We start from the raw sequence: 67,886 nt of genomic DNA, 5'->3' as shown, positions 1-67,886 counted from the left end.
AGATCAGCCATGATCTAACTGAATGGCAGAGCAGACTCAAGAGGCTGAAAGGCCGCCTCCTGTTCCTATATGACAAAATTTTAAAAAACAAGGCACTGTAAGCAAAAAAAAAAGGCTTGGCCCCTCTAAGATCTACAACATACATTAACCTTCTCTTCCCCCTACGCCCCCCCATTCAAATATGCAATCACAGCACGGGTAATCATTTAAAGATATATGCCTAAATTTTGAAGCTGGTCTTAATGCTTATCACTGATGGTGAGGTGAGAAGACTGATCAGATCAAGGAGTGTATCTTTCCTCTGGGTCCAAATCTCTGCTCTGCTGGACAGATACTCCTAAACCCGTGGGAAAAGAAAAAACTCACATTTATGCAGCGTCTTTCACCACCTCAGGACATCCTAAAGCACATTACATTCAATGCACTATTTTTGAAGTGTAAGTAACTGTTGTAAGGTAGGGAAAAGTAGAAAACAATTTGCTCATGGAAAGATCTCACAGACAGTAAAGTGATGATGGCTGAGTCATCTGTATTTTATTGATGTTGACTGAGGGATAAATATTGGCCAGGGCACCGGGATACTCCCCATCCTCTTTCAATAGTGCCTGCGGGATCTCTTATATCCACCTGAGAGACACGGATGAAACTCGGTTAAACATCTCACCTGAAGGACAAGGCCATTCAAGGAAAGCAGAATTTGTAGGACCACTGGGGTTACCATTGGCCTCAGTGTCCTCTCCCCTCCCTCCATCAGTTTGATCCCATTCAACGTGTACTGGCGGTATACATATTTATAAAAAGGAATCAAGTAGGAATTTGAGGAAGTAATGGGTGAGCAGAGTTTATATTCCATTTTTGACACAAAGCTCTCCGCAAAACTACTTTGCACATTTGCCATCTGCCACCATCTGTAAAAGTGGGATTTGGGGAAACAGAATCCGCTCTCAAAATCTGTGCAAATCACAGGCATTTGAAAACTAGGCTTGGTCTTGCATATCCAACTTATCAATGCAGCTATCTTTTTCACCATTGGCGCTGCACTGAAACTATGAGCTCCTAAGTTTCTCAGTTCAAAAATAAATAATAGACATTAAAACCCTGCTTACAGCCATTCGTTTGTGTCTCGGGAGGGTTTGCTCTTTACCGAAAGAGTTAAAATTGTCTGAAAATGTTGCCAGTAATCGAATTAATTTGCAAGAATAGTCGTCCCTCCGTGTGTGTGTGTGTGTGTGTGTGTATGTGGCTAGACTATTGTGTTGCTCTAAATCAACATCTTGCATTGAACAACACCCCTTTATAAATCATTACTGCACCCCAGACACTCTCACGGTCTTGAGTCTCTAGACTGGCCATCACCACTCAATATTCTACACCACTTTCTTACGTCACAACCTGTTCATCATCCTGTCAGCCCCAGCATCCAGCTGCTCAGCAAAGGCAATGGGTGAGTTGGCAATCAAATCATAATGGGGGAGATTTTTTTGTGTTGCTTTTTTATTCTCCAATTTATAGGAGTTAACCACTTCATGGCTGCGATACCCCCTCCACCCCGCCACAATTGTTTTACTGCTGCATTAGTGCTAGCAAACACCACTTCTTGTGTTCTTCACCATCACTGCCCCACCACCTCTCCAATTTTCTACCATTATCTCCTGAAGACTTCAATCAGAAGGGTCATTGAGAATCCCCTTCTTTAACCAACTGGCCAATTTTGAGTGTAACTCAAACAGCTTCAGTAGCCACTGCAGGTGGCATCATAGTCAGTGTGCTCGTCTACTTCCCACCACCCCCCCGCCCCCCCCTAAAACCCCCTGGCAATCCAGAGAGGTGTGCTCTATACAAGAATGGGGAGAGTTTGGGGGTCACTCGACAGTTTGTACCTCAGTTCAGGGAGGTCAGCTGAAAACAACTTGTAAGGACTGGAACATATTTTATCCAAAGGCTGTTGGTGCAGAATCAATTTTGTTTTGACCTTGCGATGTGGTAAGGCTATCCCCTGTTGCTCTGAGGTAAATGTGGGACTGGAGTCATTATGGACAAAATAAAGGAGGCTGATCTCCTTGGTGAGTTTTTAAGAACAATCCTTGTGGTCAGTGCGTAAGTTCAACTTGCTGTGATTGGATTTGAACTCGTGATCTCTGTTAGTCCAGTACAACTCACACTATGCTGCCATCTGAGGGCAGGGATTTGGGATTAGGGAGACAGCTTCCATTTTGTGCCCCGTCAATTGCCCAGCCAAGCTCAGGTCAGCAAATATCAACCAGGATACATAGTCTGCCTTTCGGCCTGTTTTTGGCTCAGTTCCACAGGAGGCTTTATCTGCACAAAGTAAGAACTCATTGAATAATGTGATGGGGTGGGGAATATCTAAAAGATAGATGTAGGGAAATCATAAAACATGCACTTGCAATCTTGCTGCTGAGTGGGAACTTCAAGGGTGCAACAATGCCTATCTTTTGGATGAGAGGGTACCCACATACTGAGGGGTTTAACTCTCAGATAGGTGCATGGCTTCTGGGATTGGCTGTATTGTTATAGCACCAAAGCCTACCACACACCCTCTACAACAACTTGCATTTGTATAGCACCTTCAACATAGTAAAATGTTCTGAGGTGCTTCGCGGGGGCATTATCATATAAATTGGAAACTAAGACACGTAAAGAGTTACTAGGACAGGTGACCCAAAACTCACTCAAAAGGGGGAGGTTTCAAGGAGCATCTTAGTGGAGGAGAGAGAGGTGCAGAAGCGGAGAGGTCTCGGGAGAGAATTCCAGGGCTTAGGGCTCAGCCAACTGAAGGCACAAGCACCAATGGGATTGTCGAAAATCTGAGATGCACAAGAAGTCGCAATTGGATGAGCCCAGAGATCTGAGGGCTTGGAGATGGCAAGTGGCTGAGGATGTGGAGACAAGACTTACGTCAGTAGTATGATCACAATTAATAATTTAAGCATTCCAACACTAAGAAACCTCACTGATGAAATATTTATAGTTTTACGTAAATTACATGAAAGAAAAGTGGTTAAATTAAAAATCAGGAAATGAGTACCCAGTGAAAGTAATCTCCGTGGTCCCCTCTCCCACTCACGACTTTTTTTATTCCTTCACAGGATGTTGGCATCACATTGCTAGGCCAGCACTTATTGGCCATTCCTAATTGCCCTTGAGAAGGTAGTGGTGAACCGCCATACTAAACCACTGCAGTCCATTTGGTGCAGGTACACTTTCAGTGCTGTTAGGGAGTTCCAGGATTTTGACTTAGCGACAGTGAAGGAATGGCGATATAGTTCCAAGTTAGGATGGTGAGGGGCTTGGAGGGGAACTTGCAAGTGGCAGAATTCTCATGCATCTACTGCCCTTGTCCTTCTAGGTGGTAGAGGTCATGGGTTTGGATGATGCTGTTGAAGGAGCTTTGGTAAGTTACTGTAGTGCATCTTGTAGATGGTATACACTGCTGACACTGTGCACCGATGGTTGAAGAAGTGAATGTTGAAGGTGGTGGTTGGGGTGCCAATCAAGCGGGCTGCTTTGTCCTGGATAGTGTCAAGCTTCTTGAGTGTTGTTGGAGCTGCACTCATCCAGGCAAACACTGAAGGGGTGCTGCACTATTGGAGGTGCTATCTTTTAACTGAGACATTAAATCAAGGCTCTCTCAGGTAGATGCAGATCATCTATGGCCACTGTTTGAAGAATTTCATGGGAGTTCTCCCCAATGTCCTGGCCAATATTTATCCCCTAACCAACATCACTAAAAACAGGATTAATTATTACATTGCTGTTTGTGAATTGTAGTTCACAAGTTGGCTGTCGCATATCCTAAAACAGTGATTACACTTCAAAAAGTTCTTCATTGGCTGTTCTGATGTCATGAAAGGAGCTATAAAAATGCAATTTCTTGCATTGTTACTTGCAAAATGTTTGCATGAAAGAATAGAAACCCACTAAGGATTTTAAAATATACTTTTTAATTTGTCTCTGAAAAACCACACACGCCACTCCACACCGTGCACGATTTCACTCCCTGTTTAGCACAGACACAAAACAATCATTCTGCTCTATATAATTTTTTAAATAATTAAAATGCTTTTCTCCCATTGTCACCCCATATCACTTGAAGGCACTGACTTATTTTAGGAGTATAGCTCCTCAGGCAACATTTTGATCTCTGGTAAGGCCATGAGCATATTGCTATTCCGCACATGTGGGGTCCAGCCAGTGAGTTGCTATTTAACAGTAAAGGCATCGCAGCACAAGCCTGATTTAATCCGGATCTGATGTGCACACACACACACGTGAATTTTCCAACAGTCAACACCAGATGGCAATCAGAAGCAGGAACCCTGTTTGGTCCCCCTTCTCTCTTCCCTCTCCTGACCAGTGTCAAAAGCGACACTCTCACTGACCATCCCAGTTCAAGTCAGTGCATAGCAGCACTACTTTTAATGCCGTTAATATTTCAAAGATGAAATTTGGCTTCAGGAAATGGATAACAGGAGGGTTTCATATGTTCAATTCATATCTGGTCAGGATGGACTGGCCCTTTAACGCATACAGCTTTATAATTAAGTCATTTGAGTGAAATCAGACAGATCAGTGAATTGGGAGTCTCCTGGGAGTCTGCACAGGCCTGTATCCCTAAAGCAGCATGTGCCCCAGACACAAATTAAAGGCTAGAGTCAGAGTCTTTTGCGCACAGGCTGGGAGAAACAAAAAAAGTGTCACCAAGGGACTTAGATCAGATGGTTTACTGGGTCCTAACTGAAAGCAATTTACAGTTAGCTTCAATAAAAAGGGGCGTGAGAGATGTGTGTTTTTACAATTACAGCAATTGCTTCTACTGTGCCTTTTAATTAGGAAGATGGGGTCATAGAGGGACAGGGGATGGTAGTAGAGAGGGGCTGACAGAAGAATAGGACAGAGAAGTGGAAAGTGTGAAAAAGGGATGAGAGGGAGAGATAAGGAGTGGGGGAGCTGGGTGAAAGACAGGGAGAAAGTGGCATATTTAAAAGTGCACTATTTCATTTTAACTTTTAACAAAGAAACTTAGGTGCTAATGGGATAGAGCTCCCATCTGTAAAAGTCGATGCAAAATAAGTTTGGGTTGTCTCGATCCATTTTCTAGTTCAGGTACAACATTGGGACAGTGTAAATGGAGCTTTACTCTGTATCTAACCCCGTGCTGTACCTGTCCTGGGAGTGTTTGATGGGGACAGTGTAAATGGAGCTTTACTCTGTATCTAACCCCGTGCTGTACCTGTCCTGGGAGTGTTTGATGGGGACAGAGTAGAGGGACTTTTACTCTGTATCTAACCCCTTGCTGTACCTGTCCTGGGAGTGTTTGATGGGGATAGTGTAGGGGGAGATTTACTCTGCATCTAATCCTGTTATATTCCTGTCCTGGGAGTGGTTGATGGGGACGGTATGGAGGGAGCTTTACTCTGTATCTAACCCCATGCTGTACCTGTCCTGGAAGTGTTTGATGGGACAGTGTAGAGGGAACTTTACTCTGTATCTAACCCCGTGTTGTATCTCTCCTGGAAGTGTTTGGTGGTTCAGTTTAGAGGGAGCTTTACTCTGTAACTAACCCCGTGCTGTACCTCTCCTGAGAGTGTTTGATGGGGACAGTGTAGGGGGAAGCTTTACTCTGCATCTAACCCCGTTATGTTCCTGTCCTGGGAGTGTTTGATGGGGAGAATGTAGAGGGAGCTTTACTGTGTATCTAACCCTGTGCCATACCTGTCCTGGGAGTGTTTGATGTTGAGACTAGGTCCCTGAAATGGGTAATTAATAGAACGATCTTTTAGTACCAACATCCTTCACCATGGAGAACATGTTAACCAATGTTTAGTGTAGGAGCTTACAAGTTATACATTAATTTTCAACAAAGGCCATTGTTTTGTAACAGCTTATGTAAACACATTCATAAAATGATGTCTTGTATTGTAAGACATTTCTCCCTAATATTCAAACTATATACACACAGGTTCACATATACATGGGCCTGTTTTTAAAACATTTTTAAAAATCAGTCACATGATCAATATCTTGCACTGGTCTGCTTTGCGATGGCTATTATTTGCGCTTACTGATGCCAACAGGAAGATGGCAGCTTCTGGAGTTGATCCTCGGTTACACAGGTGGTAACAACCCCCTCCCTTACCCACTCGCCCACTCCAGTGCCGCAAGTAGTGGGAGCTGTTCTCTATCTCAGTCATCAGTCTTTGTAACACTCTATTAGGAACCTTCTGAGTCAAAAGGTGGTGTGTTCAAGTCCCACTCCATGAACTTGAGCACAAAATCTAGCCTCACATTCCTGGTTCAGTACAAAAGGAGTGCTGCACTGTTGAAGGTACCATCTTTTGGTTGAGACACTAAAAATGAGGCTCCAATATTCTCTCAGGTGGACGTAAAAGATCTTATGGCATCAGTTATAGAAGAGCAGGGGAGTTCTCCCAGTGTCCTGGACAATATTTATCCCTCAACCAACTTCAATAGAACAGGTTTTCTGGTCATTGTCACGTTGTTTGTGGGATCTTGCTTTGTGCAAATTGGCTGCAGCGTTTCCTACATTACAACATGTCAAAAGTACTTCATTGATTATAAAGCGCTTTGGGATACTCTGAGGTTGTGAAAAATGCTATAAAAATGATTTTTTAAACTGGAGCAGATACTCCGATCCTCTGCTCAAACTTCAGCTCCATTTTCAGCTGTTTGGGACACAGGCAGCTTCCACAGGTTTAGTTTTATTTGAGCAAAAGGGCCAGAATCTCTCCCCTCCTGTCTCCCCCACTTCCCATCCAGTCCGCTATTGGTGACTCCCGTGTTTTTCCAAATATCCAAAACAACGGAATAATTTTCTTGCAATCTCTTTGGGTGGTAGTTACTAAGAGTCACATGGTGGAATTTCAACCATCCCAAATGCCAGAATTATTTTAATGATCAGGGGTTTGGACAGCTGGCTCCTGTCAAGGCTCCGAGGTAGAACCGGACATAGGAGCATAGACCAGGAGAGTGTATTTCTCAGGATCATAACTGAAGATTTAAAAAAGGCCAGTCATTGATGGACAAAGTGATAGATAACCTGTTGATTTTCAAGATGGGGGAGTGAGTGGATTCCTTGGGTTCACCTCAAAACGTACCCCTCCAAAGATGTGGGTCGAGGAGGGTTGGAATGGTTTAAATACCTACGGCTCTCCCTCAATTTAGATCATAGACATATCTTAATTGGTTTGGAAACCTGGAAGTTTTTGATCCTACTCAGAGCTGCATCCTTCCCCTCTCCCAGGGATTTCAGTCCCTGTGTTGGTTCCATTTTTTGTTAAGGGAGATGGATGTTTAAATATCACCTCTGACCCTTTACTCTGTGATAACACTGCATGCAAGAAATTTGGGCACCGGGCCTCTGAGGATGAAGGGGCAAGGGGTGGGGGATGGAAAGGGGTGGGGGATGGAAAGGGGTGGGGGATGGAAAGGGGTGTCTTAAAGTGAATGTCATTAACTAATGGTAAATTAAAAACGCGACTGCCATTCAGATACAGGACAACAAAGCCACAATGATTCAGTAACAAAGGATGCCAACAATCTACCTCTTCCAGCTTTCCCTGTGTACAGTTTTACAATGTGCCTTCTGGTACCTCGCCCCAAGCGCCAAGACAGCAAGCGTTTGGCAGGCTGTTCCAACAGTGGTGGCATCACACTCCAGCTTGATCCTGTCCTTACAGTGTATCACTGGATAGGGATCAGGAGCAGCAAAGCCTGGTTGGTATTTCAACAAAAGAGCAGCCAAATTGGTTTGAGATGTAGAAGAGCCAGCCAGCAGCCGTGAGCTCGTACCCTGTGGGAGTCAGCACCTTTAAGCAAAAAGTGCTGGAGAAATTTTGGGGTGTGGGAGCAGGTGGTGGGGGAAAAGGAGTGGATAAAAAAATTTATAATATAAGAAATTCCCTCTGACTCATAATTACTCGCTCATTCTCCAACATGGCAGAAGAGAAGGCACTTCCCAGCTTGCTTCGTTCTCATGCCCAAGTCCCCCTTTCCTATGAGGCCATTAAATACTGATGGAAGTAAAGGCCAAATAGGTTCGTCACCACTTGACAGGCAGCCAGCCACCAGGTCAGGAAGGAGAAGAGACCTCGGTAAAAGAGGGGTGTGAAAACGTGGCAGAGGGTGCTCAGGGCTGCTGTGATCTGAGAGACGGCTGCTCGATAATCATCCTCTTCACTGGCAGCTGAGTGGGAGGAATCCAGACCAACATCCAGAGCTGGCGAAACTGGAGGAGTCTCTGGGTAAAAGCCCCAGGAGTAGTCACCTAAATACAATAAACACACAATGAATTACATCGACTCTACAGCACTAAAACAGGCCATTCAGCGCAACTGGTTCATGCTGCTGTTTATGCACTTAAGAAGCTAGATAAACATACCAGGGAGAAAGGAGTACAAGGATACCCTAATGGGGTAGGATGGGAGGAGGCTTATGTGGAGCAGAAAAGCCAATATGAAACTGTTGGGTCAAATGGCTTATTTCTTTGCTCTGGTCAATGTAAACTCCAGGCACCTGCACGGTGACTTGGATGAGGGAAACGAGTGTACTATCGCCAAGTTTGCAGTTGACACAAAAATAGGAGGGAAGGCAAATGGTGAGGATGGCACAAAGAGTCTACAGAGGGATACAGACAGGTAAAATGAGTGGGCAAAAACGTGGTAGATGGAATATAAAGTGGGAAAGTGTGAGGTTATGCACTTTGGCAGGAAGAATAGAGGAGCTGAATATTATTTAAATGGAGAAAGACTGAAGAAAGCTGCAGCACAGAGGGATTTGGGGGTCCTCGTGCATGAATCACAAGAAGCTAGCATGCAAGTTCAGCTGGTAATAGGTAAGGCAAATGGAATGTTGGCCTTTATTTCAAAGGGAATGGAGTATAAAAATAGGGAAGTCTTGCTAAAACTATACAAGGCACTAGTTAGACCACACCTAGAATACTGTGAACAGTTTTAGTCCCCTTAAGGAAAGATATACTGGCATTGGAGGCAGTCCAGAGAAGGTTCACTAGGTAGATCCCGGGGATGGAGAGATTTTTTTATGAGAAGAGGTCGAGTAGGTTGGGCCTGTACTCATTGGAGTTTAGAAGAATGAGAGGCAACTTTATTGAAACATATAGGGGAGAATTTTCCCCATGCCAATTAAGGCCCGCCCAGCGTATTTCTCAACTTCCAAGGATAGCAGGAGCAGGCAGGCAGTGGCGGGTGTGCACAGACCGCCGGGTCCAATGGCGACCCAGCGGCCTGTTTAAATGAAGGCCTGGCAGCCTTTGCAAGGCTGCTCACAATGGACAGCAGAAGAGCACAGCAGAGGGCTAATGTGCAGCATGCAAGTCCGGAGAGTAGGCCAGCAGGGCAGGCCAGGCCGGAGGGTAGGCTGGGCCGGCGGGGCGGGGCAGGCCGGAGGGTGGGCCGGCGGGGCGGGGCAGGCCGGAGGGTGGGCCGGCGGGGCGGGCCAGGCCGGAGGGTGGGCCGGCGGGGCGGGCCAGGCCGGAGGGTGGGCCGGCGGGGCGGGCCAGGCCGGAGGGTGGGCCGGCGGGGCGGGCCAGGCCGGAGGGTGGGCCGGCGGGGCGGGCCAGGCCGGAGGGTGGGCCGGCGGGGCGGGTCAGGCCGGAGGGTGGGCCGGCGGGGCGGGCCAGGCCGGAGGGTGGGCCGGCGGGGCGGGCCAGGCCGGAGGGTGGGCCGGCGGGGCGGGCCAGGCCGGAGGGTGGGCCGGCGGGGCGGGCCAGGCCGGAGGGTGGGCCGGCGGGGCGGGCCAGGCCGGAGGGTGGGCCGGTGGGGCATGTCAGGCCGGAGGGTAGGCCGGCGGGGCGGAGCAGGCCGGAGGGTAGGCCAGGCCGGAGGGTAGGCCAGGCCGGAGGGTAGGCCAGGCTGGAGGGTAGGCCAGGCCGGAGGGTAGGCCAGGCCGGAGGGTAGGCCAGGCCGGAGGGTAGGCCGGCGGGGAAGGCCAGGCCGGAGGGTAGGCCAACGGGGCAGTGTGCCCCTCGTTTTTCTGACGAGTGCCTAGCTGCCCTCCTGGAGGAGGTGGCAGCAAGGCGGGACATCCTGCTTCCGGGGGATGGGGGGGTGCGGAGGCCTCCACACCTGACCAAATGTGCCTGGGAGGTGGTGGCCGAGAGTGTGAGCTCCCATGATGCGGTGCGACGCACATGGGTTCAGTGCCATAAAAGATTCAACGAAACGACCTCCTGCGCTCGGGAAGGGTGAGTACCATGTTGACTGAGGTCACTTAATGCAGCTGTCACCCTTTCCCTCCAACCTCCCCAGGGAGGTATGTTTGTCGTGCGCTCAGGTCACCATGTGTGTACCAAAAGCCATGGCACTGCTGAATGCTCAGTGATTGAAGTTTGCAACATGGGTTGACCATTGATTATGGAAGGATGAGTGCACAATGATCCGGGGGACCGGCATGCAAATTGACATTGTCTTCACTGTAACTAATCAAACGTCCTTGTTCTTCCTTTCAGCATCATCGGAGCAGGGCCAGGAGGAGGAGGCGTGGGGGGCCACTTCTCACACCTGAGGGCCCAGAAACAATTGACTCACCAGCGTCACACCATCTCTGCCAGGCAGGCATCAGCGCAGATACTCGTACCTCAGTGGGAATTAGAACATCGGCTAGTGTCCTGGGGCATGGCGGTGAGGGACTTCACACTCGCTTGAGGTGTGGGCAGAGACAGAGAGTGCCCAGTGCGCCGGCAGTCCGAGGACTGCTGGGGACCAGGCACATGCTCAGTCGGTGGCTGATGATGTGCCTCTGGAGTCGTCTGTGAGGCTGGAAGTGCAACAGGATATGCGGGACTATCTGGCGGAGATTCATGAGGCAATGTGTGGCATGGTGCCCGTGCTGAAGGAGTCCATGCAGAGCATCACTGATGCAATGAGCTTCATGGCCGAGCACCATGCTTCCTCCATGGAGAGAGTGTGGCGACTCTTGTGGAGAGGCTCCTCCAGCAGAACAATCAGGGCCTCAAGGGGTTGCGCTTGGACCTGGAAGCCCTCACAGCGGCATTGACCTCAGCTGGTCATTGCCCGTGTGGTAGATGGTTTGGGCACCAAGTATCCCAGCTCGGTGCCCATCCATCTACGGTGAGTAGGGAGGTCCGAAGCGACCTCACTTTGGTGCAGCAGCTGCCTGTCGTCTCTGCGGGCTCCTCTCAGGGCGCTCTGGATGAGGGCAGCAGCTCCTCCACCTCTCTGCCAGTGACCGTGGCATCCAATGAGGCTGTGGCGACTGGGGAGATGCCAGCCCTGGCACTGGCCGCTCCCTCCCAGGTGGGGCCATCAAAGGCTTCACGGGCCCGTTGCGCCTGTGTGACGTACTGAAGATCGCATGGGGCCCCGAAAAATTGCAGTCAATTGCTGCCTCAAGGGCCTTAGCTACATGGCGAGCACGCATCGGAGAACATTGCGTACCCGCCCACCTAAATATTGCGATGGCGCGTGGTGACGGCAGGACGTTCGCCCGACGTCACCGCGCATCATTTTACGCGTCATCGTGCGGAGCCCGCCCCCGCATGCCAATGGGAAAATTCTGGCCATAGGATTCTTAGGGGGCTTGACAGTGTAGATGCTGAGAGGTTGTTTCCCTTTATGGGAGAGTCTAGGACCAGAGGGCATAATCTCAGAGTAAGGGGGCGCCCATTTAAAACAGAGATGAGGAGGAATTTCTTCTCTCAGAGGGTAGTGAATCTGTGGAATTCTTTACCGCAGAGGGCTGTAGAGGCTGGGTCATTAAGTATAGTCAAGGCTGAGACAGACAGATTTTTAATCAGCAAGAGAATCAAAGGTTATAGGGAAAAGGCAGGAAAGTGGAGTTCTGGTTTATCAGATCAGCCATGATCTGACTGAAAGACGGAGCAGACTCAATGGGCCGAATGGCCTGCTTCTGCTCCTACGTCTTATGGTTATTAACACAGACATATCTAAGTTGGGTCCTTCCAAACCGTATAATTCAGTCTCACAGCAGATATCTGCCCCCACTGAGTGAATGTGCCCTCAGAGAATGATAAAACTTAGCAAAATAGTGGGGACTCCAGGAGAAAAGGGACATCCTAAAATTAAAGCGAGGGACTGCTCAAGGGTGATGTCAGGAAGCATGTTTCTACACAGGCCAAAGAGCACTGAGAATGTGCAACTGTCCCCAAAATTGCGGTTCAGGCTGGGGGTCAAATAAAACTTATCAAGACTGAGACTGATCGATTTTTGTTGGGTAAGGGTGTTGAGCATATGGAGCAAAGATGGGTAAATGGAGTCGAAGTTACAGATTAGCCAGGATCTAATTACTTGGGGGAACAGATTTGAGGGGGTGAATTCCTGTTCTGAAATGTAAAATAAATGACAGATGGAGACAGTTTTATCACTTGTTCGCTGTTAATTCAGTTGCTTACCCAAAACTTTCAGCAGCAGAGTGGAGTGCAGGATAAGGATTATGGGGCCCAGGTACTGCACAGTGACCACACACAGATAGCAAAACACTCGAGAAACCTGTAGCAGGTGGTAAAAATACCCCATCAGTCATTAATAATCAAGCTTCAACCTGCTGACAAAGAGATGCCACTGTTTATAAACTACATGTTGGAGTGAATCACAGGAAATCACGTGCGATCAGGGTTCCAGGATCTGGTCACGATCCTCAGAGATACAGCAGCGAGAACAATATTATGACCCCAGGCCATTCCAATTCTGGGTGTCCATTACTCTCTATATAAACCACCACACCCCTCGATTAGATTCCAGCCTATGTAGAGTAAAGGGTTAACATCAGAAGCATACATGATGCTGATGCAGTAATGATGTCAGATCACATGACTGAGAAGTAAGAGAGACCTGGAAGGGGGAGAAGCTCCAACCCCATGTAGAGGTCCAAATATGTAAATACTTGCTGTATGAAGAGTAATGGTTTTGAGAAACTACAGACTTGAGCAGCTTACTTAGGGAGAATGGACAATCCCCACAAACCCCCATCTAGACCCCAACCACATAATGAAACAGCCAATGACTCCCTCCTGGATATATGAGATAAGAAACATGCTAACATTCAATATACAGAAGTCATCTTCTAATTAGCTCATGGAATCAGAATTTCATTTAATAAGTACATGAAGAAAAATATCATTCTGACCTCTTGGTGATCTAAGGATCTGCTTAAGATCAAGTAACCCCACTCTTGGTTATCTGTTCATACATTAGCCAATTTCTCATGGCATTGCAGAATGGGAATCAAGATCAGCGACTGTCTTCAAGTGAAGCAGGATTAGGGGACAGGGGATTATTGTATCTGGGAGCATTAGTGAAATAGAAAAGTTTTTGGCAATATGAGAAGCAGAGAAGTAGAATATTTCAAAGCATAGGAATTTCTTGGAATACGGGTGAGCAGCTGGGAGACGGAGAACTGAGGTGCAATAGCACCACACTGGTGGGAGGGTGTAACTACAACATGACATGTTTACATAGGAAGCTCCCATTATAGGTATTGCAGATGGCCTTTAGTGGAAAAGGCTGGCAAAAAAGTGTGATTAAAGTGTGACAGCAGGAAGTAAGAGATGGTGACGTAGTGGTAATGTCAATGGACTTGCAATGCAGAAGCCTGGGCTAATACTGCGGGGACACAGATTCAAATCCCACCAAGGCAGCTGGTGCAATTTAAATTCCATTAATAAATCTGGAGTTGTTTGGTAGTACAGAACTTGAGCATTGCTGAAAAAAAAGAGACATGTCAAAGCTTTTCGTCTTGCACTCACCAGGACACTTGCAAGAATACCAATATAAGGGGAAAACAACAATTAGCACTGTATGTGAAGAGAGTGCTGATTGGTTGGCAAGTGGCATTGCCATGGAGAATGCACTGATGGTGACTGACAAATAACTGCCAAGCATTGTTTGAAATATAAACCAGGCAGCTTGACCCTTATTGGTCAAGGCATTGCCCTGAGGAATGAGTTAGTGAATGGCTGTCACTTATTTTGTTTAGCTGAAAAAGGCGTAAAGTGTGTCCATGTTCTTTCTGTCTGCAAAGAACAGGGCCCTTTGTATTAATGTATGTAGCTTCCAGTACATGTAAATGTGCCACACTGCAAGCCTGACTAATAATCTTAAATTGGCTGTTAGCATAATTCTTAGCACATTGAGGATTATTTAGCAAATGTTGTCCAATCATGGAATCACATGTAATGTTGAGTTTTGCAAGCATGGGCTGGTTGGGTCTATACCCCGCCCCTTTCAAACAGTGGCTGGGACATGCAGTTACAACCCCACCAGTCTTTGGGACGTATGACCTGCAAACCTAGCATCTCACTGGCACTGAAATTCATATCCCACCTTACTCATTTGTGTGATAGGCAGAACGGGCTGAGTTTTATGCTGATCGGGCGGGTGCGTGCCTGACCCGAACGGGCGAGATGACATCAGGCGAGTGTCCTGACGTCACCCCGTGCTCACGTAACATTTCGGTTGGCGGGCACGCACATAGTCGGATGAGCGCACGCCAACAATTAAGAAGGCAATTAACCCCATTAACGGTGCAATTTTCTATTATTTTATGTAGCCTGTCCAACCTTCTGGTTGGTGGACGGGCTAATCGGCCGGGTGGCCTTTACATTTTTCATCAAACCCATCCAAGGACGGGATGAGGTTTCCATTATTAAACAAAATACAAATAAAAATCTGTGGACAGCATTTTTATAATCTATATGTTTGAGTGCCTGATTGTGATGCTAGGACATTTTATTCCTGATTTTAAAAACTTTATTTCCTAGGTTTCGGGTCTTCAGCTCCCTGAGGCAGCTCTCTGTCAGCGCTTGCCCATGCCCGCGTTCACGTCACTCCCTGCCCTCCTCCCGCCCCCACCACGGCACCACCGAGCTTTTCAGCACACGCTTTAATTGGTCAGCTAGCGTGAAATCGCGGTCGGGGGCCGATCATGGTCGGCGGTCCATTTCCAACCGCTCCCGGGCCCGCTGATCGCGCCGGCCCATGAGCTGAAAATTCAGCCCAACGTCTTTTTGGCTAGACAGCAGCATCCTGTTAGTGGTGAATACCACTCGTATTGCTGCTGCATAGTAGCAGCGTGAAACAGCTAGCTTCACCTGTTGCTCAAATTTTTGAGATACCTTGCCCTTCCAGGGTATCCTGAGGTAGACTGGGCACTTTTCAGGGCCTGAGACAGGTACAACAAAGACCAAATTCAGGATATCAACAACATAGTGTGACTTGCAGGTAAGTTAACAACAGGTAAACTATCTATTGAATTTTGCCAAGCGTGTATTAAACCCAAGGTTGTGCCAGTTTTAATTTCCAAACATATTGATAATACTAAAGTGAAACACAGTCCCATGATCGAGCGAGTGTTTACATGAGATGAGATTGAACAGATTGGTAATAGGGTTACTAAGTTACGGCGTGCCCTACACTGCACTTGGTCTGAGGTGCACAAATTTCTTTCATTTTTTGATTAGATCCGTTTATGCTGATATATTCTTCAATAGGTGACCGCACCTTAAACCGTACCCATTTGAAACACGTCCACACCATAAACTCACTTAAGCGGAAGCGGCTTGGCAACACAATTAATGACACCATTAAATATGTACCAAATCTCTCTGACCATGTACTCTCAGAAAGCGAGCAGCTTGTTCTTGTGCATGGTTTCAATTTTGGTGTGCCTTCATCCCAAATCAAATGGGAAGAGGTATTAGCTGAGTTTGAGCTCCTCTACTCCCAACTATCCCACCACAAACCAGTGTCCACTGAAGATACTGAATCCTTGAAAGCGCACCTAGCTGATCTAGCGCACGCATGTTGCAGGATTCTGAACGACCTGTCTGACTTTCACATGCAAAGTGAATGTCTTACAGCATTGCGAGGCCTTAACATGAACCTGGGCATACACGTCAGTAAACCTGACAAAGGGACAGGAATATCATCATTAACAAGTGTGACTATATCATCAAAATGCACACTATTCTTAATGACGGTCCAAATTCGTATCCACTGGGTCTGCTGCCTAACGTGACCAGACAGCCTTGCTCGAAAGTAAGTTAAAAAAAATGCTTGCTGGACTTGTGTAAGAGCGATGAGCTACAGCGTGATGTATATATGAAAGGGTTAGCCCTCACAGTTCGCTATGTCTACGTATGCATGGGCTGCCCAAAACACACAAAAGTGATGTCTCTCCTTGCCCTATCTTATCTATGACCCATTCCACACAACATGAATTGGCCAAATGGTTGGGCAAATTGTTACAACCAGTTTTGATCAAGTTTTCCACATACCCGGTGAAATATTCCTTCACATTTGCGAGACCATGCTGGACTTGCATATCAATAGCAATGCTGTGTCCACGTGCTCATTTAACATTGCTAGCCTATTCACCAACGGAAGCCATAGATATCATGGAGATCTAGACCCGCCACCATTGTGTGAATCAGTATTCATTGAACTTATGAGCTCGACAACTGACAGTTGAGTAGTTTTAATGACACCGTGTATGCCCAAATAGATGGTGTTGCCATGGGATTCCCTCTAGGCCCAGCTCTCGCAAACATCTTTGTTGGGTTCCATGAGAAATGTGTTTTCGATGGAATGACACCTAACCTCCTACCTCCCACATATTTCTGATCTGTGGATAATACATTTGCTATATTTAAATCTGCAGCTTCATGTAACAATTTCCTTACATGTCTTAATGGGCTCCATCCTGCACCCAAATTCACCTTTGAAGTCAAACTTCAAACTCCCCTTCCTTGACGTACTAGTTGAGAGATCTGCCAGGGGATTCTCTACCACGGTCTATGGCAAGCCTACCTTCACTGGTCAATATACGCCTTGGGATTTTTACAGTCTCACATGCTATAAGATCGGTCTTATCGGCAACCTTGTAAATAGGCCCGAGTCATTTTCTCACTATGCAAGCTTGATGCTGAAATAGGGGCATCAAAGGTATCCTGCAGGATAACAGCTACCCTGATCAGGTCATTTCACTCTGAGTATCACATGAGCTCATGAACAGGCCTAAGGCCTTCACTTTTGGCCCTGAAAAGTACCCAGTTTACCTCAGAATACCCTAGAAGGACAAGGTATCTCAAAAATTTCAGCAACAGGTGAAGCTAGCTATATCGTGCTGCTACTATGCAGTAACAACACGAGTGGTATTTGTCACCAACAAGATGCTGCCGTCAAGCCAAAAAGACATTCTGCCTATCACAGAAATGAGTAATGTGGTATATGAATTTCAGTGCCAGGGTGATGCTAGGTATATAGGTCGTACGTCCCAAAGATTGGTGGATCGTATCAAACAGCATGTCCCAGCTGCTGTTCACAATGGGCAGGGTACAGACCGTGCTTGCAAAAATCAAAACACAGTGTCCAACATTAGATGTGATTCCACGATTGGACAATATTTGCTGAATAATCCTCAATGTGCCAAGAATTATGCTGACAACCAATTTAAGATTGTGAGTCAGGCTTGCAGTGTGGAGCATTTACATGTACTGGAAGCTACATATATTAATACACAGGGCCCTGTTCTTTGCAGACAGAAAGACCATGGACACACATTGCGTCTGTTTCAACTAAACAAAATAAGTGACAGCCATTTGCTGACTCATTCCACAGGGCAATGCTTTGACCAATCAGGGTCAAGCTGCCTGGTTTAAATTTCAATCAATGCTTGGCAGTTAACTGTCAGTCACCATCAGTGGTGCGTTCACCATGGCAATGCCATTTACCAAACATTCAGCGCTCTCTTCACACACAGTATAAATTGTTGTTTTCCCCTTATATTGGTATTCTTGCGAGTGTCCTGATGAGTGCAAGATGAAAAGCTTTGATGTCTCTTTTTTCAGCATTACTCAAAATCTGGAGTATAAGCTGGTTTCAGTAATGCTGGCCATGAAACGATCATCGATTGTTGTAAAAACCTATTGGCTTCACTAATGTCCTTTAGGGAAGGAAATCTGCTGTCCTTACCTGGTCTGGCCTACATGTGACTCCAGACCTACAGCGATGTGGTTAATTCTTAACTTCTCTCTGAAATGGTCTAGCAAACCACTAGGTTCAAGGGCAATTAGAGATGGGCAACAAACGGTGGCCTTGCCAGTAACGCCCATGTCCCATGAAAGAATTAAAAAAAGATATCAACAGGAATTGTGTGGAGATGGAAGATTCTAACTTATGTGGTATCTGGTCTATCATTTTTAGTCTACAATTGCTGTGTCTTCCTGGATAAATCAGAGGCTAATTGTTCTTAAGCAGTTCCTGAGATCAGGTTGATTTTCCTTTCTTTATACTTTTTTCAAACTATAAAAGAAATTCTGGCACCAAATGTCAATTAGAAGGTATCTCCTATATATGTTACATTAATGTTTCCTTTGAAAAATGTATTTTTTCGCCAGAGTTATATCAGTATCCAACACACACATACATTGTGTCATACAGGACTAATTAGCCCTCCTCGTTCCCATAATTCCTCTGATGTACCTTCCGCTGAATTTCAATGATAGGGATGCTTCCAGCCTCCTTCTTCATTTGGTCCACCCACTTTTCCGCCAGGTTCAGGTACGCCTGCAGGTGGTAGCGGGTCATGGCCAGACGGAGCATGCAGAGGGTGATGATTATCCATAGGCGCACTGTGTTGTATGTCGTGTCAGACATCCTTCGGAATCAAATGAGCAAGGAAGCCCAAAGTCAGAACTTTGTGTCAATACTGCATTATTAATCTTCTATATTCAAGGAAATACAGAGTAAGCGGTTGATAGGATAGAAAGGGAGAAACTATTTCCTCTGGCAGGGGAGTTCAGAACGGGGGGGAGGGAAGAACCTTAAAATTTGAACCAGGCCATTCAGAGGTGTTGTCAAGAAGAACTTTGTGACACAAAGAGTAATGGAAATCTGGAACTCTCTCCCTGAAAAAGCCGGGGACTAACTGAAAGTTTCCAAATTGAGATTGATGGATTTTTATTGGGTAAGGGTATTAGGGGTCATGGAACCAAGGCGTATGAAGGGGATTAAGATAAAAATCAATCATGATCTAATTGAAGAAAAACAGACTCAAGGAGCTGAATGGCCTCCTCCTGTTCCATAACTAAGACTGCAACAAAAAGTACAATTAGCTTGGGGATTATGCGGAAGCTGTGAGTAACAAAATGTTAAATATGTAAAATGAACTGAGTAGATCTTTATGAATGGATTTTTAATGGTGCAACATAATTTGAGAGCAGCTGGTTGCCCCACTCTACCTTGAAATTATCGTGCTTGAAGGTTTGTGATTTATCTGATACAAAAGGACATAGACAATAGGGCACATTCAGCAATGCTTCCCTTCCAACAAAGAGCCTTGTTAAACGAGTCAGAGAAAAAGCTCCAACACTGGACACCCACTCAATTTGTGGATGGCACCCCACCCACAAACATTCACCCCTTCCACCACTGATGCACAGTAGCAGCAGTGTGCACCATCTACAAGATGCATTGCAGGAACTCATCATGCTTCTTAGACAGCTTCTTCCAAACCCACGACTACTACCATCTAGAAGGACAAGGACAGCAGACACATGGGAACACCAAGTTCCCCTCCAAGTCACTCACCATCCTGATTTGGAAATATATCGCCGTTCCTTCATTGTCACTGGGTCAAAATCCTGGAATTCCCTCCCTAACAGCACTGTGGTGTACCTACATCACATGGACTGCAGCGATTCAAGAAAGCAGCTCACCACCACCTTCTCATGGGCAATTAGAGATGGGCAATAAATGCTGGCCATGAATGAATAAAAAGAAAAAGTTGCCAGAAATGCAGGATTACCTTCCAATCTCCAGGAATTGAAGATTAATTTTCAGGACATTGGTGCGAGCGACACTCAAAAGAAAAATACAGGATATTAACATTCTGTAATTTTTTTTAAATGGGGGAAAATAAGGCTGTTTGAGTGACGGACAGGATCAATCCCATTGCTTAAGAAAAAAGTGGGAGAGATGTGAGAATGTGGGGGGAAGGGCGGCTCAAGGCAGAAGGTCATGTGATGAAATCTCCTGGAATAAACCAGCCAGAGCCGGCAACCCTACATCACCTAGGTCAGCACTCCTGCCCAGGCTGAATTTACCCGCTTATTCCTCCCCCCGATTGCCAGTTGGCGCTGTTTTTCCATGAAGGACTAGATACTTGCCAGAGGACAGAAAAATCCAAGAGGGTACAATGAAGGTGCAAGGCATTGTTGGGTACTCACAACTCCATCTTTTCTTTTCCAAGTGGAGTGTTCATCACAAAGTCTCTGCTGATTGGTTTTACCCATAGCAATAATATGATGATAGGTGACAGAAAGCTGGCGTGCAATAGGATCCTGGGAGAGGAGCAGGAAACAAAGACCATGAGAGGAACATATTACTGCAACTATGACGATATTCATAAAAAATAAACCTGCCCCAAGATGCTGCAAAAGGCACTAAGGACTAACAAATGCCGAGCCAAAGAGGGACAGATTTTGGGAGAGGTAACCAAAATGTTTCGGCAAAGTGTTAGGCCTAAACAACAACATCTTGTATTTCTATAGCACCTTTAATGTAGTAAAACATCCCAAGGAGCTTCACAGGAGCATTATCAGATAAGACCTTTCCCATCCCCTGAACAGGTTGATGCTGGCCCCAATTTAATACTTCATCTTAAAGACGGCACCTCCAGCAATGCAGCGCTCCTTCAGTGCTGCGCAGAGGTGCCAGCAAATTTCTGGAGTGAAGATTGAACCCACAGAATCACAGAATTGTTACAGCACAGAAGGAGGCCATTCAGCCCTTTGTGTCTGTACTGGCTCTCCAAATGACGAATTCACTTAGTGCCATTATCCTGCCTTCTCCCCGTAACCCTGCATGTTCTAATTCCATTTTGAATGCTTCAATTGAACCCGCCTCCACCACAATCTCAGGCAGTGCATTCCAGACCTTAATCACTCGCTGCGTGAAAAAGCTTTTCTTCATGTTGTATTTCCTTCTTTCACCAATTACCTTAAATCTGTGTCCCTTTCTTCTTGATCCTTTCACGAGTGGGAACAGTTTCTCCCTACCTACTCTGTCCAGACCCCTCATGACTTTGAATACCTCTATCAAATCTCCTCTCAACTTTCTCTTTCCAAAGGAAAGCAGTTCTAACTTCTCCAATCTATCTTCAAAACTGAAGTTCCCTATCCCAGGAACCAACCTTGTGAATCTTTTCTGCACTCTCTCCAATGCCTTCATTTCCTTCCTAGGAACATAGGAGCAGAAGTAGGCCATTTGGTCTGTCACGCCTGCTGTGTCATTCAATTAGATCATGGCTGATCATCTTACCTCAATGCCACTTTCCCGTGCTATCTCCATATTCCTTGATGTCATTAGTCTCCAGAAATCTATTGATTTCTGTCTTGAACATACACAATGATTGAGCTTCCATAGCCCTCTGAGATAAAGAATTCCAAAGATTCACCACCCTCTGAGTGAAGAAATTCCTCCTCATCTCAGTCATAAATGGTCTGCCCCTTATTCTGAGACTGTGTCCCCTAGACTCACCAGCCAGGGGAAACATCCTATCCACATCTACCCCGTCATGCCCTGTAAGAACTTTGTAAGTTTCATTGAGATTACCTCTCATTCTTCGAAACTCTAGAGAATACAGGCCCAGTTTGCTCAATTTCTCCCCATAAGACAATTCTGACATCCCAGGGATTCGTCTGGTGAACCTCCGTTGCACTCTCTCCATGACAAGCATATCCTTTCTTAGATAAGGAGACCAAAACTGTATACAATATCCCAGGTGCAGTCTCACCAAGGCTCTATACAATTGCAGCAAGACAACTTTATTCCTCTACTCAAATCCCCTTGTAATGAAGGCCAACATACCATTTGCCTTCCTAACCGCTTGCTGCACCTGCATGCTAGCTTTCAGTGACTCATGAACAAGGACACCCAGGTCCCTTTGGACATCAACACTTTCCAAACTCTCACCATTTAAGAAAGACTCTTATGTTTCTTCATACTGATTCACGTTATATCCCATCTGCCATATTCTTTGCCCATTCTCCTAGCCCGTCCAAGTCCACTTGAAGCCTCCTTGCATCCTCTTCACAGCTCACATTCCCACCAAGTTTTGTGGCATTAGCAAATTTGGAAATATTACAATTAGTCCCCACATCAAAGTTATTTATATAGATTGTGAACAGCTGTGGCCCCAGCACTGATCCTTGCGGTACCCCACTAGTAACAGCCTGCCATCCTAGGAATGATCCGCTTATTCCTACTCTGTTGTTTGTCTCTTAACCAATTCTCAATCTAAACCAGTATATTACCCCCAATCCCATGTGATTTAATTTTGTTTACTGATCTCCTGTTTGGGCCTTCTGAAAATCCAAATACACTGCATCCACCTGTTCTCCTTTATCTATGCTACAGGTAACATCCTTAAAAAACTCCAACTGGTGTGCCAAACATGATTTCCCTTTCATAAATCCATGTTGACTCTGCCCAATCATATCATTATTTTCTAAGTGTCCAGTTATCACATCCTTTGTAATAGATTCTAACATCTTCCCCAGGATGTGATAACTAGACACTCCCTAAAGTACAGCACCCAGAACTGAATGCAATACTCCAGTTGATCCAAACTAGTGTCTTAAACAAGTTCAACATAACCTCCTCGCTCTTGTACTCTATGCACCTATTAATAAAGCCTAGGATGCTGTATGCTTTATTAACTGCTCTCTAAAGCAGTCCTTCAATGACTCATGCACATATACACCCAAGGCCCTTTGCTCCTGCATCCTCTTTGGAAATTTTTATTTTATATTATCTCTCTACATACTTCCTACCAAAATGAAACACCTCGCATTTCTCCACATTGAACTTTATCCGGCACCTATCCGCTCATTCCACCTGCCTAGTCCTTTTGAAGTTCTACATTATCCTCCTCACAGTTCACAATGCTTCCGAGTTTGGTATCATTGCAAACTTTGAAATTGTGCCCTGTACACCAAGGTCTAGGTCATTAATATATATCAAGAAATGCAAGGGTCCCAACACTGACTCCTGGGGAATTCTACCATAAACTTTCTTCCAGCCTGAAAAAAATCCATTAATCACTACTTTCTGCTTCCTGTCACCAGGCCAATTTCGTATCCATGTTGCTACTGTCCCTTTTATTCCATGAGCTTTAACTTTGCTCACAAGTCTGTTGTGTGTGCTGTATCAAACGCCTTTTGGAAGTCCATGTACACCTGCATCAACCCTCCCTGTTACCTCTTCAAAAAACTTCAGCTAGTTAGTTAAACATGATTTTCCCTTAAGAAATCAATACATGCTTTCTTTAAATAACCCACATTTGTCCATGTGACAACTAATTTTGTCCTGAAATATTGTTTCTAGATGTTTGCCCACCACTGAAGTCAAACTGACTAGCCTGTAGTTGCTGGGCTTATCTTTACACCCTTTTTTGAACAAGGGTGTAACGTTTGCAATTCTCCAGTCCTCCAGGACTACCCCTTAGCCGAAGGAAGACTGAAAAATTATGGCTGTGCTTCTGCAATTTCCACTCTCACTTCCCTCAGTATCCTTGGATGCATCTCATCCGGTCCTAGAGCCTTATCCACTTTAAGTACAGACATCCTATCCAAAACCTCCTCCTTATCAATTTTAAACCCTTCTAGTGTCTGAACTACCTCCTCTTTCATCAATGCCTGAGTAGCATTTTCTTCCGTGGTAAAGACAGATGCAAAGCATTCATTTAATACCTCAGCCATGTCCTCTGCCTCCATTTTGGTTCCTAATAGACTTTACTCCCCTTTTACCACTCTTTTACTATTTATATGCCTATAGACTTTGGGATTCCCTTTTACGTTGACTGCCAGTCTCTTTTCGCACTTCCTCTTTGCTTCTCTTATTTGCTTTTTCACCTCCCCTTTGAACTTTCTATATTCAGCTTGGTTCTCAATTGTATTTTCTACCTGATATCTGTCATAAGCACATTTTTCTTCTTTATCTTAATTTCTATCTCTTGTCATTCAGGGAACTCTAACTTTGTTGGCCTTATCTTTCTGTTTCAAGGGAATATGCCTTGACTATGCCCGAAATACCTCTTCTTTGAAGGTAGCCCATTGTTCAGCTACCGTTTCCTGCCAACCTCTGAGTCCAATTTATTCGTCCCAGATTCATTCGTACCCCATTAAAGTTGGCTTTCCCCCAGTTAATTATTCTTATTCTGGATTGTTCATTGTCCTTTTCCATAGTCATCCTAAACTTTATGATATGATGATCACCGTCTCCTTCTGACTTCTTTTAGAAGTTAGAGTGTTGCCACAGCATAAGTTGATTTAGATTGAGAAAGATTGGAAGTGAGCTGTGGAAGGGGTGGACTTGACCGGGTCCATTTCCTGCTCCCTCCCATTCTTCCAATAGCGTGTCGCCACAACGTTCATTCTTTAAATCACCACATCATTATTTAGCCCCAGTTGCATTACTTACTGTATCAGAGGTTTGTCCGCAGTCATCGTGAGAGCGTCTAAATGAGTCTGTGCCAATCGGAGGCCCGGGAATGTTAAACATGCACCAATAAATGCGGAAAGTCCAACCAATAAGAGTTTAAAGATTAGTCTGGCGATTGAGTAGCTGAAACAGAAAGAAATGCACATCACCCTGTGTGGATAGGTCACCACCACAAACAAATTTGATATGGGGTGGGGGGAGGGTAAATCTCTGGAAAGGGACAACAGACTCCGAGAATGAGCAGTTTTAATGTGCAGTTTCAAGCTCCGGGTCAAAACAACCAGCAAAAGAGTTGTCACAGACACAATGGATCAAGTGGCCTCCTTCTGTGCTGTACTATTCTATGATTAAGTGGCTGGCACTCTTTTATTTAATAGGTGTTTGTTGAGGGAGGAATGCTACCTGCCCTTCTTTGAGTAATGTCATGGGACTACAGGCAAACAGGGCCTGGTTCAACATCTCATTCAAAGGACAGCACTGTAGGGCAATGTAGTACTCCACTGGTACTGCACAGGAGTGCCATGCCAGCCTGGATTGTGTTTTATGCCTTTGTACTATCATCTCAATACCCTCCTGACTAAGCAGCTGGTTGCAAAAAAAAAAAAAATTGCATTTATATAGCACCTTGCACAACCTTGGGGTGTCCCAAAGTACTTTACAGCTGATGAAGGAGTTTTATCTGATGTTATAATGTGGCACCCAATTTGCACACAGTAAGGTCCCATAATTCTCTCTCTCTTTATGTAGCATCCATGTTATCTGAGGGTTGCTAATCATGGCTCAATAATGCCATGATATCACAATGGGGCAAATAGAAGGGGCAGGCCCCAAGAACCAGATCAGCCTGTATGGCGATTGAACCCCTGCAATCGGCACTGTCAAGCACTACACTCTTACCGTCCGAGCTAACCGGCCCTACCTTCCTAATTGGCAATGTGATAATAATCAGATAATCTGCTTTAGTGATGCTGGCAGAAGGATAAACATTGATCAGAATACCAGGGATAACTCCCCACTTCTTTGATGTAGGGCCACGTGATCTTTCAAGTCCCCTTGAGAGGCAGATGAGGCCTCTGTTTACATCTTATCTGAAGGACAGCACCTCCAATAGTGCAGCAGTCCCTCAATACTGCCTTGGGAATATCAGCGTGGATTGTGTGCTCAGGTCTCTGGAGTGTGACTGAGCAATAATAATGTTACCTGCTGAACCATGGCTGAAAGGAAAAATTGAGGAGAAAGATTTGTAATGGCACAATTTGATATTAAATAAAAGAAACAATACTCACGGCCAGATGTCCACCCCTTGTTGCTTTAGAAAGACCCTCACATTTTCATACAAGTTGGCAAAACCTACAGAGGGGATAAAAGTCAGATAGAAGTTGGCAGTGTTTACAGATACCTGCTCATCGATCCAGTTCCACTTTCACTGGCTGTTGCCTCATTTGGTGAGTACACTGCCCAATGTGTTCAGACCAGGTCCCAGGGTCTGTGCTGACTTAGTGATCTCAGTCAAGTTGACAATACAATTGACCTTGGTGCCACTGGTGTTGAAAAGGAAGGGCGGGTGGGCGGCAAGCTGGTGTCTCTGCTCCTCACCTATCAAGTGTCCCAAAGGATGCAAGCATTGAGAGCATGGAAGATGTCAAGGTTAGGTAGTGATGTAGCTAACACATAAAGTCTAGACCTGGCCAAGTACTGGAGAGTAAGTGGCATCAATGGAACCATAGGATTAATGGTATGATATTCTCCACTAGGTTCTATGAGCAACAAGTTTGTGGAGGAGAGGGGTGGGCAGCCTCAGCCAGTTTCTAGTGGAAACAAGTCTCCCGGAAGAAAGATGGGCACAAGCTGCCAAACAGCAGCAATATGTTGCAGGGAGGCCATCGGATTGCTGGTGCGGTAAATGGGAACACAGAGGCAAACTGAAGAAAGGTGGGGAAGCTCCACTTTGCAATTAGCTTTAATTATTGTTTGGCTCCTTGGATTTGGGCAATGCTGGCAAAGCACCAATTATTGCCCCCATCACCAACTTCGCAGTAGAACTGGCAATGGCCTTCTAATTGGTAGTGATTGATTGTGCAACTGATTGGCTTGCTAGACCACTTCAGAGGGCAATAAAAGCCAAAGTGTGAGACTCAGTCACCAACAGGCCAGGCTAGATTCCGCTCCTCATAGAACACAAATGTCAGGATAATTTGGCAACTTTCAAGATCAGTTTTCCTGGTGCCAGATTTATTAAATTCATTTTCATAGTTTATCATGGTTGGATTTTAAATTACAATTTTAGAAAAGTACCATAACGACGGCCGAGAATCGTGCAGTGAGTAACTCATCTCCTGACTCCCCAAAGCCTGTCCACCATCTACAAGGCACAAGTCAGGAGTGTGATGAAAGACTCTCCACTTTTTAAAAGAACTACTGTTCTTTAAAAATATATTCTCAGGATGCGAGAATTGCTGGCAAGGATGGCATTTATTGCACATCTCGAGTTGCCCCTCAAGGTGGTGATCATCCACCTTCTTGGATCGCTGAAGTCGTGTGGTGTAAGTACACCCACAGTGCTGTTAGGAAGGGAGTTCCAGGATGTTAGCCCAGCGACGATGAAGGAATGACCAATATATGTCCAAGTCAAGATGGTGTGTGATTCGGAGGGGAAATCATGGGATGATGCTGTTCCCATGTGCCTGCTGGCTCTGGCCTTCAAGGTGGTGGGTTTGGGAGGTACTGTTTTGTATTTGTCCTTGGAGCCCAATGGGAAGCTAACCACAAGCCATTTTGACAGTCTAGCCATTACATTCTTTAGCTTGTGAAATACAAATTGAAAACTTCCAAAAGACTCACCCGGTTCAAGGCCAAACTCCAGATAATCCTCTCGCACAACCAGGACTAACATAGCAATGAGGACAAAGAGGAATGCGAAGGTCAGGCAGACAGAGCGCTCACCTCCTTCCTCTGCCTTGAAGTAATGAGTCATCAGAGAGAAGAGAATTTTACTGTGCAGATAGTGTCAAAGCGAACAAGGGAGTTTCACAGAAGAAATGAATCAAAAAACAACCCGTTTTGTGGGTCACCCTGCCAGTTTAAGACTGTGCTACTCATAGCCATTTTGTCTTTGGCTACGGCCCCAAGTTGGGGAGGGTGTCTGACATGGATCAGGGCCCACTCTTCACATCCCAAGCTTCTTATTTCAATAAACACAAGAACAGGAGGCCATTCAGCCCTTCGAGCCTGTTCAATTAGATCATGGCTGATCTCACCTTAATTCCGCTTATCCTCCTTGGCTCCATATTCCTTGATAACATTACCCCAAAAAAAATCTATTGATCTCTGTCTTGAAAATTTGAATTGATCCCTGGCATCTTTTATGGAATGTAAATTCCAGATTTCCACTGTGTTCTGTGTGAAACAATCCTTACTGATTTCACTCCTGAATGGCCTGACTCTAATTTTAAGGTACTGCCCTCTTCTGGACTCCTCCCACCTGAGGAAATAGTTTCTCTCTATCTACCCCTTAATTAGACCTCAATTAAGATCATCTTTCACCCTTCTAAACTCAAGGGAGAACAAGCTAGGGTAATGCAACCTGTCCTCAGAAATTAATTCCCTAAGCCCTGGTATAATTCTGGTGAATCTGGAGAATTGTTTTCTCCCATTAGAATCATATAGCACAAATGGAGGCTGCAACTGCGCTGGCTCTTTGGAGACAAGAGAGATGCAACAGGATGGAATCTTAATTATAGAAACATCGTAGAGGTTGCATAGGGCAGACCACCCATGTCTGGAGGTCCAATGAAAGGAGGGGGCAGTTGACAGCCGTGGATTGTTTGGAAGCAGTCGGGGGGTGTTGGGAGGGGCAGAAAGTGGGCATCAATATAGCTTTTGGGCTGTAATAAGAGCACTGCAGAGCAATAGTACCAGGTATGGAGGTCACTCAGGAATCTGCTTTACAGAATCTTCAGATAGCAGAACAGAAAGGGAGCTTCACTTTGTTGGGGTTCAGCTTGCATTCCACAAATTGCTGCCCTGGCGAAATCAGAATGTTTCTCTTATTTCTGCCCAATCCCAGTTGCCACGAGCACAGGAACACGGTGCAACTTGTCACAACCACCCAACAGCTGGATACGCTGTTCCAACATGCAAAAGGAGGGTGGAAGTGGCTAAGGGAGAGGGGAGGATGAGTGGGGCCTGGCCCAGCAGGCTGTCCTTGTTGATTGCTCTTTTTATATAACAGCGGTCAGTTTGTTTATCCCCACTGATTACTTGAGAAGGAAGATTAGCAGGGCTGTAAACACTTCAATTCATTACACACAGACAGCTCCCTGCAGGGGACAATGCCATTAACCACTTTTACAGCTTGTCAGAGAGTCAATGGTTACCCAATAAATTAAAACATTTCAACTGACTGAAAGGGAGGATAGTGACAGTCTCTCTCCTTGATGTAAAATGCAAATAAATTTTATGGACTTATCAGAAACCCACTGGAGGTATCTTCGCTATAAAAAAACATGAATTTTTTCACCTGCTCATCAATAACTTGTAACAATAACAAGCCTACTTTAATGTTACAGTTCTGTAAAGAAACAACTAGACCTCAAAGAAGATAAACAGAGAAATAGTCTTTCTTTTAAATAAGTACTGGTTTGACTTAGTTGGTAGCTGTCATGCCATTGGAGTCAGAAGATCATGGTGGTCAAGCCCCTCTCTGGATCACATAATCCAAACTGACACTGCATTTCATTCACGGGATGTGAGCATCACTGGCTAGGCCAGCGTTTATTGCCCATCCCTAATTGCCCCTGAGAAGGTGAGCTGCCTTATTAATCTGCTGCAGTACATGTGGTGTAGGTACATCCACAGTGCTGTTAGTGAGGGAGTCCTAGGGTTTTGACCCAGTGACAGTGAAGGAATGGCGATATAGTTCCAAGTCAGGATGGTGTGTGGCTTGGAGGGGAACTTGCAAGTGTGGTGTTTGCATGCATCTGCTGCCCTTGTCCTTCTAAGTGGTACAAATCATGGATTTAGAAGGTGCTGTCGAAGGAGCCTTGGCAAGTTGCTGCAATGCATCTTGTAGATGGTATACACAGCTGCCACTGTGGTTCAGTGGTGCAGTGAATGTTTAGTTTGGTGGATGAGATGCCAATCAAGCAGGCTGCTTTGTTCTGGATGGTGTCAAGCTTCTTGAGTGCTCGTGGAGCAGCATTCATCTAGGCAAGTAGAGAGTATTCCATCACACTCCTGACTCGTGCTTTGTAGATGGAGGACAGGTTTTGGGCAGTCAGGAGGTGAGTTACTCACCACAGGATTCCCAGTCTCTGACCTGCTCTTGTAGCCACAGTTTTTATATGGCTGGTCCAATTCAACTTCTGGTCAATGGCAACCCCCAGGATGTTGTTATGATGGTAATGCCATTGAATGTCACAGGGAAATGGATAGATTCTTTCTTGTTGGAGATGATCATTGCCTGGCACTTGTGTGGTGCAAATGTTACTTGCCATTTATCAGCCCAAGCTTGAATATTGTCCAGATCTTGCTACATATGGACATGGACTGCTTCAGTATCTGAGGAGTCGAGAATGGTGCTGAACATTGTTCAATCAACAGCAAGCATCCACACTTCTGACCTTATGATGGAGAGAAGGTCATTGATGAAGCAGCTGAAGATGGTTGGCCTAGGACACAACACTGAGGAACTGCTTCAGTGATGTCCCAGGACTGAGATGGCTGACCTCCAACAACCACAGCCACCTTCCTTTGTGCTTGGTATGACTCCAACCAGTCATAGGGTAGTTAATGATTTTAGTTTTATTGGGCTCCTTGATTCCACACTTGGTCAAATGCAGCCTTGATATGAACAGCAGCCATTCTCAGCTTGCCAGCTTTCGGATGAGATGTTAAACCAAGGCCCGGTCTGATCTCTCAGATGGATGCAATATATTTCATGTCACTACTTCAAAGAAGAGCAGGAGAGTTATCCCCAGTGTCCTGGCCAACATCCCCCACAAATATCCCCATCCTCAATGATGGAGGAGCCCAGCACATTAGTGCAAAAGATAAGGCTGAGGCATTTGTTACAATCTTCAGCCAGAAATGCTGAATGGATGATCCATCTCGGCCTCCTCCGGAGGTCCCCAGCATCACAGATACCAGTCTTCAGCCAATTCAATTCACTCCACGTTGTATCAAGAAACAGTCGAAGGTACTAGATACTGCAAAGGCTATGGGCCTGACAATATTCCGGCAATAGTACTGAACACTTGTGCTCCAGAACTTGCTGCGCCTAGCCAAACTGTTCCAGTACAGCTACAACACAAATGTGAAACATTGTCCAGGTATGTCCTGTACACAAAAAGCAGGACAAATCCAACCTGGCCAATTACCGCCCCATCAGTCGACTCTCGATCTTCAGTAAAGTGATGGAAGGGGTCATCAACAGTGCTATGAAGCGGCACTTACTTAGCAATAACCTGCTCACTTGGCTCTGAAGAAGGGTCATACGGACTTGAAATGTCAACTCTGTTTTCCTCTCCACAGATGCTGTCAGACCTGCTGAGTTTTTCCAGCATTTTCTGTTTTTCCACCTGCTCACTGATGCCCAGTTTGGGTTCTTCCAGGGCCACTCAGCTCCTGACCTCATTACAGCCTTGGTTCAAACATGGACAAAAGAGCTGAACTCCCGAGGTGAGGTGAGAGTGACTGCCCTTGACCTCAAGGTCGCATTTGCGGCATCAAGGAACCCTAGCAAAACTGGAGTCAATGGGAATCAGGGGGAAAACTCTCCACTGGTTGGAGTCATACCTAGCACAAAGGAAGATGGTTGTGGTTGTTGGAGATCCCAGCTCCAGAACATCACTGCAGGAGTTCCTCAAGGTAGTGTCCTCGGCCCAACCATCTTCAGCTGCTTCATCAATGACCTTCCTTCCGTCATAAGGTCAGAAGTAGGGATGTTTGCTGTTGATTGCACAATGTTCAGCACCATTCACCACTCCTCAGATACTGAAGCAGTCCATGTCCAAATGCAGCAAGACCTGGACAATATGCAGGCTTGGACTGACAAATAGCAAGTAACATTCGCGCCACATAAATGCCAGGCAATGACCATCTCCAACAAGAGAGAATCTAACCATCGCTCCTTGACGTTCAAAGGCATTATCATCACTGAATCCGCCACTATCAACATCCTGGGGGTTACCATTGACCAGAAACTGAACTGGACTAGCCATTTAAAACTGTGGCTACAAGAGCAGGTCAGAGGCTGGGAATCCTGTGCCGAGTAACTCACCTCCTGACTCCCCAAAGCCTGTCCACCGTCTACAACGCACAAGTCATGAGTGTGCTGGAATACTCCCGACTTGCCTGGATCAGTGCAACTCCCACAACACTTAAGAAGCTTGACACCATCCGGGACAAAGCAGCCCGCTTGATTGGCGCCACATCCACAAACATTCACTCCCTCCACCACCAACGCACAGTAGCAGCAGTGTGTCCCATCTACAAGATGCACTGCAGGAATTCACCAAGGCTCCTTTGATAGCACCTTCCAAACCCATGACCACTACCATCTAGAAGGACAAGGGCAGCAGATAGATGGAAACATCACCATCTGGAAGTTCCCTTGCAAGTCACTCATTATTCTGACTTGGAAATATATCACCATTCCTTCACCGTCGCTGGGTCAAAATCCTGGAACTCCTTTCCCAACAGCACTGTGGGTGTACCTACACCAGGTGGTCTGCAGCGGTTCAAGAAGGCAGCTCATCACCACCTTCTCAAGGGCAACTAGGGACGGGCAATAAATGCTGGCCCAGCCAGTGAAGCCATGAATGAATAAAATAAAAACAACCAACGTTGCTTAAAAAGTGACAAACTGGTCATTCATCCTATTCATATTTGTGCAATCTTGCTGTGCGCCAAGTGGTTGCTATGTTTGTCTTTACACCAACAGTAACTGCAATTGGGATTTTAAAAAATGTAATTCATTGGTTGTGAAACACTTTCAGAAGTCCTGAGGGTGTCGAGGACATTATGTAACAATGAAATACGCAACAAGATCATCTGTTTTGATGATGTTGGTTGAGGGATAAATATAGGCCTAGGACATCAGGGATAACTCCCCTGCTCTTCTTTGAAACAGTGTCACTGGACCTTTTATACCCACCTGAGGGGGCACAAGGGGCCACAGTTTAACATCTCATCTGAAAGACAACAATGCAACTCCCTCAGTACTACACTGGGAGTGTCAACTTGAATTTTGTGCTCAAATCTCCGAAGTGCGGCTTAAGCCCAGGACCTTCTGACTCAGAAGCAAGACTGCTACCAACTGAGCTTTGGCTAACAGCAACAGAATTGACAAGTCAGCACCCCCACGCTCACGTTAGTTTGTTTAGTGCAAATGGTAAACTACAGGGTGGGGGAGGGGGCATAAGGATACATCCCAAAGGCTAAAGTGAGCAGGCACCACAGCATGCCGACGTTCACTTCCCCACGTATGCTGAGCAGGTTGTAGTAAACCTCTGTGAACATGTAAACCAGAGTCGCATACAGGACAAAGTCCACCAGCCACTGGTAGTCCAAGAAGTAACGCAGGACTAAACAAAAAGAGAAAAAGAGAAGAAACAATGTTAACCTGGGTAGTATTTTACAAAAACACCAAAATTACAGCATGTTTGGCCCATCCAGTCCACGTTGGTGCTAATTCCCCATATGAGCTGCAACCCTAATCCCATGTGCTTCGCACATTCCTATAATCTTTTATCCCCCCTTTCCTTCAACCCACTTATCCAACCTATTCTTCAATGTTACCATTGTGCCAGCTTCAGTTGTACATCCTCAGGTGATTATCAGACACTATTTGATACCGAACTACATAAGGTGTAATGAGGTGGGGAGGTTTAGGCAGAGAATTCCAGAGCTAGGGACCCAGGTAGCCGAAGGTATGATTGCCAGTCATGGAATGAAGAAAATAGGGGATGTTCAAGAGGCCAGAATTGGAGGAGCACAGAAAACTCAGAGAGCAGTAGGGCTGGAAGAGGTTACAGAGATAGGGAGATGCAAGGCCATGAAAGGATTTGAAAACAAGGATGAGAATTTTAAAATTGAGGCATTGCTTGACTGGGAGCAAATCTAGGTCAGCAAGCAAAGGGACTGATGAGTAAACCAGACTTGGTGTGAGTTAGGATACAGGCAACAGAGTATCGGTGGATATGGTATTGAAGGATAGTCAGTGCCTAAAGAACAACCATCAGCACCTTCAAGAGAAGAGGGGAGATGAATTATCAGCCATTTCACAATTACTCCAGTCTAAATCTCACAGCCAAGTTGTGCATTAACTGTTATAATGACGATCATTTCAGGTCATCACGTGCCCCTTACCCAGAGCGTCAAGAGGAGTGATCGGCTTTGCTTGCAAGTACAGGTTGATATCCTTGGGCACCGTCTCTGGTTTGATGTCTGTGACACCATTTTGTCTCCTGTCAGTAAAAGACAAGAAAGTGAGGCAGCAGAAATAATTGGAATAGGCAACTGTTTCTGCACTTCACACCCAGCCAGCGAGTCTGCAGCTATTACTACAACTTTGTGGCTCTGCTGGTTCCACACTTAGTCCTTCTTTCTCAATCTTGCTCTCAAATGGAAACTCCCAGATCTTCTTTACCATTAAAGCGGCTTCCAAGAAGTTCGGTCTCCTGTTTCTTATCCAAACATCCCATCATCTACTAACCCTCTATAAAGTCCAAATCTCTTTTTTTTCATTCGTTCATGGGATGTGGGCATCGCTGGCTAGGTCAGCATTTATTAACCCTTCCTAATTGCCCTTGAGAAGGTAGTGGTGAGCCACCTTCTTGAACCGCTGCAGTCCCTGTGGTGTAGGTATACTCACAGTGCTGTTAGGTAGGAAGTTCCAGGATTTTGACCCAGTGACAGTGAAGGAAAGGCAATATATTTCCAAGTCAGGATGGTGTGAGTTGGAGGGGAACTTCCAGGTGGTGGTGTTCTCTTTCTGCTGCCCTTGTCCTTCTTGGTGGTAGAGGTCATGGATTTGGAAGGTGCTGTCAAAGGAGCCCTGGTGAGTTGATGCAGTGCATCTTGTAGAGGGTACACACTGCTGCCTCTATGCATTGGTGATGGAGCAAGGGAATGTTGAAGGTGGTGAATGTGGTGCCAATCAACCAGCCTGCTGTGCCCTAGATGGTGTCAAGCTTCTTGACTGTTGTTGGAGATGCACTCACCCAGGCAAGTGGACAGTATTCCATCACACTCCTGACTTGTGCATTGTAAGATGGTGGACAGGCTTTGGGGAGTCAGGAGGTGAGTTACTCCCTGCAGAAGTCCCAGCCTCTGACCTGCTCTTGTAGCCAGAGTATTTATTATACTGGCCCAGTTCAGTTTTTGGTCAATATAAACACCAGAATGCTGAAAAGTGGGGAATTCTGTGATGGTGATGTCATTGAATGTCAAGGGGAGATGGTTATATTCTCTCTTGTTGGAAATGGTCATTGCCTGGCGCTTCTGAGGTATGAATGTTACTTGCCATTTATCAACCCAAACCTGAATATTGCCCAGGTGTTGCTGCATTTGGACCCAGACTGCTTCAGTATTTGAGTCATGAATGGTGCTTGTCATGAAGCTATTAATATATATGTTATTGGGAATTTTTTTTTAAATAGAGATTTAGTCTGTGGGTGTGTCTTTGTGTGTCTTAACTGGATTAAAGCCAGCTAGTCTGGGTGCTTTGATGTATAGTAGTTTTGAGATGTAAACAGAAGTAAAGAGTACATTTGCATTTTGTTGAATAGAGCATTCAAGAAGGGGAGTGAAAGCTTGCACCTAGCTAGGAAATACCACGCAATATATTTATATTACTAATAAAATTGGTACTCTGAAGGGGTTTTATTGTTAGAAGACCAAAGGGCCTGGTGATACAATGAAAATTTACATTCAAAGAGAAGTGCTGGGTATAACCTGAAGAGAGTTTGTGTGTGCAGAGCAGAGGCATGTAACATCTAAGCAGCTGTAAGCCTACAACTGTCTGCAAAAGGACCAAATTGAAAGGAACCTCATTTTGAATTTGTAAGGTGAAAATGCTTTGCCTGGTGTCTGGTTAATTCTATTGGTTGTTGTTGCCTTAGTGGAGATTAATTTGGGAATTTGTTAAAAAGTTATGATAATAGTAATTTGTAGCCATGTGTATGTGTTTAATATCTTGTTAATTAATAAATGTCTCATTTAGTTTGATATAAACACCTCTCGAGAACTGGTGGTCTTATTTCTGAATTTAGAGCTGCAACTCAAAACATATCAATTGAAAATATAGGTTGTGACAGTTGTTTAAAGTTTCCCTCTGAGATTTTAAATGACAGCCTTTACAAACTGCCGCATCATAACAGTGCTGTACATTGTGCAATCATCAGTGAACATCCCCACTTCTGACCTTATGGTGGACGGAAGGTCATTGATGAAACAGCTGAAGATGGTTGGGCCTAAGACACTACCCTGAGGAACTCATGCAGCGACGTCCCAGGACTGAGGTGATTGACGTCCAACAACCACAACCATCTTTCTTTGTGCTAGGTATGACTCCAACCCAGTGGAGAGCTTTCCCCCTGATTCCCATTGACTTTAGTTTTGCTAGGGCTCCTTAATGCCAAGTCTATAATGAGGTCAAGAGCTGAGTGGCCCTAACGGAACCCAAACTAAGCATCAGTGAGCAGGGTATTGCTGACTAAGTGCCACTTGATAGCACTGTCGACGACACTTTCCATCACTTTGCTGATGATTGGGAGTAGTCTGATGGGGGCAATAATAGGCCTGGTTGGATTTGTCCTGCTTTTAGTGGACAGGACATACCTGGGTAATTCTTCACATTGCCTGATAGATGCCAATGTTGTAGCTGTACAGGTACAGTTTGCCTGGGGGCACAGCTAGTTCTGGAGCACAAGTCTTCAGTACTACTGCCGGAACGTTATCAGGGCCCATCGGCGTTGCTAAATCTAGTGCCTTCAGTTGTTTCTTGATATCACACGGAGTGAATCGAATTGGCTGAAGACTGGCATCTGTAATGCTGAGGACCTCAGGAGGGGGCTGAGATGGATCATCCACTCAACACCTCTGACTGAAGATCGTTCTTTGCATTGATGTGCTGGGCTCCCCCATCATTGAGGATGGGGATATTTTTGGAGCCTCCTCCTCCAGCGAGTTGTTTAACTGTCCACCACCATTCACGACTGGATGTGGCAGGACTGCAGAGCTTACACCTGATCTGTTGGTTGTGGGATCGCTTAGCTCTGTCCATCACATGCTGCTTATGTTGTTTTGCATGCAAGTAGTCCTGTATTGTAACTTCATCAAGTTGACACCTCATTTTTAAGTATGCCTGGTGCTGCTTCTGGCATGCCCTCCTGCACTCTTCATTGAATCAGGGTTGATTCCCCTGACTTGATGGTAATGATAGAGTGGGGGATATGTTGGACCATGAGGTTACGGATTGTGGTGTATACTATTCTGCAGTTGCTGGTGGCCCACAGTGCATCATGGATGTCCAGTTTTGAGTTGCTAGATCTGTTCGAAATCTATCCCATTTAGTACAATAGTAGTGCCACACAACACAATGGAGTGTAGCCTCAATGTGGAGACAGAACTTCATCTCCACAAGGACTGTGCAGTGGTCACTCCTACTAATACTGTCATGGATAGATGGATTCTGGCAAATGTACTGAAGTTCTTCATCTGATTGGTAAGGATGAGGTCAAGTAGGTTTTTCCCTCTTGTTTGTTCCCTCACCACCTGCCACAGTCCCAGTCTAGCAGCTATATCCTTTAGGAATCAGCCAGTTCGGTCAGTAGTGGTGCTAATGAGCCACTTGGCGTTGGACATGGAAGTCCCCTGCCTAGGGGGCATTCTGCACCCTTGCCTTCGATATAGTGGCCGTGGGATTCTTTATGTTTGTTTTTAAATTAGTTCATGGGATGTGGGCATCACTGGCTAGGCCAGCATTTATTGCCCATCCCTAATTGCCCTTGTTCAGAGGGCACTTAAGTGTCAAGCACATTGCTGTGGGTCTGGAGTCACATGTAGGCGAGACCAGGTAAGGGTGGCAGATTTCCTTCCCTAAAGGACATTGGTGAACCAGATGGGTTTTTACAACAATCGGCAATGGTTTCATGACCATCATCAGACTGCTAATTCCAGTTTTTTATTGGATTCAAATTTCACCATTTGCCATGGTGGGATTTGAACCTGAGTCCACACAGCATTACCCTGGGTCCCTGGAATACTAGTCCAGTGGCACAATCACTATGGCATCATCTCCCTGTCCAGTGGAGAGATCAGATGGGGCCTCAATATAACATCTCATCCAAAGGAAAACACCTCTAACAGGGCGGCACTCCCTCAATACTGCATTGGGAGTGTTGGCATATATTATTTGTTCAGGTCCTGGAGTGGAAATTGAACCCACAACCTTCTGACTCAGAGGCACAGTTCCTACCACTAAGCCCAGCTGGCTTGTGCCAATTTATCTTTCCCCTTGAGGAAACAATCAGTCTAACTCAGTGCATTCTTGCTACTTGTGTGTACCAGTGATTGTGGAAATAACAAAGACAGCTCTAATTTGTAAAAGAAAATACACTTGAAATCCAGGCAGGATAATTTTTTGCAGGAACTATTTCCCCCAAAAGACGAATGCTACAATGCTTGACCAACCTGTCTCTCTTCACTTTGGGTTTCTGTTTTCCAGCCAAGGCTCGGAGTTCCTCATCTGATGGGTGTCTGTACCGGAATAGGCTGCCGAGAAAGTGGAACACGTAATTACCAGAACTCTTACATTCCTACTGGGTCAAAGGGGGCACAAAAGTGTTGTATTTATAAATGAAACAGTCAACATTTTCCAGAAAAGAAGAGTTTTTATTGTCTACCTCAATGCTTACATGGGCACAGGTACTGATGCAAGATCAGATTCCTCTGAAGAAACAGGTTGAGACTGGCCAGGCCCACTTTTGAATAGACTTTCTCTGGCAGCGCGCATCACTGGCAAGGCCGGCGTTTATTGCCCTTCGCATGGTTGTCCTTCAGAAGGCGATGGGTGGCCTTTATTTGACCTGTTGACTGTAGTTTGATACAACCAAGTGGCCACTTCTAAAGTCATAGAATAGTACAACACAGAAGGGGACCATTCAGCCCATCAAGTCTGAGCTGGCTCTTTCAAAGGGCAATCCAGGTAGTCCCACACCTTTCCCCATATCCTTGCAACTTTTCCTCCTTCATGTATATATCCAATTTCTTTTTCAAGGCTAGTATTGAATGTATATCTACCACCTTATCAGGCAGGGCATTCCAAATCCTAACTAATTTTTCCTCATGTTGCCAAACACAAACCTATGCCCTTTGGGTATTAACCCTTCAGCTAATAGAAACAGTTTCTCTTAATTTACTCTATCTAAATCCTGCATAATTTTAAACACCTCTACTAAATCCCCTCCCAGCCTTTTCTGCTCTCAGGGGAACAACAGGTTCTCCAGTCTATCCATGTAATTGTATTTGCCCATCCCTAGAACCATTCGAGTAAATCTTTTCTCTATCCTCTTCAAAGTCTTTGTGTCCTTTGTAAAGTGCGATGCCCTAAATTGGATACAATACTCCAGCCAGGACTGAACTAGTATTTTATATAGGTTTATAATTCATAGTCATTTATGTTAGTGTGGGACTGAAGTCACACATAGACCCAGACTGGTTGAGGACGGCGACACTAAGGTGATGTGAGTGAACCAGCTGGGATTTTATGACAGCCTCATGGTCATTTTTAGTGGTAGTCCAGTAATATAACCTTTATACTACTATATCCACTGATTCTTAGAACCAGCAGAAAGAAGAGACTTTGATTTCGTGAAACTGGGCTGAATTTACCTCCAGAGAATGAGAGAGACAAAGAACATAGCTAAGTTATCGACTCCTGATTAATACCCAATGGTCCCTCCCACTCACACACCATGGTGCAAAGTGCACGTTTGGATGTAGGACTGGATCAAGCTCAGCTGTGCAGCATGCTGCAGTTAAATAACAGTTCGCTCCTATGACTCACGATGATAGTTTGATTGAGGTATCTGGGAGCTGCTGGTACCTGTGGGACCTGTACCCCAGTGACAGCTCAGAAGATATTTCAAAATTGACAAAAAAAAGTTAGATTTCTTACCTGCCATTACAGAGTAGCCAGCGACCTATGGAGTAATGAGGTGCCAATCTCTGCATGAGGGTCGCCGTCAGCAGACTGACAACCAGCTGAACACCTATAACACCCTGTTAGAAAACAACATAAACTTCATAAATACTAAATAATGGAAAGAACAGCAGAATTATCTTTAACTTTGCATCCTTTACCCTCTTGTTCCTATTTTATTAACTGCTCCTGTGAACCTTTCTGTCCATATCTCATTTTACACACTTGTCCTCTCCATGTTAAGATCAGGGCTCATTGCCCCACCCTGATATCAGCTTATTCTTTCCCAGAAACCCAAAACTGTGGAACTCCTTACTTCTTTTGTGTTCCCTTCCTCCCAGAATCTACTGGATTTTAGAATAGGAATCAGTCACGGCTCAGTGCAACACTCTACACCGAGTCAGAAGGTTGTGGTTTTGAGTTCCACAGCAGAGACTTGAGCATAAAATCTAGGCTGACACTCCAGTGCAGTACTGAAGAAACATGGCAGTTAGTCACTTGGTAGTACAGAACTTGAGCATTGCTGAAAAAAGAGACAGGTCTAAGCTTTTCATCTTGCACTCATCAGGATACTCGCAAGAATACTAATATAAGGTATCGGTATTCTTGCAAGTGTCCTGATGAGTGCAATAAAGCTTAGGCAGGTCTCCTTTTTTCATCAGAACACTGCAATGTTGCCTTTTGGATGTGATGCTAAACCAAGGTTCTGTCTACCCTCTAAGGTGGATGTAAAAGATCCTGTGGCATTATTGCAAGTAGAGTTGGGCAGTTTTCCTTGGCATCCTGGACCAATATTTATCCCCCATTCAACATCACTAAAAAAAGTAATCCACTATTACATTGCTGTTTGTGGGATGTTTTTAATTTATTCTTTCACGTGATGTGGGCATCACTGGCTAGGCCAGTATTTGTTGCCATCCATAACTGCCCTTGAGAAGGTGGTAGTGAGCCACTGACTTGAACCTCTGTGGTCCATGTGGTATGAGTACACCCACAGTGCTGTTATGGAGTTTCTAGAATTTTGATCCAGCAATAGTGAAGGAACAGTTATATAGTTCCAAGTCAGGATGATGTGTGGCTTGGAGGGGTATTTACAGGTGGTGATGTTTCCATGTGTCTGTTACTATTGTCCTTCTAGGTTGAAGACGTCATGTGTTGGAAGGTGTTTTTGAAGGAGGCTTGATGAGTTGCTGCAGTACTTCTTGTGTGTACACAATGCTGCTACTGTACACCGGTGGTGGGGGGAAGTGAATGTTTAAAATGGTGGAATGGATGGCAATCAAGCTGGTCGCTTTGTCCTGGTTGGTGTCAAGCTTCTTCAGTACTAGTGGAGCTGCACTCATCCAGGCAAGTGGAGAATTCCATCACACTCCTGACTTGTGCCTTGTAGATGGCAGACAGGCTTTGGGGAGTCAGGAGGTGAGTTACTTGCCACAGGAATCCCAGCCTCTGACCTGCTCTTGTAGCTACAATATTGATATGTCTGTTCCAGTAAAGGTTCTGGTCAATGGTAACTCCTAGGATGTTGATAGCGGGGGATTCAGCAATGTTAATGCCATTGAATGTCAAGGAGAGATAATTAGATTCTCACTTGTTGAAAACAGTCATTGCCTGGCACTTGTGTGGCACAAACATTACTTGCCATTTACCCAGCCCAAGCCTGAATGCTGTCCAGGTTTTGCTGCATAACAGACTGCGTCAGTATCTGAGGATTGTGAATAGTGTGCACAAATTAGCTGTCACAATTACCTTCTTTACAACAGTGACTACACTTCAAAAAGTAGTTTGTTGGCTGTGCAGCTTTTTGGGACATTTGGAGGTTGTGAAAGGTGTTATTAAAATGCAAATGCTTTCTTTCGAGTTTGGCATCACGGTAAATTGACACTTTGGCAGCATCCTGCACACCTCAAGGGAAAGCGATGAACATTGGGCAATGAAAGAACTCAGCTGTGTCCCCACATGGACTCATGGCTCACCAATATTCCACTGGAAGACAGTGCACGGGACAGTGCCAATTGTCACACTGCTGACATACCACAATCATTATGGCACACCGTGACCTGTCAATATACAAACATTCCTAAATAAGGTTGCAGCCCAATGATGAACAACCACTCCCTCCCATGCCCCTTTAAGAGGCCTCTTGCAAATTAAAAGCAACAACTTGTGCAATTAGCCAGCTGTATAATAAAGCCCAGGCGGAGCTGGAGAGCTGAAATTTGCAGCTGCCCTGTTGCATTGGGGCCCTTGCAACCCAATGACCCCAAAACTATTTTTAGTTGTAGCAATAATAATTCCAGATTTAAAGCATGCTGTTGTTTTGCTGGGTTGAGAGTGGCGAGGGTCGAACCGCCATCTCAGAAACTTTCGTCTTACCATGTCTCTCCGCTCAATCTCACTTTAAGCTCAATTAGTTTTCCTTTCTCCTCAGTCACTCAATGAGCAGCCTCAGCGCCATCGCTCGCCTTTAAACTCAATCTAGTTTGTGCAATGATTGACAGCCGAAATAACCAATTGAGTGGTCAGGCCGGATTGATTGACGTGCAGGCCGACCATTCAGTGATTGGCTTCATTTCATTGGCTGGTATTCATGTCCTGTCGAGCAATCACTGCGGCTGGGCGGGCGGCGCTCTCGGGAGCAACTGTCATCAGGGACGGTTGACTCGGGTGGGCGGCGCACTGGCTTCTGGAAGTTGTAGTCATCCACGTGATCCGTCTTGTGACGTCCTGCACATAAAGTACTACAACTCCCAGAAGCCTTTGGGCTATTGCACATGCGCAGTGCCTAAACATGTTTTAACAACATGCTGTTCTAATAGCCAGATGAGACTTAAGTAAAACTTTTGCTAACTTTTAACAAACTTACTCTCAATGTTGCAGCACCGCATTTCATTTGCATGTAACAGCAGTTTTCCAATAAGTACAACTATTTAGTACTTGATGTTTCAAATTCCCATAAAAGGAAAAGGTTAGGGAGCATTTAAAGGTGCACTGTCTAATTTATTTTTGGCAAAAGGCAAGTTTAAAGGGACAGTTCCATTTATTAAAGCACCAACTACATTTTATTTAATCATTGTTTAAATGATAACTTGTGGAAATATGAAATACAAAACAGAAAATGCACAGCACTTAGTGGAGCACACCAAGGAGATGCATCTATTGTGATTAAATGTATTCCTGGAGATTTCATCACATGACTTCCACCACACCCAGCCATCAGTTAGCCAACACATCCATCATTGTGACCCACTGCCTTCCTATGCCAAATGGAAAGAAATAAGACTCGTTACACAATTGGATGATGCTTAACTGTCAGCCAATCAGCCTTTTCTTCCCCATTTTCAATATTTTTATATTTGATAAATAGAAATGTTCATAGAAAATGACAAAAAAAGAACAATCTTTCTCATGCCCCGATGTTTTTTCTCCGGGGTTGTACACAGCAATGTCCCGGAGATTGATCTTCAATTCTTGGAGATGTCAGCTGGAGGCCCAATCCTGGAGAGTTGGCAGCCTGAGATGCACCTCCAAAATTTTTGACCTTCCAAGTATGACCTCCCCTACTATCTAACATCACAAATGGCTTCCTTTCCTGAGGTACTATTCCTCTCCCTTTCAAAACCTCTGTCATTTCCTCTCTCTTCAAAAATACACCCTAATTGGTGAGATCAGAGCTAAATGGGCAATTAATTAAGCTCACATTCCACTGCTCTAAGACTCTGCTTGTTGATGCCCCAGCGCATGATCGCATCAGAACTCATTGCAACATTCTTAGTGCACATCACGGACATTGCCTTTGAGATACTGTAGAAACAATGCATTGGCGACAGCACATACTCCCTGCAATTACCTTCTATTTGGATTACCCCTGATCTCATCTCCCAAAAATATCTCTGTTGCAAGATTCCCTTCAGAACAAAATTAAACCAAAAGATCAATGGGGTGACCTTTCAGACTACATTTTGGCCTCAAGTAGCACAGAAGTTTGGAGAACAGCAATTGGCCTCAGTACCCTGGCATAGGGTGGGAAGGAGGAAGGGGAGAATTCAGGCAAGACTCTCCTGCTGGTTGCTGTCCAATGATACCCAGAAAGAGCCCATGTCTGGGTGACAAGTGATCAAAATTATACAAGGAGAGGAATACAGTTAACGTTTCGAGTCCGTACGACTCTTCATCAGAACTGATGAGGGGTCATACGGACTCGAAACGTTAACTGTATTCCTCTCTGCAGATGCTGTCAGGCCTGCTGAGTTTTTCCAGCTACTTTTGTTTTTGTTTCATATTTCCAGCATCTGCAGTATTTTGCTTTTATATTAAAATTATACAAGGGTCCAGAGGGGTACAAAAGGTGAAAAAAAATCAAGACTTGAATTGTCTTTCACAGCCTCAGGACATCCCAAACCACTTTAAAATAACAACAAAATCTTGATTTATATAGTGCCTTTAACTTGGTAAAATGTCCAATGTTCTTCATGAATGTAATAAAGCAAACTTTGAAACCGAAGCCGTGGGACAGGTGGCCAAAAGCTTGGTCAAAGAGGTAAATTTTAAGGAATGTCTTAAGGGAGGAAAGAGAGGTAGTGAGGCAGAGAGAGTTATGATGGAATTCCAGAAGACATGGCCACCAATGGTGAAGCGATTAAAATTGGGGATATGCAAGAGACCAGAATTGGAGGAATGCAGAGGTCTTGGAGGGTTGTGGGGCTGGAGGAGGTTATAGAAATAGGGAAGGGTGAGGCTTTATGGAGGGATTTGAAAAGAAGGGTGATGATGGAGAGAGAATGAAATGTGGAAGTGATACTCGAAGAAATCTGGATGAATAAATTGAAGATGGGTAAAAACACAAAAGCAGCTGAGTTCACCACGATATAGTGTGACACTTTCAGCAGAAAGGGGTGCAAAGCAAGATCTCATCAGCATTTTTGCCGGATCCTGCAATTTTATACAAACATATGTAGATTAGTTTCACTCAGCCCATCCCTCAGATGTTTTAGTCCATTTATAGAAAAAGAAAAAATAAACACACACAAACACAAGTGGGGAAAAGCACATTCATCTGAAATTTTAGTGACAGGTACAGCCCTATAGGTAAGTGTTCGAATGTCGTCCTTACATCCCCTCGACATGAAAAGGAATCAGCACCCAGACCGCTGGGAAGAGAGCTGGCATGCCTGTCTGTAATTGCTTGCCTCTTCAAACACATTCATGCTTTCTCTCGCTCTCTTTCTGCGTATGCAAAGGAGTGTCAAATCCCTGCGCTGCTTCTTAGATGTTCCCACAGTACTGTAGGTGACTGAACAGCCAGTAAGTGAAATAATATTTGACAGGAACCCTTTTCTCTCTTCTCTCTCTCTCTTTTCATTCCTCTGCCTCACCTCCCTCTTTGTTACATTCCCCACCCCCTTCCTCTCTCAAAATCTAGTCCACTCCCCTCCTCTCTGTCTCTCTCTCTCTGCCCACACCCCACTATTTCTTCCATACTATTTTCTTCCCAATATCTCTCATCCTGGTGCCTTTTGCTCTTTCTTTCTGTCGCACATCCTCCATCTTCATCGCTGTCCACTTGCCTCTCATTCTCGTCCTTTATAAAACATTAATTCTCGAGATGTGGACATGGCAGGCAAGGCTGGCATTGGTCATCTCTCCTTGTCCTGACTGAGTGGCTTGCTTGACCACTTCAGAAAGCAGTTAAACGTTAACCAGGTCGATGTGGTACTGAAGTCACATATAGGCTAAGACATGACATGGGGGGCAGGTTTCCTTCCATTAGTGACATTAGTGAATCAATTGGGTTTTTACAACATTCATTTTTACTGAGGCTAACTTTTAATTTCCAGATTATTTTAGAAACTGAATTTAAATTGACATGGTGAGATTTGAACTCATTTTCTCTGGATTATTAAAATCTAACAGTTGATCTCTCATCTTACATTTTACAGTCTCTTGCTTCATCTTACCTTTTGTGTCCTTTATCCCAAGTATTGAAGAGTGTGCAGAACATATCTATATATTAATATCTTATTAAAGATCTTATATCTGCACTCAATTCCTATCGATAGAGCTTCAGAGAACCTTACAGCACAGAATCAGGCCATTCAGCTCATTGTGTCTGTACCAGCTCTTTGAAAGAGCGATCCAATTAGTCCCACTCCCCTACCCTTTCTCCGTATCCCCTTTGAATGTTTTCCTTTTCATATATCCAAGGATCCAAGGATCATGTACTTGAACCCCTGGCTCTCCCTGTTCCTGCAACCCCTCTCCTCTCCTCATTCTTCCTCCCTTTAGTTTTGAAGGCCACCAAAGCCTATTCGAAAGACACAGATAGGAAGAAAGTTTAGGGGGCTGAGGGGAGGAGAGAAACTGGGTGAGAATACGGGCCTCTGAACATAACATTGGGCAAATGAGTGGGAGTTGGAGTGAGTGAGTGGCTGGAAATTGCAGCTTTGAGGAAAGATTATGTAGGCTAAGGTTGTTTTCCTTAGAATAGAGAAGGCTGAGGAATGACTTGATTGAGGAGTGCAAATTTATGAGGGGCCTAGACAGAGTAGGCAGGAATGACTTGTTTGCCCTAGCGGAGAGGTCAATTACCCAGGGGGCACAGACTTAGGGTGATTGGTAGAAGGATTAGAGGGGATATTAGGAAAAGCTTTTTCACCCAAAGGTTGGTGGGTGTTTGGAATTGACTGCCCGGATTGGTGGTGGAGGCAGAAACCCTCAACTCATTTAAAAGGTCCGTGGATCTGCACCTGAAGTGCTGTAACCTGCAAGTCTATGGACCAGTTGCTGGAAGTTGGGATTAAAATGGATGGCTAGTTTTTACAGCCAGCACAGACATGATGGGCTGAATGGCCTCTTTCTGTGCCATAAGTTTTCTATGGTTCTATGTGGGTCAAAGGTAAAGATGGTGTGATGAGTGAAAGGAGAATAGAAGGATTGAGTAGGTAGTTCAAAGGAGTAATGATAGTGATGCTCCTGAGGGGTGGGTAAGAAGGGGAATGGTTAGTGGATCGTGAAGAGATAGGGGGCGCGATGGGAGTGAAAGTTTGGGAGAAGGATATATGATTGAGGGAGGGGATGAGTGGTATAGTGTAAAGGTCTGGCACATAAAGGGTTAACATGAGACTGAGTACAGTACTGCTCACACAGTGATTTAAGAGAACACATGTCCTGCACCTTGGGAATCAGTGTGGTGTTGGACAGAGCCATGTGTAGAAGCAAGCATGGAGACAGCTCCTAGCTTGGACCTTTACTATGTATAGTTTATGGTAGTTAATAAATACTTACTATTGAATTACCTAAGGCTACAAATACCTTAATAAGACCTACCAAACTACCCAAAACCTACAACATGGTGGCATTGAATGGAACAACTCAAAACCTCACGGAGACTCCAGAAGAAAGTTAAAATCCTAGAAAACTGAAGGAAAAATCAGAGAAACATTCTGACTTGAAGAAAAACTCAAGAACTGAAGGCACAGAAGGAAATCACCGGAAAAAAAAACTCCAAAGAAAGGCTTGGAAGCTGAAGGCAGAAATTAAATTCCTCACTGCAGCAGAAGACTCCATTGAATCCCGAGCAAGTTCAGCTTCAATACCCAGAGTGTACAGAGTCAGCAGACTTAGCAGGGGTGAGCTAAACATTTAAAATTCCTGGACAACACAAGTCCTGAAAAAGTTAAATACTGCAGTGGTCAGAAATTGCCATTTAAATTGCAGTCTGAGAAACCTGATTCCTGAGTCGGTGCCTGAACATGCGGCGGCTGAACTCGCCCCGAACAAAGAAAAAAATTAATTAAAAAATTAATTGCGACTGAGTAGGCAGCTTAAAAAAACCTACCGGAAGCTAGGATTTGATGCTTCCACAACCCAGGGACATTACGCTAAAGCGGGGAAGACTAAAAGATCAATCCAGGCAGCCATTGTTGAAACAAAAAAATTTCAACGCTGAGCTCATGAACGCAATGAGCCCGCCAAAACCAGCAAGCACAAGAAAAACCCTTTGTGAAGAAGTGTATGGTGGCGCCATCTTGGATTTTTGGAAAGATCTTAAAGCTGAACCTGCAATTTAAAATATTTAACCATAGGTCAGAAATCCACTCTCAAGATCAATTTCAAGATCCAAGGCCCAAATCAATCACAAAATTGGGCACTTTGGGGAAAGAGATTCCTTAGGTACATGATTGCTTCAGGTAGAAGCTGATCAAGTTAACACACTACTTTAATCGGTATAATGATGATATAATAGCTAGACAAGGAATCAATGAATCACCTGCAAATCTGATGAAGTTTTAAAATCATTTGACACTTATTTTAACCTCAGAAGTGACAAAATCCTTGAAAGGCCTAAATTTACTAAATATTTCCAGCCACCAGGGGAACCTGGCGACTCTTTCATTACTGAGCTGTCCAGAATGGCTGAAGACTGTGATTACAGTGACCTGAAATCTGAGCTAAACAGGGATAGAATAGTTGTAGGAGTGGCAGACAGCGTACTCTCAGACATGCTTCAAGCGAAGGAAGATCTAACCCTCGAGAAGGCCACCCAGATTGGCAGGCAAATGGAAATCTGTTTGCAGCACAGATCCATATTAAGGTGAGAAAGCACACCATTGTACGAAGTAAACACCAAAGTCCAGCTAGCGAAGCAGCACAGAAACAGGGATGCTCCAGGCCAAGGGAAGCAATACCCTAACTGACCAGTAGAGTAACCATTCCAGCGCTGTGGAGCAAAGCGCCCCCATAGATCAATGTCCAGCAATTTGAACCCAATACTTTCAATGTAACCGAATAGGACACCCCGGGAAGCTGTGCAAAGCCAAAACATCAAGACGCACAGAAGAGGATTCATGAGGCCGAGACAGCGCTTCAAGAGTACACACAACCATGCTTCTTGGGTGAGGTCAAAGATCCTGGATTTTCATTCTGGACTGCAGACATCTCAGTTAATGCCCATCTCGCAAGCTTTTAAGTTGGACAAGGGAGGCAGTGTTACGGTCCTATTGGACAAAGAACCAAGGCTGAGAGACCTCTGGCTTCGAACAACAGACACAACATTCTATGCATCCAGTGGAATCTGATTTCCAGTCTTAGGCATGATTCTGGAACCATTAAGGTATGGTGGTAAACAAATCTTCGAGCTGCTGTACATCATCTGTAACCAGTCTTTTTCTCTCTTGAGCAGAGGTGCCTGTGTGGCCCTGAATCTCCTCAAAATAGCAGAAGATGTCAAGAAAACCACTATCGTAAATTGTACAAAACTGCAAGTTCCCGAGAGCTCCAACAAGAAAGATTCTCTCGACTGGGACTTCAGCTCTGAATTGTCTTCTCCCTTTGCAGAGCAGGTTTGCCCACTCTCGTTATAGGTGCCAGAAGCACCTCATTGGTCAGACTAGCCAACCACTCAGAAGGTTGCCATGACACCTTGAGTAGATGATGGTCAAGGGAGGAACCAACAATGAGAAGAGCCTCAACCTCCGGCTCTGACGCCAGTTGGAGATAAACCCTGAGACCACAGAGCAGACGCTGCAATCCCCAGCCAGCATGACAGGGCCACAAGCGATGCTGGAACCAAGTAGCAGCCGTCCAGTGATGACAGCATACCACACGGCTAAATGCAAAGGTGAGCTTACTACCCAGTCACATCCTCACAACAGGAAGAGCCATCTTCCATCCCAGCGTGTGTCCAGGTAAGCCGCATGAAGGAAGAAGAGGAAAAAAACATTATAGAGATGAGCCCAGAGCTCGTTTGCCCTGTAAAGAACGGGATAAAGTGACCGCCATTTGTCACTACAATTGGGGAATCAACAAAGAGCGATTCAATGCTAAAGAAAGGAACAGGGGGATGAAAAGACACCCAGATACCAGAACAACGTCCAATTCAACAAAGTTTGTCTGCAGCGACAGAGCCTAACAATCCCCTGACAGCATGAGAACAAGATATGGAAGTGTTACAAGGCCGCGAAACTGCTCAAACACATGAACTCAGTGACTTGAGGGGGAAGATGGGCTAGTAGTAATGATTTAATACATGGAGTAAACTGGGATAACTAATAAATACGTTGGAGAAAGGCTTGGGGGGAGGCGTAGTATAATGGCCTGGAATGTAAATGCTAATGTGGGACTGAGTACAGTACACCCCACCCAGTGATATAAGAGAACACATGACCCACACCTAGGGGTCAGGATAGTGTTGGACAGAGCCATGTGTAGAAGCAAGCATGGAGACAGCTCCTAGCTTGGACCTTTACTGTACTTATGGGTTGAATCTTCCGGTCAGTGTGTGGGGGCGGGACCAACACACTGATGCATAAAATGACGTGTGATGACGTCGGGCATGCGTCCCGACATCATCGCGTGTCATTTCGGTATTTTGTTCAGCGGGCGCATGCCGGAGGCGGCTGTGTGCCCACCAAACTGTCAACGGCCTATTAAGGCCATTAAAAAAGTGATTTAATTTGTTAACAGTGCTGCTAGTCCAACCTTAAGGTTGGTAGGCAGGCGAGGAGCCCAAGCGGCCTTCGCGCGTTTCAGGGAACCTCATCCATGGGTGGGATGAGGTTTCCTGAAGGTGTTTTAAAATAAATAAATCAATTTTACTAACTTCACAAACATGTCCCAGCTCATGTCACATGAGCGGACATGTTTACGTAAATTTTCACTTTATTGATTAAAAAGTTTTCTCAACCATTCAATCTCTCCGAGGCAGCTCCGTGCCTCAGGGAGATTGCTGCGCCCTTTCGCATGCATGCATGCGCATGTGCAAAAGAGCACAGGCCCCGACTCTCCCTTCTTCCCCCCACCCACACAGGTAGCACTGCGCTACCGGCCGCGCGTTACGCTGGGTGGGCCTTAATTGGCCGGCCCATGTAAAATGGCAGCATGCAGCCAATCGCGGGCGGTGATCGGCTCTGCGCCCACCCCCATCCGCTCCCGCCCAGCCCACACGCCATTGGAAAAGTTCTCCCCTATATATATAGTTTCTAGTAGTTAATAAATACTTACTGTTGTGCTACCTAACAGTACAAATACTTTAATAGCTCATTTCGAACTACGCCCAATACCTTACAACAGGTAGGGCCTATTGAGGGTTACATTTGTCTGGCAATCCCTCACCCAAATGAAGTCCTCAAATCTTGGTCACTGTTTTCCCAAATACCACCACAGCCAGCCTCCTACCTGATAAAGAAAAGAACAAGAAATAGATGTCAGAGAGGGAAACGAAATAAAGGGTTATTGGGGGGAAGGGGCAAAGAGAGGGAGAGAAACAAAAGCAAAATAGGAGACCACATAGATATTTCAGCATAATAACATAAGTACAAGTAAGACAGTGACAGTTACCCTGTGGGAGATTAACTAATGTTAACTTAAATGTTTTATATATGAAATGCACTCCCTTCAATCACCCTTAATCACAGTCAAATTTATTACAATCACCCCAAATTTATTTTAATCTAAGTATAATTACCAGGCATCTCTATTCTACCGCACCTGATTGGTCATTCTTCCCATAAGATTAAATCCTTGATTTGCAATTTTTCAAGACTTCAATAAGTTAAAACAAGGTAAAAACAATTGACTAGCTCCAAACTAGATGTATGTTTAAGAAATATAAGAAATTGGTGAAGGATACGACCCCTCAAGCCTGTTCTGCCATTCACTCAGATCTCACCTTCTACCTCAACTCCACTTCCTTCTCTATCCCCAAATCCCCTGATCCCATTAGTGTCCAAAAATCTATCCATCTCAGCCTTGAACAGCAATTGAGCATTCACATCTCTCTGGGGTAGAGAATTCCAAAGATTCACAAGCTTCTCATTGAAGAAATTTCTCTTCACCTCTGTCCTACATGCCTTACTGTAGAGTTGGATTTTAGCATGCCATACGTTGCAAGGAAAGTAATATTGAATCAGGACTACACAAATTAACGTAAACAAAATGGAACTAATGAAGAAAATAATGGCACAAAAAAAATGACAGAAGTCCAGGATCAGATGGGTTATATCCAAGGGTTTTAAAGGATTTTAAACATGCGGATGTCCTAACTATAATCTTCCAAAGTTCTCTCAATTAGAAAATGACATGTCACTTCACTATTTAAGAAAGTGAGAGTAGGATACCAGGGAATTATAGGTTAGATAGTCCAACATCTGTTGTCGGGAAATAGAAGGGTCTATAATTAAGGATGGAGTGACTGAACACCTTGAAAATTTTCATCTGATCAGAGAGAGCCAGCATGGATTTGTAAAGGGTAGTTCATGCCAGCTGAACCTGTTGGCATCTTTTGAAGAGGTGACTGAAGTAGTGAACAGGTTCGCTAAAGTTGAAGTTCATGGAATTGAAGGCAAGTTATTGATCTGAATAGGAAATTGGCTGAGCGACAGAAGACAGAGAGTAGGGGTAATGGGCAGATACTCTAATTACCAGGATGTGACTAGTGATGTCCTGCAAGGATCCGTATTGGGGTCTCAACTATTCACTATATTTCTGAACAACTTAGATGCTGAAATAGAAAACCATACATCCAAATCTACTGATAACACCAAGATAGATGACACTGCAAGCAGTGTAGATGTAAGCATAAAATTGCAAAGAGATATTGATAGATTAAGTGAATGGGCAAATCTGTGGCAAATGTATTTCAATGTAGACAATGGATCCAAAAAGAACAGGGTACTTTCTAAACAGTGAAAAGCTAATAATAGTGGAGGTCCAAAGAGATTTGGGGGGGTCCATGTTCATAAACATTTAAAATGTCATGAACAAGTTCAGAAAATAATCAAAAAGGCTCATGGAATAGTGGTCTTTCTATCTAGAGGACCAGTCATGCTTCAGCTAAACAAAGCCCTGGTTAGACCATACCTGGCATACTGTGCACAGTTCTGGACACCACACCTGAGGAAGGATATATTGGCCTTGGAGAGCATGCTGGGTAAATTTACTAAAATGATATCTAGACTCCAAGGATTAAATTACGAGGAGCAGTTACACAAAACCCTGATGAAGGGTCACTGCCCTGAAATATTAATTCTATTTCTCTCCACAACTGTTACCTGACCTGCTGAGTATTTCCAGCATTTTCTGTTTTTAATACACAAACTAGGGTCGTCTTCCCTGGAATTTAGAAGGGAAGGGGGTGATCTGATTGAAATTTTCAAGATATTAAGGGGAACAGACAGGGTCTCTTGTCTTGTCTTGTTTTTCATCCACCCTCATGCCGAGGGTTGGCCGCACTATGAACCACTGATTTCTACTCTCCGCTGCCCTCACTGCCTGTCCCATAGAGAGACCAGTCCGTGTTCTGATATTATCCATCCACGCCATCTTGGGTCTCCTTGCGTACGCTTTCTGGGTGTTTCACCTTACATTACCTCCTTCTCTGAACACTCCCCTCCTGTTAGCATCATGTCTCCAAAATATATGAGCCTCCGTTTAACACCAGCTTTCTTGAGCACCCACTCATTTGTCCACTTGGCTGTCCATGGCGCATGTAATATCCATCAGGGTCCCTTCATTTCAAATGCTCTTATTCGAGCTTTGTCACTCTTCTTGATGGTTCAGCTTTCACAGCCGTACACTGTCACCGGCCACACGAGGGATTTCAGAAGATGAATTTTCATTGCAGTCAAGATGCTGTGGCTGCTCCATAGTCTTAGAAGTGAGTTCACAATGTCATGACCCTTGTTAGGTCTCGCCCAAATTTCTTTGGTAGACACTGCATCTTTCGTGATGAGTGACCCAAGATAGCAGAAGATATCAACCTGTTCAAGCTGAACTCTGTTAATCACAGACAGGGTAGGTAGAGAGAAACTATTTTCACTGGTTGGAGAGTTTAGGACTTGGTGGCATTGTCTAAAATTTAGAACCAGACCTTTCAGGAGTGAAATTAGGAAACACTTCTTCACTCAAAGCAGTAGAAGTTTGAGTGACAGTAGAGTAAACGCTTCTTTAAGTAAACGCCAATTGATGTTATATCAATTGTTAAATTTAAAACTGAGATTGACGCATTTTGTCATTGAAATGTATTAAGAGATAGAGGATGAAGGTCCATGGAGTTAGGTCAAAACTCAGCCATGATCTTATTAAATGGTAGAACAGGGTGGAGGGGCTAATTGGCCTTCTCTTGTTCCTATGACCCCTTATCCTGAGATGATGACCTGTAGTTCTATACTCACCAACCAGGGGAAACTGCTTTACAGCATCAATGCTGCCAAATCCTCTAATAACCTGATATGCTTCAATGAGATCACCTTTCATTCTTCTAAATTCCAGACAATATAGGCCCATTCCACTCAATCTCTCCTCATAGGATAATACTCTCACCCCAGAAATTAATCTATTGAACCTTCATTGCACCCACTCTAACTAAGCCAATATTCTTTTTATTATTAAATTACAGGATGTGGGCTTCGCTGGCTAGGCCAGCATTTATTGCCCATCCCTAATTACCCTTGAGAAGGTGGTGGTGAGCTGCCTTCTTGAACCACTGCAGTCCCTGTGGTGGAGGTACATCTACAGTGCTGGTAGGGTAGGCTGAAATGGCCTAGCAAACCACTCAGTTGCATCAAACTGCTAAAAAGTCAATATATCCTTCCTTAGGTATGGAGGCCAAAACCGTACAAAGTATAAACAGTAGCCCAGATGTTCCAAGGAGCAGCAATCATAGTCGGGTTGTCGCTCCACTTGAACATTCCCCTGATTCACCACTGCTTCACATTTCTTCTGGAACCTTCCGAGCACAGCTTTCCCAGAAATGCAGGTGCAGCATCCCTCGGAAAGCTCCGTCTCAGTGGAGGGGGAAGACAGGACACATCCCCTTTTGATGGTACCAGCTGCTGTAAGATAAGTTTAAAGGTCCAGTTTGAATATCAGTGAATTGATGAGTGGATGAATGAATAAATGAGTAGGTGGTAAGGTGGGTGATGTGGTAGGTGGGTAGGCGGTAGGTGGGTGAGATGATAGGTAGGTAGGGGGTAGGTAGGTGAGGTGGTAGGTGGATGAGGTGGCACGAGGTGAGGTGGTAGTTTGGTGAGTTGTGTGAGACGGTAAGGTGGGTAGGTGGCAGATGGGTGAGGAAGTAGTTGGCTCTGGAGGATAGTCACGTAATGGGGGGATAGTTGTGTCAGATTGGGGTAGTTGGGCTGGGTCAGGAGGTTAGTCAGTTGTTCGGGGGGTAGTCAGGTCACGTCAGAGGGTAGTCAGGTCAGGTCGGGTACTCGGGGTTTAATCGATGGTGGGGGCTAGATGCGTGTTCATGGGGTAGTCGGGTGGTTGGAGGGGTTGCTCGAGTCTGATTGGGGGTGTAGTCAGGATGTTGGTGGGGCAGTTGGGTGGTCGAGGGGAGGTAGTTGAGTTGTCGGGGGGTAATCGGGGGTCAGTGTGAGTGATGGGAGGTCAGTGCTGTAGTTACCCAGGAAATACTAGGTTTTAATCTGACTAACATTTCCTAGATAACTATTCAGGTAAGTACGTGGGAACTGTACAAAGTCTCCGACTCCAGCTCAGAGCTTCGTGGAGGATCCTGGGGAGCAGCGGAATTGCCCATTGGAAGTTCAAACTTTCCAGGCAATTCTCACATAGGGCCATGTGTCAGGACTTACATAAGGCCACGATGTCAGTCGTACATCAGGTCTCGTGGTCCGGATACCAGAAGATTTGGGCCAATGATTCTTACAATTAGGATAGTTTAAACATTTTCTACACCTCCCATGACAAAGAATAAAAAGAAAAAATAAGACAGAGGTCTTTTAAGTCTTGGGTTTGAGGGCTGGGTTGTCAGGGCTTGGAGATCACATGCGACCCAAGACTGAAAGTTACCTAATGTGCTGGCATCAACATGATAGATCAAGAATAAGAAAGCTTTGTCCTACTCCAGTTTGTCCCTCTGATATTCCAAATCTCCCTGTCCTGGATGCTTTGAATGGCCCTAAAGGCTTGGCCCCACTAATCTTGCCAGGACATTATCCAAGAAAGTTGTCATCCTTTGCATCCTTTTGGGGTGCAATGGCAACTTATTTTCCATCGCTCATATCATTGGCCCAATCACACGTATGTGAGGTGACCCATCAAGTACCAGTACACAACATTTAAGAAAATTCAGTGCTCCACCTCTGTCTGGTTTAGGATGAGGAAACCCAATGTGTGGGGGTTTGAATTTTGAAAGCAGGCAGCATGAATGACATGTGGCGAGTGTAGCAGGCTTGGAAAGAACAGGTAACTTTGAACCTATGATTCCCAAAGCTCGCCAGCATTGGAGATTCTCCTTGTGTCATGTCTGGGCCTGTTGTGAACTCATTGATAGAGATTGATGGATACATTTAGTTAACTGCTGTATCATTGTTGTATCATGTGCCTACCAAGATGGTAGAAGGCAAATTAGACATTGGTCTTTTTTTGCCTAACAATTCCTATATTCCTATAATTGGGGAGACTGAGGGAGCTAAGGATTTTTTTTTGGAACCTCGAGAAGGCATGAGTTAGACTAGGAGGCAGTGTGATGCCTCTTGCTTTCAACTCAGTGTATTTGCGTCAGAAGGGTTGGCACGTACAATGGGATCTTGGGAGAGGAACAAGAGGAGAGCACAGTGGCAGAAATTGGAAAAGAGATGCATAGATTGCAGGAGAAAGAGATAGATTGGAGGCCGGAGGATAAGAGGCACTTTCAAACAGAGAGTTTTTCATCAAACCCTATCCAGGATTACAGAATTGCTAGAAGAGGTTCTCCAGAGGCAGGAACGAGAGATCAACTTGTGGGGCTTTATTGAAAGTTTAAAGTTAAGTGTCTAAGGCCTGCTTTGTAACCTTGGAAATTCTGCATCACCATTTGCCTTTAAAAGCTATTCCTATTTTTAGAAGCAGATTACAGTGCCAACTACGGAGAGACATTGCTATTGCCTCTGGAGTGGCTGTCTCGCACAATCCTCAGTGGCACCTGTGCCATATGTTATGGAGCCTTCTACTGACTGGGTGCAGTAGTTTATTATGTTACTGCACTAATAATCCAGATAATGAGAGTACAATTCCCATCATGACAGTTTGAGAATTTGAATTCAGTTTTAAACTACCTGAGCATTAAAACGCCACTCCCAGTAAAAGTGACTGTGAAGTTGTTAGGTTTTGTTTAAAAGCCCACCTGGTTCACCAATGTTCTTTAGGGAAGAAGATCTGCCATCCTTACCTAGTCTGGCCCTATATGTGTCTCCAGTGCCACACCAATGTGGGTGACACTTAACTGTCCTTTGCAGTGACAGAGCAAGCCATTCAGTTTTATCAAACTGCTAGTAATTCAAGAGTGAAGTCTACTGCTACCTTCCCAGGGCAATGAGGGGTGGGCAACAAAGGCCTTGTTAGCACCACCTACATCCTGAGGATGAAATTGAAATAAAAAGACCACAAGAATTGAATTGTAACCCTGGGATTCTCAATTTTACATTTATTTAGTTCCTGTATTTTAAAGTTTAAAAAATACAATTGCTTTGATTTCCTTCCATTTCCACACCCAACCTGAGATTCTTACACCCTCTTTATCAAAAATGTCCAAAGCTATTTAGTGTTGACAAGGACTTTGCTGCATTCCATTACCACCTGGCACAGCACTTTCCAAAACGTATTTTAGTGTTTTACACCGGGTATTGATTTAATTGCTGTGCGTTGAAGATAGCAGAACATTCATAGCACAATATTCCCTTTCCTTCAAAAGAAAAATTGGGAGCAGAAACAAAACTGACTCAGTAGGGGGTGTGACTGTAGTGCAACACCTAGTTCATGCAGTTCATGGATGCTAATTTATGAATTGTACTTGATGTAAAATAGATTCTGGAGGCTCTTTGTGTGCACATGCCCATGGTCCATCCATCTTCTCTTTGTTCTTGGTACAAAATTAAATGCTAGACTGTCTGGAGATCCTTAAATTCTCAAGGCCCAGCATTAGTTCCAGTGATTATAATAGCCTCCTTTGTGTAACTTGTATACACAGTGCAGCATGTCTTTAATATGCACCTCCAAACACTGTTGAGCCAAAAGCACTGAAAGCACGTTCTCTCCTTCCTTCAAGTGCGTTTTTCTTCCCTTCAACACAAAAATTGAGCCACTTTTCTACTTATAATTTTTCTTTAATTCGTTTTCTTTTGCTCTGCCCCTTCTTGTTGCATATCGCTGACTTTTTAATGGATATTCCCTAAGAAATCATTTGTATTTCACGGTCCATTGAACAGAAGCCTGTGTGTTTTTTTTTATTCTGGGACCATTAACATGACAAAGGAGAGGGCCTGTGAACTCCATGCACCTTTAGACCCCTGCCTCAACCTCCTGAATAGCAAGTTCCCCATTCCCCACTCTGTTAGCATAACAAGCTCAAACTTAGTCCAGTCTTGTTTAAACTCTTTATTGAGCTAATTTAATATCCCAGCTCAATATTTCTCATATGCTGTGTGGAAAACACACACACACACACCCACTCTCTCTCTCTCACTAAAAGCCCTTTAGTTGGGCCATCTGTGGATATCAGTGAACAGCTGGTGTTGTAGCTCAGCCACAACTTGAGGATTTTTACCCCCAATTTTTTTTTTGCTGTACATCTTCCTGAGAAATAACACTCCCTCCACCCCCATTTCCTCCTCCTCCTCCTCTCCTGAAAATGATTCAGCTGTCTGTCAGTACCCTCACCCTCATCCTGCCCCTGGGTTGGCCATTCTCATGTGTTAGCCCAGATAGTGAGTGTCATCACACACCATTTGACCTCGAGAGGCACCACACTGGAATGCCCCGTTTTGTCCTCACCTAATTTGCTTTTATTACTCATTCCAGGATGTGTGCATCACTGGGAAGGTTGACACCTGTTGCCCATCTCTGTTTGCCCTGACTGAGTGTCTTCTGAAGCCACTTCTGAGGGTAGTTCAGAGTCAACTACATTGGTGTGAGATTGGAGTCACATATAAGCCAGACCAAGTAAGGACTGCAGGTTTCCTTCCCTAAAGAACATTAATCAACCAGTTGGGTTTTCAAACAAAGAAAGACTTGCATTTACACAGCACCTTTCACAACCTCAGGGCATACCAAACTGTTTTACAGCCAATTAAGTACTTTTGAAACAAAAACAGAATTACCTGGAAAAACTCAGCAGGTCTGGCAGCATCGGTGGAGAAGAAAAGAGTCGACGTTTTGAGTCCACATGACCCTTCAACAGAACTGTTGAAGAAGAACTGTAGTTCTGTTGAAGGGTCATGTGGACTCGAAACGTCGACTCTTTTCTTCTCCACCGATGCTGCCAGACCTGCTGAGTTTTTCCAGGTAATTCTGTTTTTGTTTTGGATTTCCAGCATCCGCAGTAGTTTTTTCTTTTTATCTAAGTACTTTCGAAGTTTAGTCACTGTTGTAATTCAGAAAAAACGGGGCCTCAGTTTATCATCTCAATTGAAAGATGACACCTCTGACAACACAGCCTTCCTTCAGTACTATCCCTGAAGTCTCAAGCCTTGATTATATGCTCCAGTGTCAGAAATGGGACTTGAACCTACAACTTACTGACTCAGAAGCAAGTGTGCTACCCACAGAGTCATGTCTAGGAGAGCTACATATTGCTACCCTCTCTTGTATAAGCAATGGTTTGTGTTAACACTGTGTTTGTTGATATTCATTGCAATAATGCCAGGATAGTGACGAAGTCAGATACTTCTCCTCTTGTGCACATGAGGTCAAAAGAACATGTCAGGGGAAGGTGGGAGGCCAACCAGGAAAGCATTAGAATACAAAATATAGAATTCTTTGGGCATCACACAAGGCCGGCAATATTGCCCATCCTAGATGTCCTTGACAAGTTGGTCGTAGCTCTTCTTCTTGAACCACTGGAAACATCTTCACCACACATTACATAATGCTGTTAGGGAGGGAATTCCAGGATTTTAACCAAGCAACGACGAATTAAATCAATGGAATAACAAATTGGGCAGAGTGTAGAATGGGCTGATTCACTTTTATCTACTTTGCACTCTCACCAAAGCCCGATTTCACCCATATAAACACTATGCAGTACACTATGCACTGATGGATTTCAGAATAGTCTTTCACGATCTGTTAAGTACATAAGAACATAAGGAATTGGAGCAGGAGTACACCAGTTGGCCCCTTCAATACGGTCATGGCTGATCTTCTGCCTCACCTCAACTTTCCTGCCTACTCCTCATATCCCTTGATTCCCTGAGAGATCAAAAAACTATCAATCTCAGCCTTGAATATACTCAATGATGGAGCATCGATAACCTTCTGGAATAGACAATTCCAAGGGTTCACAACCCTCTAAGTGAAGAAATTTCTTTTAATCTCGATCCTAAATAATCAACCTCTTATCCTGAGACTGTGCCTCCGTATTCTAGATTCCCCAGTCAGGGGAAACAACCTCTCACAGTCTACCCTGTTAAGCTCCTACAGAATCTTGTATCTTTCAAAGAGATCACATCTCATTCTTCTAAACTCCAGCGAGTATAGGCCCAATTTACTCAGTTCCTCATCATGCGACAACTCTCTTATCCCAGGAACCAATCCAGTGAACCTTTGCTGTTCCACCTCCTAGTCAAGTATATTCTTCCTGAGATATGGAGACCAAAACTGTGCACATTACTCCAGGTGTGGTCTCATCAAAACTATATACAACTGTAGCAAGATTTCTTTATTGTTGCACTCCAATCCCCTTGCAATAAAGGCCAGCATGCCATTTGCCATCATAATTGCTTGCTGTATCTGCATGCTAGCTTTCTGTGTTCGTTGTATGGATAATATAAAATGTTGACAATGGTTGATGGTTTACAGTCCGTCGCAGATGACTGGTTTATTTTTTTCTCAGCTCATCAAACTGAAGGACACCAGTTCTTGGAAACAGCAATGTCTTCCTATGTTTCGTCACTCTGTGTTACCATCCAATCCACTTGGGACAGGCAGCTTCAGAAGTTATCTGCCTTGCTTAATCCCTATAAATGTATCTAGTTAGTTATTGTAAGACATGACTAAGTTGGTAGCACTCTTGCCTCTGATTTGGAAGGTTGTCGATTCCTAGGCTTGAGCAGTACTGACATTTCCAGTAACTGGTGGGAGTGCTGTGCTGATGAATATGTTTCCACACAAGTAAAACATTAAACCAAGGCCCTGTTTGCCCTCTCAGGTGGATATAAAAGGCCCTGTGACACTACTTGAAGAAATGCAGGGCAATTCTCCCCGGTGCCCTGGTCAGTATTTATCCCTCAATCAACATCACTAAAACTGATGATCTGACCATTACTCTCTGTGGGACCTTGCTGTGGGCAAACTAGTGTTTTCCTATATTTGAAAAGCGACTACACATCCAAAATACCAGATTTGCATCTTGGAATGTCCTGAGGTGGTGGGAGGAGCTTGGAATAAAAAAAAGAGGAGCTGGCATTCATGATCGAGCATTTTGCATCCTCTGCAGGACAGAAAGATGCAGAGCTGCAGCATTTGGTTGAGACAACCACCCTGTATTTATATAGAGTGTTTAACATATTAAAACAGTGCAAGGTGCTTCACAGGAGTGTTATCAAACAAAACGTAACACTTAGCCACACAAAAGGCATGAGGGAATGTGATCAAATGCTTAGTCAAAGAGGTAGGTTTCAAGGAGTGTCTTAATGGAGGAGAGAAAGTTTGAGAGGTGGAGTGATTTAGGGAGGGAATTCCAAGGTTTAGGGCCTTGGCAGGAAAAGGCATGGCCACCAATGTTAGAGCAAAGGAAGTCGGGGATGAGCAAGAGGCCAGAACTGGATGAAAATAGAGATCTCAGAATGTTTTAGGGTTGGAGCAGGTTACAGAGATAGTGAGGAGCAAGGCCATGAGGAATCTAAAAACAAGGATGAAAATTTTAAATTTGAGCTGGTGGTGAACAAGGAGCCATTGTAGGTCAGTGAGAACAGTGAACAGGTCTTAGGGTGAGTTAGAGTACAGGCAACAGAACTTCAAATAAGCTCCCGTTTATGGACGTTGGAAGATGGGAGGCCAGCCAGGAGAGTGTTGGAATACAGGTGTCAGTCTGCTTATGGGAATTGTGGCAAGACCATTGGAGGAGGGAGCAGCTCATTGAAACACCCTGAACCTCCAGCATACTGGCAACAGTGAGTTGCCAAAGATACCAGTTCTGCCACACTCAATAAGGTGCCTCCCAAATACGATAATTGAAGGTTGCCAGGCATCTGCATTTGGGAACTGGGATAATCATCCAACATCTTCCCATTCTATTCACCATGAATAGACTTTACAACTGTAATATCAATATATATTGTTAATGCAGGAATTAGAGAATAGTATATAGTCTAGCAGATTCACCCCTGGCATTGCTTAGTGTAAGTTGGAGCATCTGCTGTTTTGTAACAATGATGTGTTATAATATATATATATATGTATATAGATGGATATATAGAGCTGTTGATTTCACATAGAACCATAGAAAAGTTACAGCACAGAGAGAGGCCATTCAGCCCATTGTGTCTGTGCCGGCTGAAAAAAAACTAGCCACCCATTCTAATCCCACCTTCCAGCACTGGCTCATTTGGGGCTGAATTTTACCGGGGTGGAGGTGGGGGGAGCGTATTGTTCTCTGCCCCTGGAAGAAATGTTGGTCCGAGCCGACAGGTATCAAACAAGGCTGCCCTGCAGACATAAAGCGCTCTGGGCAGCTCTAAGGAGCTGAGGATGGGACTTCTGCCTCTGAGTGGGAGGAAGTCCCGCCTCGATAGCTGTCGGCCAATCTGGCACTCCCAGCAGTGCCAAAACTCAGTAGTGGACACTGCTGGGACTGTGAGTAGGCCCCAGGATGAAGACAAAATGGATCCCGGAGAGCGGTAAGTTGGGGAGTTGGGGGCATTGGACGGGATTGGGAACGGGAAGCCAAGGGAGGGGGATGAGGGAGGTGGGGGCAGGTTTTGTGACTAGGTGGAAAGTGACAAATGGGGGTGTAACATCTGGGGTGCTCCTGATGTGCACAGGGCAACCCCCCCAAAGGGCATACACCCCCTTCCTTCCCGCCTTTTAACCAGTGGGTTAAAAAAACGGCTTTCCTACTCCCATCCGGCTGCCCACACCAACCGTATTATGGGTGGGCAGTGTGATATTCGGGTCAATTGGCTTGTTAATCAGGTCAATTGCCTGTTAATTATTTTTTTAAATGGTGGGTGGGCTGCTGATTTCGGCGCCCGCCCACCTATCGTTTTATGGGGAATGGCTCGGTGGTGGGTGGGAAGGTGGTGGGCTAACCCCATCTGTTATATTTTACGTGACTCTCTGCTGAAAACACGCCCGGCAGGGCTGCTGTAAAATCCAGCCCATGGAGTTTGGGTGTCTTTCTCATTCTCACTGCTTAGTTGCTCTTTAATAACTTCTATGAGTCAGAAAGCTACAGACTTTATTCTGAGAAGCCCCTTAACATTCATATGTATTTGTATTTGTGATGAATATTTGCACACGTTAAGGTGAACAAAGTCAGGCGAATTGAACACTTTCCCACTCTGCATCAGGTACAGCACGGGGTTAGATACAGAGTAAAGCTCCCTCTATACTGTCCCCATCAAACACTCCCAGGACAGGTACGGCACAGGGTTAGATACAGAGTAAAGCTCCCTCTACACTGTCCACATCAAACGCTCCCAGGACAGGTACAGCATGGGGTTAGATACAGAGTAAAGCTCCCTCTACACTGTCCACATCAAACACTCCCAGGACAGGTACGGCACGTGGTTAGATTCAGAGTAAAGCTCCCTCTACACTGTCCACATCAAACACTCCCAGGACAGGTACAGCACGAGGTTGAATACAGAGTAAAGCTCCCGCTACACTCTGTCTATCAAACACTCCCAGGACAGGTACTGCACGGGGTTAGATACAGAGTAAAGCTCCCTCTACACTGTCCCTATCAAACACTCCCTGGACAGGTACAGCACGTGGTTAGCTACAGAGTAAAGCTCCCTCTACACTGTCCCCATCAAACACTCCCTGGACAGGTGCAGCACAGGGTTAGATACAGAGTAAAGCTCCCTCTACACTGTCCACATCAAACACTCCCAGGACAGGTACAGCACTGGGTTAGATACAGAGTAAAGCTCCCTCTTTACTGTCCCAATCAAACACTCCCAGGGGCAGGTACAGCACAGGGTGAGATACAGAGTAAATCTCCCTCTACACTGTCTAATCAAAACAACAGCTCCAACTTCCCTTCTGGACCAATGTACACATTCGTGTTAGTCACCCAAATACATTGAAGAATGCCTGAGCAAATTTGACAATTAACTGCTAAGTGGTTTTATTTTTATTCATTTATGGGATGGGGTGGGAAGTCTAATGCTGTGGACCTCCATATGATGGGCTGATACAACTGAATGTGTCCTGAATAGATCCCAGTTTGCCAGTCAATCTAATAAAATTGTAAATCAATAATAAGCACACTGACGAATGCTGCTCTTTTAATGTAGTTTATTTTAAAGAAATAATTGATAAAAGCACAAGATGTAAATTGACAGCTGCGGTTAACTTGTCATTCTCTGGCAGATTTTTCACCACTCCAGTTCCCGTGCAGAGTAAGCAATGCTGCCCTCCAGATGATGATTGGACATCTCGTAACATCTTCAGCATTTAAATTCTCGGCGTGTTTTCGGGGTTCATCAAAACAGTGTCAGTTTGTCTCAGTTGGTAGCATTCTTGCTTCTGAGTCAGAATTACATAGAATTTACAGCACAGGCTATTCGGCCCAAATGGTCTATGTTGGCGCTTATGCTCCACAACAAACTCCTTTTACACCTCTTCATCTCACCTGATCAACATAACCTTCTATTCCTTTCTGTCTCATGTGTTTACCTAACCTTCTCTTAAAGGCATCCATACCATTCACCACAACCACTCCATGTCGTACAGAACTCCATATTCTTTGGTAAAGAAGTTTTCCCTGAATTTTGTTTCGAGTTTATCAGTGACTATCTTATACATAAATATACAAATACATTCTGGTTTTGGATTCCACTACAACAATGTTGAGATTAAGTCCCACTCTAGACACTTAAGGCTGGCACTCCAATTGAGCACTGAAGGGCACAGCACTGTCAAAGATGGCGTCATGTGGATGATATATTAAACCAAATGTTCCAACTGCCTGTTTAGTTGGGTGATAAAGGTCCCATTCCACGATTGGAGTGAGACCAAAAGATTGTCAGTCCTTGGGAATGGAACAGCACAGCTAGATGCAAAGTGAAGTTCCCTCAACTCAGTTCTGACAAAGATGATTTGGCGCCAACCTTAGAAAAACACCCTTGATTGCATTTCATTCTCCGCACCATCAGTCCTTGTGAATAAGGTTTTCAGTTGGTGCCCAAGGCTGGGGAGCATTTTGCTTTTAGCCCATGCACAAAGTGTAGTGCCTCACTTCAGATGGGTTCCAACAGCCAGCAGAGATTACGGAAACTCTTGTCCAATTAGTCTGATCTGGATTCGAATCTTTGAGGTGACAGAATTAGTTTCTCACCTATTGCGTTGGCCAGTTTCCTTAATGGAGAATGAAGACAGGAATGAAATACACGATAAAGTTGTTTAAGACTGGCAAACATCAGCTATTTGCTGAGTTTGGAGAATGCATCACACTATTCTATCCCTCTAGCTGCTTCTTGACTCTGCCAATACGAAGTTGTCCACAGCTGGCCTGACTCTCTGGCTAAATAGTTAAACTGTTAATTCCTCCCTTTTAAGTTAGAGGTCCTGATCGTTTTTGTTGAATGCATTTGGGTTCAAATTATCAAAGCTCTTCAGAATTTTCTATGACTTAATAACTCAGTTTACTCAATTCAACACAAACCTCAACTGTTCCCGATGGAATCCAAACCTCAAATGCACCTAATAGAACCCCGATATCAATTGTGCTCAATTTAAGCCAAACTAAACTCACTGACGATGTAATAGATTTTCTGTGGTATTCCAGGATGAACAGTTGGTGTGGTAATTTGAAACATGTCTGTAGAAGGCACCAAACTGGGAGTCTCAATGGTGCTCAACTCTTAACTTGGAAAAGCCACTGGTGAAGATAGCTGATCTGCTGGTGGCATGTTTCGATTGGCTGATTGGTTGGTAGGTAGATGTGCAGCTTGGATGGACTGGTGTGGATTTTGAGGAGGGTGCGGTGAGAGGCAGAGAGCTAATGGAGGTCAGCAAGAGAGGAATGACAGGTGAGCGGGACTTTGGGTGACTTGACTTGGAGGCTATATGATCTTGGATGAGTTTGATTTAATGTAGAGTGGAGCTTCTGAGGCCAGAGAAGAGGTTATTGAAAAAAAATTGAGTCTCAACTTGGCAAAGGTAGAAATAAGGGTTTCAGTGACAACAGACATGAGATGGAGATTGAGGTGTGAAATTTCAGGAGTGAAAGTAGGCAGACCCAGTGTTGGGCTTGATGAAGGATTTGAAACTTAGTTTAGGATCGAACAGGTCATGGAGCTTGGTCAGCACTACAGTACCTTAAAATGGATGTTTATAAAGAAGAATGGGGTTAGGAGTAAATGGCACGGAATCTCTCACAGGGATCTTATTTATTGCACTTGTCCTAATAAAATAAATCCTCTGATTTTACTGTGAGCAATGGCATGGGAAATGCTAATAAGGCATAAACATAACTTTCTGGTCTCTGATGATGATGCTCATGGTAAGTTGTATGTTAGGCTGCTTTTTTTAATGCAGCCCATGTGTATTATTCTGCTGCTAAGGCAATGCAGTCTGAAACCTGCTGGGTCCCTTTAAGACCTCTCAATTTAGTTCCTGTGCTCTCCTGTGGACAGCTAAAGGTTACTTGCACTTAGGCATATCCTGAGGCAAACTTGAGGTCAGAAGAAACTGGCAAGAAATCGCTGCCTTTTTTTAATCACAACAGCAGGAATGTTCACGTGTGAAAAAGTGCAAGAAACATGCAGTGTGTCAGTTGAGTCTTGAAACATTTACATAATAAGTTATAGGCTTCACATGTTGAGATATACATTTTATATACTGAGCTTCACGCCAACTCTTGTTACATAACACACCCTGACTGTCATTTCTCATTCAAGAAATGTGCAATAGTTAGGTCACAACTGACAATCCTTCAGCAGAGATACTGTCGTGCAGTTAATGAAGAGAGAGTGTGGGCACGCTGTCAGTGGGAAGATCCAGGACTGCAAAAACAAAAAGGGGAAACAGAATAAGAGTCACATTATCAAATATACAGTAAAGCTAGCAAAAGAAAGTCAACAGATGTTTTCTTGGGAATTTTTAATTCAATTCAATTTTTAAAAAGAATCATTTCTAATATGAGGACACTGCTGCCAAGCCCAGCACTTATTGCACATACCACTTCATAGGGCAGTTAAGAGTCAAAAACATCACATCCAGAACAGACCGAGTAAAGATGGCAGGTTTTCGTGAATGAGTTGGGGTTGTATCACAATCCAACAGCTTTGTCGTCACTTTTACTGTTCCAGTGAAAATATTTTTTTATTTCAAGATTTATGAACTGAAATTCAAACTCTCAGACTACCATGGTGGGATTTGAGCTCTTGTCCATGATACACTATTAGCCTCAGCCTTGGAATGACTAGCCCACTAACATACCCACTATGCAACAAACAGCAAGGACCCAACTTTGATACCTACAAAACTTTGCAAAATATCTTACGCATCTGAGAAAAAAGGTCTAAAAGTTTTGCACAAATTATTACTGAAATGCCTTGTTGTGACAGCAAAATCCCACCAACATTGGGTGAGGGAAGAACGTTAGCCTAGAAACTGGGAGAACCCCATGTTCTTATTCCAACAATGGATCTGGATTCTTTCCATCTACTGAAACAAGCAGATGGGACTTTAGGTTTTATGATGCCCCAGCAAAAGATGGCACCTCTGACATTGCAGTACTTCCTCAGTACTGCATTGAAATGCCAGCCTTGACTCTAGTCTTTGGACTGGTAGTTGAACCCTCAACAGAGTCTTACCCACTGAGCCAAGCTGGCACTGTTAGAATATTATTGGTTCCCCAACATGGTGATGCTCTGATCTCACCTCTGCTGTCCCTGTGAAAGGTTAAGATGTGGAGGTCAGGTCCTTCACACATCAAAAGAGAACAAGTCCACATTTAAAAATTCTATTAA

The 67,886-nt window shown here is 44.6% G+C and overlaps 1 protein-coding gene across 1 annotated transcript; it reads right to left on the bottom strand.

The window, feature by feature from the left end:
* Positions 1–7,393: 7,393 nt before the first annotated feature.
* On the bottom strand, positions 7,394–42,220 carry tmem161a (transmembrane protein 161A). The gene is made up of 12 exons (XM_078556109.1): positions 42,121–42,220; positions 39,721–39,824; positions 38,235–38,315; positions 33,909–34,006; positions 32,968–33,124; positions 27,381–27,532; positions 25,826–25,889; positions 24,519–24,662; positions 20,264–20,377; positions 18,519–18,693; positions 12,431–12,527; positions 7,394–8,308 (listed from the first exon to the last, which is right to left on the bottom strand). The coding sequence occupies exons 1-12, from the start codon at positions 42,121–42,123 to the stop codon at positions 8,037–8,039; spliced, it is 1,461 nt and encodes a 486-aa protein (XP_078412235.1). The 5' UTR covers positions 42,124–42,220; the 3' UTR covers positions 7,394–8,036.
* Positions 42,221–67,886: the final 25,666 nt, after the last annotated feature.

Source organism: Cetorhinus maximus, chromosome 13 (assembly GCF_964194155.1).
Source record: "Cetorhinus maximus chromosome 13, sCetMax3.hap1.1, whole genome shotgun sequence".
Lineage (NCBI taxonomy): Eukaryota > Metazoa > Chordata > Chondrichthyes > Lamniformes > Cetorhinidae > Cetorhinus > Cetorhinus maximus.
Note: the sequence above shows the minus strand (reverse complement) of the source record. Positions and strands in the feature narration are given on the sequence as shown.

Bases quoted from the DNA above. Each gene is read 5' to 3' on its own strand.
- tmem161a (XM_078556109.1), bottom strand. The intron at 38,316-39,720 runs GTAAGAAATCTA...CTTTCTCGGCAG, and splicing joins TGGCTACTCTGTAATGGCAG to CCTATTCCGGTACAGACACC. The intron at 34,007-38,234 runs GTTGGTCAAGCA...TTTTACTGACAG, and splicing joins CCCAAAGTGAAGAGAGACAG to GAGACAAAATGGTGTCACAG.